Source organism: Mytilus trossulus, chromosome 8 (genome assembly GCF_036588685.1).
Source record: "Mytilus trossulus isolate FHL-02 chromosome 8, PNRI_Mtr1.1.1.hap1, whole genome shotgun sequence".
NCBI classification, from domain to species: Eukaryota; Metazoa; Mollusca; class Bivalvia; order Mytilida; family Mytilidae; genus Mytilus; species Mytilus trossulus.
Window position 1 is genome coordinate 5,882,324 of NC_086380.1, and position 72,089 is coordinate 5,954,412.

At 31.7% G+C, this 72,089-nt stretch overlaps 1 protein-coding gene across 1 annotated transcript; it reads right to left on the reverse strand.

Annotated features, from left to right (window-relative positions):
• Positions 1 to 1,883: 1,883 nt before the first annotated feature.
• Positions 1,884 to 31,263, reverse strand: LOC134728179 (LIM/homeobox protein Lhx1-like). Its single transcript, XM_063592672.1, has 6 exons — positions 30,722 to 31,263; positions 29,164 to 29,366; positions 18,760 to 19,298; positions 8,285 to 8,462; positions 4,623 to 4,769; positions 1,884 to 2,591 (listed from the first exon to the last, which is right to left on the reverse strand). The coding sequence occupies exons 1-6, from the start codon at positions 30,931 to 30,933 to the stop codon at positions 2,422 to 2,424; spliced, it is 1,449 nt and encodes a 482-aa protein (XP_063448742.1). The 5' UTR covers positions 30,934 to 31,263; the 3' UTR covers positions 1,884 to 2,421.
• Between the last annotated feature and the right edge of the window lie 40,826 nt (positions 31,264 to 72,089).

A 72,089-nucleotide genomic window follows, 5' to 3' on the forward strand; every position in this document is an offset into this window, starting at 1 on the left:
TATTATACATCTTACAACATCTATCCAAATCAATTGGCAAGAAATAATACCACTCAGACCTCTGTGAGGTGAGAGGTATTGTTCTCTTCGTGTTCATGGCCTTTCTGTGACTTTGACATGAAGAACAGCAATAAAAGTGCTGTTGCTTCACTTTTTGAGGGTTTTTTTTTTGTGCATGTACTGATTTTGTGTCATGCATGAATATCCCACATTCTTTGATTTTCTATTACTAATCTCACTCAGCCACATAGGCTTCATGCACATCGTATGAAACAAAACTAGTTACAACTTTGGTGCATGATCAACAAGTAATTTGATCAAAATGGCCAATTATCTATCATAATATATATAATAAGTTGGTAAATTTATTCTCATTATATATACCGGTATACTATAAATTCTGAAATTGAACGCACATTTTATATATATAAGATTTTAAGCGATAATACATGAAGTGAATTTGCATCCTTTGTTTTAAAAAAGAGGCTTTTCGGCAAGTTGTAAAAGTAAGAAAAACGGGAAACCCAGAAGTCGAAAATGAATTGACAATGCCATAGAAAAATACAAATAACGACTAAAAGACAAACAACGTTCTATAAAGGACAACACAGATACACTTGTTTTAAAATGTATCTAGTTGCTTGGCTACCATGGCATGAAACATACCAAACCTGAAATTTAAGCTTCTAAAAAATCTTATAGTTCTCCATTTTCAGTCAAGAAAGACAAATGTTGGTGTGGAATTTACTGCACAGGAATTCTATGAAAGGACAAAGTATTTGTATTGAAGCGAAATAATCAATTAGAAGATAAAAAATGGATAAATTATGGATAAAACAAGAAAAAAACCATAAGAAATACAAATAGTATTTTGTAAATTATTTTATGTATACTTTTTGTCCTTCCGTCTTTTGATGAAGTATGTATACTCATCCCCAATACTATTGTCTGTAATAGGTGAGAACTTTATTAGAGGTTGTTTGTTAATATTTTTATATTTGTTTTTTTCTGTAGAGAAAGTGTTCATGTTAGATCTTTGATTATTGCAATACATTCATTCAAATCTTTTCCAGACTTTGTACGATTTAGATCTACGGCATATTGAATAGACACAAAATCTTGGATGCCTCATTGAGGCAGTATGTTGACTTCTTGATGTTTTCTTTTTAATCTTTCATATTTTGTGTTGTCGAATTATTGTCTCCAGCAGCTTTGTCCTTTCATTGATAGAATTAATAAAATTTTACTTATGTATTAGAGGAATAAAGTTTTGATTGCTGTTCTTTATCCTGATATTTGCTCGTAATGTCTTCATTGGTACAATATTATATGCTGCAGTCTAGATAATATTTACAGCCTTTTCGTATGTTGTGCTGTTACGGCAACACTATGGGAGGGTATTTCACTGCGTGTTGTGAGTTGCTGCTTGCTATACTTCTTTTTCGTTAAATTATTTTTTCATTCATCAGACGGCCATTGTGTTTCTAAAGAGAGGCGAAAGATACCATAAAAACATTCATTCTCGTAAGTCTAAAATAAACTGATGACGTCAACGCAAAAAAAGGAAAAGACAAAAGAAAACAACAGTACACAAAATACATAACTGAGATCTAAGCAAAATGAACTCCACCAAAACTGGTTGTGATCACAGTCTAATTTCCATTTCTTCACAATTTGTTGGTTACATCCAAGTCGATTTGGTTTCACCAGGGACTTTTTTATACTTAAGTATAGATTGTCCCTGGTCTTATTGGCAATCATACCACATCTAGCTTTTGTTTTGATAGAGCGAACACCTTGCAGCAACAAAAGAACCTTTCTATCGTTGATTGGTACTGTCTAAGTTATTTATAATAGATATCATGGTTGCAAAAAATAAAACATTTCAGTTTTTCATCTCGTTTTATTTCACTTTTTAATTCATTCAACATATACCACGTGACAACATTCTACAGATTCGCCGGAAGTACACACCATTCAACTTTCATTCAACAAACGATTGAAACAACATGAACATGATATGATAATATTTTATGTACATGTTTACATGACAGTTCCAAAATAATTATCCGTAAAAAATATGCTAAAAACAGCACACTCTTAAACACGATTCGCCTCTCTTTCGTATGTCACGTGAGTGAAATAAAATAAAAATATCATATGGAAAACAAATACGGGACTTTATCAACTTCATCACTCAAATTGGACAAATTCATTAAAAAAATTCAACACCATAAAAATGAACATTGGCAAAAATGAACATTCGACGTCAATAAATTAAAGATTACATATACACATGAAATAATAACAACAAATAGTTTCTCAGTACCGAGGTATTTCGCGGTGATCCAGTTGAAATGTTGTTTCACTATTTTATATTTCTTAACACTGGAATGGAAGGTCATATGAATGTTTATTACGTCATCCCCACGTTTCTCCCGCCATTTCTGGATGATGAGACAAAGAACCAAAAGATCGTGGAGGAACACCAGGAAAATGATGTCCGTCGTGTCCGTGTAAGTTCAAGGGTTCAGGTGATGACGGTTGTACCATGTCATTCGGCAAATAATGACCCTCTGGGACCATGTTACCTGAAAACACAAACAAAATTGTTATTATATATATAAATACGACAATCTTAGTTTGATGCGTTTAATTAAAACTGTTTGAAAAACTGCTTTTAAATACTGCTTTAAACACTTAAATAATATGAATATAATATGTGTGATCTTATCAATATACACAGCAACCCAACGTCACAGAAAGAGTAAATTTCAATATCAAATCATTTGAAGACTTTTATGTTTAAAATAACTCGATTTAGATTTTACATTGTATCTTGGAATATTAATGTAGCTTATTATTTCTTAATTTTCTGTCGTCATGTAAAACACATAGGTTTTCTTATTTAGGAATTTCTCAATTCCTAGAATTACTATCAAAGGTCAGCTGTATACATAAATATCGTCATTTTAAAAGCATGGCTCACATATTTATTAATAAAAGTATTATTTCATAAGTTTATAAAGATAAAACATGTGTTACCTTGTTAGCTCGTCGTCACTATATAATTTTACCGTTAAGCTACACTAATTAATTGATTTTTATATTATTGCTACAATTATCCAAGCTGTTACTGCTTTTCATGTTATAGCCTTTAGAGACTATTGGTAAAGAAGAATACGTTACAAACGCATTTTGTCTATTGTCCCTGTTGATTTTACGGTCCGTTGTTGTTCTATACATCTTTGCAACCGATTGGCTTTTTTGTCGACAACTGTCACAAAATTGTTTCTTGTAGCGAAATGGATTATGAACTTTTGTTCCAGGAAAGTAAATATAATAGATGGTACACGTGTAAAATATGGAAACATTACTTAACAGTGGTTGACGAACAGAACAATTATAAAGTGACACTTTGTTGTACAAACGCTTCAGTAAAGCTTTAAAGTACGTGTTCAAAGGATTAGATCAAAGATCAATTTCTGTGGTAAAGTTAGACAAACGTTGTTCGAAAAAAACATAAATGTTTTAAAGCAATATAATAGTTTGGTTATAATGAAGAGGATATATGGATCGAACGTATGTACTGATCAAACTGTAACTTGCAACACAATAAATATGAATTGTACATGAATATTCTTGTCCTCTTCGCCCTCTAAGATATTTCTAGGGAAATGTATGTTTGTATTTCAAAAGACAGTCTATAGGTGTGGGTCAGTCATAGAAGGAAACATTTTTCGTTCAAGATAGAGGCGGTGATAGAGGAAATTGCCATGGTGACCGGTATGTATAGCTGTCACCAACACAATGTTTAAATTGGACATATGGATAAAAACTAAATTCATAACTATTTTAACCGGACCAGTTAATGATCATTTGTATAAGGTAGAAAAGTCATAGTTTTGCAAGTCTGTTGTTTCAGTAAAAAACATAACTAGAATTTGAATAAGGTACAGAAGACACAAGCGGATTTTAACAATCATTTTTTTGGCTCATTTGTGTTTAATTTGAGACTGCTCAATATTCCAAATGGTCTTTATTGCGAGACTGATTTTTTTTAATTTTGCATAGCAATGGTCTTCTTATATCATTTATTTCAAGTGCTGCTCGGTACCGTTAATATAATTACTTCATTTTAACAATACCAAAACTCTAATAGTCCATCAGATTTAAACATAACAAAGTATTATCAAAAGAAACATTATATTATACGAAATGGCTGCTGAAATATATTTTATCGGTTTTGGGGCAAGACAAAATTACATTTTATAGGATCGAGTCATTCTGACGACCATTTGGTTTGCAATAAATTGACAACTATTCCGTGTTATAGTCGGTTCCAATATAGATTGCACGTCATAAAATTTCAGCTGAAATTCGATGTCTGTTTGATGGCTTCTTATGTGCATGGGAGTAATTTCAAACGAAAATTATCTTGTTTCCCGTAGGACATAATAATTGGATAGGAAAACTATAAAAGTTGTCTGACCTTTTTATAGGATTTTTTCGTCAATTCTACTTTTGTAACATGTTTATAGTCTGGATCTTCTGTGCTGGTTGTTTATTTTTACAATTTTTTATCAGAAATGTTCACTGAATATTTCAATTTTGTGCTTTACCTGAATGATGCATTGGTTGGTCTAGATTTAGAGGAGGCGTTCCTTGTGACGTAGGTGGCAGGAAGTTCATATTTCCGGGTCCGCCATCTTGACCAGGAAAGAAGTCGTTGTAACCTTGGTAACCCGGGTAATATTCTTGTCCATTTTCTGAAGAAGAAAAAAAATGATTATCATTCATTGTAAAGAGAGGAGAAAGATACACAAAGAGATAATTAAATAAGTCGAAAAGAAACTGACAATGCAATGGCAAATACGAAAAACAACAGTTAACAGGACACAGAAAACTAAAAACTGTAAGTGATGTGCAGTGTCGTTCATCATAATTGACTCTAGTTTTCAAAACACTATATTTTGAATTGTCCTAACACAGACAATTGACAGGTGCTTCACCGATCTGGAAGTAAAACTGATTTCTGTATATAAAGTGTTGCAACGCCTCGAAGATTACTTATACTACTTGAATGAAAGATATTTGTAAACAAAATAATATCAAAACATGTCTACAATTCCAAAGATACATAAAAGTATATCGATTCTATAGTCTCTGTCATTTAAACGTAGAAAATATAAAAAAAACTCTCAAATAAAAAAGGTTACCAGATTTAACCAAAAACGGATGATTAACTTGAATTTTCCTCGGACATGTTGTTCTTATAGAACATTGAGTATTTAAACAGCTTTTCTGTTGATTATAATGACTGAAACATTCGTCATTGTCAAAGATCATCACCACATGATAAATCTTAATATTTTTGTAAGCAAGAAAAAATATCCAGTCGGCATTCCTTTCTATAGCGCACTATGTCATTCGAAAGAAGTTATTCCGCGATCGTGCATTGGGTGATTTGGTCTCGGTGTCGTTTTTCTAAAGATAAATTTACAAAAGGTAAAAGAATGAGAAGTCTTTATATCATATTTCCAAACCACAGGTGGTATTAGAAGAAAAGTTACAACAAAAACACTGAAACGCGGTGATGATAAAAACCTACCATCCATCACCGACCATCGTGTTTGATATTCTACACTGCGCCGCGTTGGAAGGTTTTGTAAAAATGTAAGCTGTACAAAAACTGTCAAGTTTGCAGCTTATGATGGTATGGCGATAGAGTTGTCACTGTCCTATGGGGTTAATTTTCTAATCTGTATTGTCAGTTCTATACAAAACACTCCATCATCGAGAATGTGGTACAAAGGAACAAAACAGCTCGTTTACGAAGAACAGTTTTAAGGCTTGTTAAATCACATCTAAATGTTTGACGGCACTAGCTGTGTGCAAGGAAACTAATAGACAAGACAATACTAAACGGATAGCTTAAAGTTCCATTGCATAATGTAATATATATGCACTCTTAAAAAAAATGAATAATTAAGGAGAATGGTTATTGTTGGACATAAACTATCATTTGTCACAACAAGAGGATGAAATTCCTCTTTTTAAATCAAAATAGCAGACTTCATTGTTTTGGTTAATTTTCAAATCAAGTATTGTTTTGTTTTTTTATTCCTATGGAAAAGACCTTGAAGTCTTTACAAAACACTATTCACAATAATGTGTTGTGAAGACCAAATGTTGACTTGTTGGTGTCGTTTGGTTTCTTTTGTATATCTGTATTGCTGTGTGGCTGCCATTGTGGTGCAAACACCTTTCGTGTTTTTTTTTCATTTAAAAACAACATATTCATAAAGAATAATATTTGAACAGTTAAGATGAATTTCATTTTATAATCGCTAAACTGTCTTTTGAGCATTTCTAACACTAATTAATGAAAGTAAATATTTTTGAGCTAACATTATATTGGTATAAGAAGATGTGGCATGATTTCCAACGAGACAACTCTCCATCCAAGTCACAATTTATAAAAGTAAACCATTACAGATAAAAAAAAAACTGTCTTCCACACGAAGCCTTTGCTCATATCAAACAGCAAGCCTCAAAGAGCCCCAAAAATTACTAGTGCAAAACCATTCAAACGAGAAAAGCCAACAATAATCTATATTAAAAAAAAACGAGAAACGAGAAACACTTATGAACAACATGCATGTAACTCTGCGGCTATACAGCCTTCAACTTCTTTTAGTAAAACATTGATGACTTAAAAAAGTGAATAATAGAATCGACTTAAGTTATGATCGACAAAGCACAATTTCTAAGACATTATCAGAGTACTTCCAAGCATAAATAAACTGTTTTTCTCCTGGAAAAATTAATAATTTTGTTGATAACTTTCTTAGATACAAAGCTTACAGTTATTATCAATACACAAATGCATCATTAAATCAAAACGCCGTTGAATTTTGTGTCCTAAGTAAATTTGTTCAAAGAAAAGACTTTTTCAAAGAATTGTCATGAGAAAATATTGTTAAAATATTTATAATTTCCTAACATCTTATTGAAGCGTAAGCTATAAACTCGTACTATATCCATGTTTAACTATCCGTACATGGCATAGGGGGCATTAATAATTCATTGCTTACGTCCATAAAAATATAAAGTCTTCAAGAAATAAGGACCCTGGAACTGTTTTTGTTATCATTATCATTTTATTGTTTTCGTAAGTACAAACATTAATAGAAATAATATTGTTTAAGCAGGTGCTATTCGAAATCTGATTCGTAAACTTTCTTCATCTCCAATATTACATTTTAAAAACGCAAAAATGTGTTTATTGTCTAAAATAATTTATGTATACAAGTATGACTTAAAATTGTTCGGACCATAATCAGGACGATTTGCCTACATATCAAGTGATTTGAATTATGGCAATCTCTCAGATCTAGCTAAGCTCCTTTTCCAAACAAAGTTTAATATATTCCGGATTTTTTTAATAACCTTATCCCATCGGGATTTTAGAAATCCCTTAGATTTTCTTTTGCGACTCCAAATCAATAAAACTACTAATGTATCAACCATTCTGATTTTTTTTAAAACTCCCAATTTATTACAAAACTGCAGATCGGTCTTGAATGAAACATGTTTGTTTTGTTTTGAGATTTAGTTCTGTCAAAGATTCATACCGTATTTCATAGTTTTTTGTGCGTTTTAGAAACCGAAGTATCCTAAGGGACTTTGAAGAGTCATTAAGATGCACTCGAACTGACATTAAAATTCATGGATACCCAAATCTCATAATCCTCTGGCTTAGTTCAACCCAACTGCGTTCCGTATTTATGATATAAAATCGTTAAAGGATCTCCAAGCCATGCCATCATTTAACATGATAAATAGAGGCTTAGATGTCGCAGATTCATTTTCGAACAAAACATAAAGTTGTGGCTACAATAAATAAAAATACAATCTCAAAGTTTGATCTATATGTTTATAGAACAAATCGGTTTATGAAAAATATATATTTCTATTAATGATGGAACAATAGAAACAGAGATAAAGAAATTATATTTGTAATGACATCGGGCTGAATTGAAGAAAAAAGACGAATCCCCAGACGACAAGAGTAAACACGTGCCACATCTCCTTATTTGTGTATATGAAAGGGAAATTCTCATATGTATTTGAATGACACATTTACTGGACAAAGGAAAGAAACGAATCTCTCAGAGACAAATAGAATATACGAACGAAAGGAAAATAGCCATGGCATAAACGAAGAGGCAATAGCCATATACGAAAGAAAATTCCGAACATAATTGAATAAAATATTTACCAGAAAAATATCCAAAGCCCGGTCCACCTCCCATCATCTCCTCGTCTAATTCGCTCGGAGACATTCCAGCCCTTAGGGCCCTCATTCGTCGTGGATTCCGGAAGAAATGTCGTCTGGCTCCCAAAGCACTGAGTTGTTTCATTCTCCTTTCCTTTGATCTTCTATTTTGGAACCAAACCTGCAATAGTATAAATATATCATATAAAATGTTGCATTCAAAATAATAGAACGTACAAGTGAAAGATAAGGCGAGGATATAACTAAAGAAGTATAAATACCAACAGAAAAATGAAGGTTTTTTTTCTTGTAGGAAGTTACAAGATAGTATAAATAATAAATTACATCTAAAACAATGTGTTTGTCTACTATGGCTACATAAACTAACTAGTATGCGAGTTCATCACGGGGAGGGATAACAATGATATTTTATGTCACACAAAAGTACATTTACATTTAACGTTAAAACTTTGATCAAAATAAATTAAAAATAAAAGAACACAAGACGGAAGTGCAATGCATTTATCCGTTTGTATTGTGTAGGCAGAATACTAGCTTTCTGTTCTCAAAATTGAAACAGACATGACACTAAAAAGAAGTGGTACAAAAGTGTAGGATATTTTATCATTTAAATTGAATAAAAACAAAGTTTCACGTTACAAGAAGTGCTACATCGTCGGTGTCAGCACTTCTATAGCCTCTTCAGCCATAACAAAGACCAAATGCACAAATGTTATTGTGTCAAGAAACCGATATGATCTACCAGAAATGTGTCAAGCACATGGCAGTCTAAATTATAACGCAAAAGGTTTGGCATAATATTTGAGACATAGCATACTGTTCCGAAGTGAATGAAAGATACATTGTTGTCCTTATATTCAATATACTTTCCTCAAGGTTCATATTGGAATCGTAAAACAAGTCTACTATATATAGCTCTAAACAAAACCAGTGAATTTAACGACCATGTCATGGATTTCGTAAGAACTAACTTAAAATAAAGCTAATCGCACCTAAAAAGCAGGACTAGTTTGACGAGTTTATTTTATATATAGATGCTTGACGATAAGAGATGTTCAAATCATAATATTTAAATTTGACCTATTGCTATGTCTGTTATATTTCAGTAAATAAAAAACCTCAGAGTTGAGATTTTTTTTCTCAAAAATTATCAATTGCAAGAACGCCAAATGTACAATTTTCTTTGGAAACACCCTCTGAACCTTGTGTGACAGATGTAACGTATTCTATTGTTGCCGTATGCAATCACTGTAGAGAGACTCATAGGTAAACAATACAAGAATTCTATCCAAGTTCTGTAAGAATGGCCAGGTGTGTTAAAATAACATATCATCAATTAGAGAGCCCTGAGTCAGCACGCCTCAACGGTGGGCTTTAAGTACTGACATCGTCACAAAAATATCTACATATGTAAAACGGGAAAGTTTAAAATGGTCTATAATTATATTGTCATCCGAAATAAAACACCGAACATCTTGACATCACAGATTAAAAGCAGCGTTGAGTTCTTTTTACAGTAGATCCGGGTCTTTTTGACACCATGGTACTTATAAATTTACCCCACACCGAGGTGGTACAACAATAGTAGGTCGAAGTTAGATATACCTATAGGCATTGGTATTGAAATAGACGTAACTATGAACGATTACCGACCATTGACAGTTACATTTGTACATTTCACTTTTCATGATCGTTCCGGTCTAGATTTCAGATTTTATTGTTACTTGGATTTAGATAATAAACAAAGATTTGTTGTTGAAATGTATGAAAAGATCAAATGCGATTAAAATGGTAAGAAAAACATAAAATAATTATTATTGACCATCTAAAACTTCCTTCCAGGCAGGTGCGAATAGCGGCAATAGAAATTCCAAACAAAGTATTAGAAAATAAAGTCACGTAAATCGCCGTCAGCAAAATGTTTCGAACAATAAGGTATAGGAGAAATAGTAAAAGAATAGGAAAAACATCGAACTGTTTGGTCAATATGGCGTTATTGATATAAAAGTGTTATTTGCACAAATGTTTCCCATTATACAATTTTTGTATACAAATCCGTGAATTTTAAAAGTAAATCATCCGCTCATTATTATTTAAGTCCTTAATCGACTTTGGTTAACATAAATGTTTGCTTTACTACTTCAGGTTTATGAAAACGTTATAAGGACATAGTCTTTATTGCTTTAAAAATAAAAACAACAATTTTTATTTCGGAAAACAACAAAGGCCTTAAATGAATTTTGTATCCGGTTTATACACATTTTTATTACCGTGTTATTTCACAAAATGAGCCAGGATATTCGATTGTAATTAAAACAGAATAGTCCACATATGAATGTGTGCTTTAAAGCATTATAACCTTATAATGATCAGCCGCTAAAATTCGTAACGTTCATGTACGAAACATGAAAGGTCACAAAAAAATGTCAGAGCAAATTTACAAATCCATCATGTAAAAGTCTTTCGGTAGCAACCGTTAAGGCTTGTACAAATTTCTTGTCGCTATCTATTTTTTCAATCCTTAGTCCCAGCAAAATTCCGAAATGTCCATTGGATTGCTCTGTAATTACAGATTAGTTGTTCAACATGTTGTTGTCCTAAACATAGAATTGTGTTGGCTAAAAAAATCTTCGTTTGATACTTGGACAAAATATGATAACTGCATGTACTTTAAACTAGTACTTCACAAACTTACTAGATTTACACAAATTATTTTCATATTTTGCTATAATAAAATACACGTGTTTTGTTATTACCGCTTTCACTGAAGAAAATATCGACATTATGAACTAATAACAGGTGCGCGTGAAAAGACTTAAATATTATGATACAGTAAGTTTGTTTATGGCAACAGAATGCTTTTACATGGTGCTGTGGGTTCTATTAATCATATTGAAAACTTCGGTCAGATTAACTCTAACCAACATGATATATTTTAAGTAAATTTCTAGTTAATTTTAATCAAATTGTTGTTAATGTGATTTTTAGGTTCAAATCCCCACATCACCACGACGCACCCGAAAGAACATTGCTTGTCTATTTCAAGGCTGAATTAAACCGGATTGACCACCTGGCCAGCTACGTTTCAGCTTTTATTGTAATGTTTTTCGAAACGGTAACTGGTACGCAACGCAACAATACATTTTCTGAATAAACATAGGATTTCCAAATGTAATCCTCTTAAGAACACGAATTTTCACTCGATGGAATTTAAGACACCTAGGGTTTAAATGCAGCAAATGATATTTGTAAAATTTCATACAGCTATTTTTTTTCTAGACAAACGATGCGTAAAGCTTCTGTATACAATTATAGAGAGAAAGTTTTTAACTTTTAACTCGTTAATTTGTCTACATCGTGGCGTTTTAGAATCGGAACTAAGATGCAAACGAAAACATCACTGCATGCATCTATGCTTTTTATAATTCATAAAAACGATCTCAGAAATTGTTCACGTTCAGAATGGCTTCCCGGTAAGGTAAGTGCGTATATCGCCCTATACCACGTTTAACTGGTATTGTTTTACCTTAAAAGAAAATCAATTCCGAAATATTCCTACTGTGCAAATTAAGTGCTCAAATGGTAAAACGTAGTTTACACTGAAGTAACAATTTCTTCATTGTTCCTGACTTGTTTTATTTAATTCAGTTCACTGATTTGGTTTCAGAAAACACAACCTTCAGTTAGTATACAGTTTGGCAGCGATATTCTGAAGAATTAAGATACGGAAATTAACGCATTAATCAAAATATAAACAAAAAACATGTGGGACAAATGTCAATCAGACAGTAACGCAACAATACGAGTAAATCATAATAGGCATGTGGATGCCACTATACGGGTAGCAATGCTAAACTCTAAAACTTCGAATGTGAGGTTATACATACACGAGGAAAATAAATTTAAAATACAGTTTAAGTTATGTCAAACGTTTCTTATTTACCATCACATTGATAGAAATTTGAGGAAGTTACTTATTTTGAAATGACATAATCGCATTTGCAATACATATGGTACACACGTACAAAATATAATTTTGACTGTCTCAGTGAGTTTATTTATCTTGAGATGACTGTGTTTAACTCTTTTCTCGTAGTTATTTTTCCTTGCAAGGACAACCTTTCTTGAGATAAGGTTACACGATTTTTTTTTACTTCGCCCAACCTTGGGGAAGAAGAGATTTGAAGAAGATGATGGTTTTCATTATTCAATTTCTAGTCACATAGATGATAGATAAGGTACTTTCTGTACAGCCATTTGAAAAATGAAAACATGTTTTCCGGAATTTTTATGTGGTACCCTCGCAGCTCTCGAGGGGTGCCTCGTAAAAGGAGGGATCTACGTACATGCATACATACAAAGGCATATGATATTATTATCAGCATGAAAAATAAACAGCAATTGATATGTTTTAATATTAAAATTGTAATTGAGGATATAAATATGTTAAAAAATAAAAAAGTCATAAAATAAATGTATAATACTCTACATACTGTAGCCTAACCAGGAAATACGTCTAATAAACTTTAGGCTGGATGTTTTCAGTATATTTAGGTGTTAAATAGTTAACTGTATTTAAATATACTATACATAAAATTAGAAAAAAGTTTTCAAAGTTGAATTAACCTAATAATAAAATGATAATTTATGCATTTTCGAAGTGATATGTGTATCCCCTATAGAATATGTCAATAAAAAGAAGAAGAAAAAACAACATTTATTACATATTTATAATGTCAGCATGTATACCTCATTAGTATATGTATAAACTTAAACGGACGTTTACTTTAAAATACAATATAGTTACAAGCTAGCTAGTTCGCATGATTTTTCATGAGTTTTTATAAATTGCAAATTTTTTCTTAGTTTGACTTACAAAATTATACAATTTAATACATGTTATTACTGGTCTAGGTATACTCAATCTGGAAATGCTATACACCGATATGTTTTGTTCTATCTCGAAACTAATTTACGATGATTCAGTAAATTTTGCTGTTTCTTTAAAAGAGGTATCCATAGTGTGGTTCTTTTCAAAATTTTCTGTTTGTTTTTGTCATTAATACCAACTATGAAGACTTTTTCAGCAAAGTTGGCTTATGATAAAGCGGTATTACAGTGCATCTTCGAATCTAGATAAAAAAGGGAAAACGGATTCCGTATGTTAAATATGTTTGCTTCATCATACAACGAACTTTGTATCCCTTCGTATGCAAGCAATTATTCCTGGGCACACAAAATACATTGGAAGACTAAAACTGATCAATACGACAAAACATGATCAAATCTTCTTCCCAACAATTCCAATTTATATGATAATTAAGTTTCCCAAGTTTCACTCCTCTCTAAACCTTAACATGCAAAACTGACTTGGAAAGCAACATAGGGGTTACTGACATACTTCTAAAAATAACATCGACTGTTTCTGAATATTCTGTCTTCAACAAGAGTTAGTTACGTTTTTAAGGTTTACAATATTTTGGTATGAATCTAAGCGTTCTACAATTTGTTGTTAAATTAAATTGAATTAGTATCTTAAAGATTCCGTCATGCAGACAATTTGTTTTTATAAATTTTAAAACATATTCCAACACATGGATAACATGTTAAGTGTACTTTGATACACAAGTAGCACGTTAAACAAAGGACCAATAGCAAAGAATGAAATTTTCACAAAAAAATCTAGTCTCATACACCAAGACTTATGTCGTGCAGAAGCACTGCAGTGTTTGTCATAAAAATGTCCGTGAACTCTGGTCTATAAAATTAAAATTGTTGTATAAATTATTCATTCAAACACACTTAGTAATCAATGCTTATAAAATGGATCATTACATTTTACTTTTTCTTTTTTAGACAAAGAAGTTAGTCCGTCCACCATTAAAATGGGAGTGCGACTATCACGCAACACAACAGGACAGTCAGTCCACCATTAAAATTGCAATGCAACAAAACAGGATGAAACTGTAATTTATTGATTAAAAAAATGTATAATTATCTAAATTAAAACTTCGATTAATTGATAAACAATTCATAAACTAGGTGATGTTTATGTTTCTTTCTAATTTTAGATATTTATCCCGTTCGGATGTCCTTTGTCGTTTTCGTCTTATTTGTGTGTCAGTAATCCTGTAATTCCAGTCTCGTTTGATTGCTATTTAATGGGACATAATGAGCGTTTTCTCCTAATTTTCATCAATTTAGAAAGAATGGGTCAATTATTGATTAAAAACATGATAATAAATATAATCAAAGATTAATTATTTTTCAACAAATAGTATTGACAACGATAAGAAAATTTACATCATCTGACATGAAAAATTAAATAATCATAACGAAATCATCAATAATAAACTTTATATCAATTATTGAAAATAATCATAAAGTGATTTTTTTCAAATTGAAATTAATGGGTTTTTGTTGTTTCCAAACACATTAAACGTCTTTTATCACGGCTTTGAACATGAACAAATTTTAATGTTTTTGACCTTGTTGATTTATAAAATCATACAGGAAACAAAAAAATACATATTCCAATACTATAAAAATCATATTAAAATGTACTTTTATCCTTATTTGAATAGGGCTCTATCGCTAACGACGCCAGAGTAACTTTGAACTTTTAGACTTGTACATCTTTTTTGTTACAAAATATTTTTTGCATATTTAGTTGTTTATCACTTGTGTTATAATTATATTTAAAATCCTAAACATATATTAGATGTCTAAATTGTATGCATTTGGAATGAATGTAAAATATCTTTATTTGACGGCAAAATGTATATTAGAGAATATATAATGGGCCAAGTCATTAGATGTGAAACGTCACACAAACTAATGGGGTGGTAACTCATTTATCATTTTCTCTTTTCTAGTGTTGAATTTAAAAACAACATCTATTCTCAATTCATAACTTCATTAATCAAAAAAGTAGTTGTGATCTTTTTAAGATCGATTTGTATGCGCTTCAATATGGTTATACGTGAATAAGGACGCGAGTTATCAGGAAATCTGTTTCGTTGAGGTCTTCAACTGGGTGGTATATCTTGTTGATGGAATTGAAATGAAAAAGAACTACTTAATAAAAGTACATCGCTTTAAAAACAAGTTGTCTTGTCAAGTGACAGATCGCGGAATCTACACGGTTCATTTCCGACCTAGGTCTCGGTTTTTCACATCCACCCATATATATTTTTTAATGAAATCTGAATTACATGTACAGGCTCGTATTGCGTTCAGAATAATTTAGTCTGAAGTGAATTTGATTTGCAATAACAATTCATTATTAATTAAACATTTTCCTATTTATGATTTTGATATCCAAGTGTGATTATGGAATAACTGCTTTATTCCATTCCTGGATTTTTGAAGGTTTTGTTTTAGAAAGAAAGATAAAATAGGTATACACCTTCCTTTTAATTTTATTCACTTCTTTCGATAATTTTCGGTCATAAATTTTAGCCGATCGATCTTGGTTTATTATTATAATCTTTTGCAAATCACGTAATTTGCCCCTGGACTATAATTTTATTGAAACTAATGATCAACAAACTGAAATTAGGTCTCTAAACATATAATTTTCGTGGCATGCCTTATCACATCTCTGATAATCAAATTTCATGGATATTCCTATTTCTATGGACAATTTGCATTTCAGGTTAAGATAATGAGAAATTTTAATTTACAGTTTTACATGTTTGATACATCTATTATGTTAAAACCGAACTAAACATGCAAGTCCAGACGAACATTGTTTTATTTTCACAACATTGAAACAAGGAGCATGTTTTGTGACGTCACTGCAGACGACACTTCTAACAGAGTTCAATACTAAAATATCAATCAAAACATTTCTCATACCCAAAAAATTGGAACATTATCTTTGTTTTATAAAAAGTTTAAAGTAGGCTTTGACAGTACATCTCAAATTATGAACACCTTTTTAAATGTCATCGGTCTCAGCGTGGTACCCTTTAAAACTTCTCGATGCAAATGAAATAAAAATAACCAACGGCGTCTAAACAAGACGACAAAGACAAGACCCGTCAGAAAATCGTGGTCTATTGTTCTTTACTTTGAATGAACAATTTTGAAATATAACACCGTTATAAGGGGTGGATCGTGTAAAATTCCATTCCCATTTAAAACACAAATGTAAAAAAATTCGATCCAACTTAACATATTCAACGAGTTGTACGTACAACATTAAAAATACAGTTTCTTTACGGATTCAAATTACACTATATTCTCTTGTATTTAATCTTCAACAAGTTTTGCAATTTGAATCGGATTCTTTGACCGAATAATAACAAAGTATTTACACTGAAACAAGAGGATTTTCAATTGTGAACATTGAGAAATTGTTTGGTTTAATATTCATACCTAAATAGCACGTGTAATAAGAACATCAACAGAAATAATAATCACGCCTCATGTAATTTCTTTTTTCAAGCTCACTTAAAAAAACGGAAAGTTTTAAACTTCTATATTGAAATCTTTTTGCAGCTACATGTACAGCCATTATGACTTTAAAAAGGCTGCTTTATCTCTAATTGCTATAGAAGGGATGCAAAAATATGTATTTATATAACATAATACCTGACAAAAAAGTATATACTAAATGAAAAATAAAACTCGTATGTCCTTTAACTTAACAGCACTAGGCGTGATTTTACATGCAGCTTTTAGTTTTGAAATGTTTTGTTCATTAAGTTTTGCGTTGAAGTAGGGAGATATCCTAATTACACTCGTTATGATGGCTATCACGAGAAAAAAATCTAGAGATAAGATGAACTTGACCTTTTTATCTTCTCGCAAGAAAATGCTCTGAAAATATCACTGACGGCTTCTAGAAGAACGCTGCTTGAATTAAACCGTTGCCAAAGTAAGGCATTTGGATAGTGTATAATTGACTACTTTGTGTCGCGGAGTGATATATGTCTGGTAATCATCAATCACTCCGCGAAAAGTGCATATACAAAGTCCGTACACAGTTGGAGAAGATATGCAGAAGACGGTATAGGTAATCTTGTCATCTGCATCCAGACCACCCATTATTATTATCTACATCAAAGTTATATAAACTTTGAAAAAAATATTACATATGTATATGTATACTTGTTTAAAGTCAATTTTCAATAGTGTTCCATGCAGTTAGTCTGTTTCCTGGCCATTATTGAAATTCTTGACAATACCATTTTTTGTATATTCCGAAAGCATACTGAATGTTTGACGAAGGGGACCAACCTACATGCAGTTAGCTCTGAAGCAAGACCATATCCACTATTAAAGTTTATAGCGGAGATATATAGTGATCAGTGTGATCGCTTGTTCGTCTGTCTACCTATCTGAAACCCATAAGTACATTAAATGAAAACTAGCTCAAGAAAGCTTTCAGCTTATATTTAAACTCATAATCATATCGTTTTTCCCATTTTCTTTTTTTGAGCGCCATTAGTGAGTCTTGTTTAAGGGAAAAGATTGTCTGGTGCATAAAATTATGAGTCGGGAACATTTGCCGATTTTTAGTCCTTTATTACTTTGTGCATTTTATCAACTGTTTATATACTTTTTGCAACAACAAAAACATTTGTGTTCTCAATAGGAAACACACAGTGCGATGCATGTCAATATAAATAAGAAAAGCCTCTTGTAGAGAATTCCTAGGCACTTATGAAATTCGTAAATAGTGAGCAAGTATGTTCAGTGTTTTTTTTAAATTTTTGATTGATATAAACCGTATAATCACAGTTACAGCAACATTCTACAGAAAGATAAGTTCCAGATTAAGATATTTGCATTATTTTTTATATCATTTTTGAAAATTGAAAATTCAGTAATGTTCAATTTTAAATTAATGTGTTTTTCCTACAGTGTAATATTTGTATCACTGGTGCTTTCATGTCAATTGGAATTATCATGCAAACGTTTTATAAAGTAAAATATCTGTAACTAGGATTTGTTGTCTTACTTTATTTATATTATGTAACTGATTATCCTTTTTTATTTCTTAATCTAACAACCAATTTCAGTAATGCTTCGGATTTCAAATACATTTTCTAAATAATCGTAGATTTGTATGTTAATTATAGGGAAATTATTGAACACATTTTATTTATGCTTTAACTAGATTATAAGCTTGGTATATCTTTGGTCACTTTGAACTCTCAAAGACCATAAAGGACAAACAGAATTTGAAATAGATGAAAATTATGTTTAAATTATAACTAGTCTATTTAAGAATACACTGCAAAAAAGCTAGTTGTATTTCGATGCAGCGGTTTATTATAACAGAAACTATCGGTTTGATATCAATTAGTAAACAACTTGAAATCAAAATACAACCCAACATTGCATGGAGACAGTCTGAAACGCAACAGTTCAAGCTATATATACAAAGTATAAATAAATAACGCTGAAACAAGATAGATAACTCTTTAAAAATTATAAAAACTGACCTGTATGACCCTCATGTTGAGACCAGTCTCCTGTGCTAATTGTTCTCGTATGTGCCGTGTTGGTTTGGGCGTGGCATTAAACGCTGCCTTCAATGTTTCTAATTGTTTAGCTTTAATAGTTGTTCTCGGTCCTCTACGTTTCGACCCTGCCGTTGAATTTCCGTTCGTTCCGTCCATTGCCTCGTCACCTGACCTATTACTATCCGGTGTCACATTAGAGTTCGGATGAATGGAATTTCCGTTCGTATCACAGCTCTGTGTACTATGATTTGAGTCCGAGGATATTTTCAACAATGACGTATCGTCCTCTTTGAGTGGTTCCGGACTGGATTGAGGAGAGTTCATTATACTTTTGTCGTCCAGATTATTATTCGTAATATTATTATTTGCCAGATTGTTATGATGATTATTCAATATAATATTTTCTTTTGAATCTATGTCTTGGTTATCACCATCAATACTAAAGTCTTTATCAGACAAACTGGTCTGTTGCTCTAAAGCGCTGTCTAAATCACCTTCGTCCTCTATATCCGACGATCCTGGTTATATGAAAAATAAGAAAACACCATATGTGATTTGCCAATTAAAATTTATAATTGGAAAATGTTCAAGTTTGGGCAAAAATTTTGATAAGCATCGGACCGTGGTACAGATGAATTTAATTTGACACGGATGAAAATATATTGAAGTTTTCTGTAAATTAGAAAATACCACCCCCAATCTGTATCCCAGTATCAATTTATACCACATGGTGCCAGTCGAATTCCTGAGAATCCGAAGTACTAACTAGAGTTTTTCCGCCAGGTAAAATAATCAATAATAAAGGTGATGTTCTTGTCTGTCTTTCTATAGAAAGGAGAGATAGATAGAGAGAAAGATCGCCTTAAATAGTTACGAGTAAAACATAATTGTATATTTAACTTAATTGTATTACCAGGCTATTACGGGGCACTTTTAGTGACTTTTTTGGTAATTTTTCAAATATTCCATTTTGAGCGTACATTGTGATGATGAATCCAGAATAACGCTTCGAACGCTCAAAATTTATAAAGAGTTCTTTTCGTTTTTTTATATAATATATATGAAATATTACATTGTAGTTCAAAACTAACAATGTTTTCTCATATATAATGACTGGCTCATATTACGAGGAAAGATGCTTCCATACAAAATACTGTATCCAATTTTAAAATATTAGTTTTCATACTTCCTCAGTGGTAAATTTTGGTACACCTTCCTGTACAAATTTTTCAAGGCTAAATTTTACCTGAAATTGAACAATTAGTGCCTAGTATGCCTGTACATACAGTGCTTTGTGTGGTGTGTATTCGACTTGAAAACATTCGCAACTGCTGTATTTCTTTAACGTAAATGTGATAGCATGTATAAATTCATTTTTGTGTCTTAAAATTCTCTCATAAATCTCCTAAGATTGCTCTATACATTGCAAATGTTTTAATTGTTTTATATTCTATCGTGTGAATCTAATTAAATGTTTATTCGTGGTGAGACTCTGGTAGAATATTGAATCTGAGTGTTGAGATTTTGGTAGATATCTCATAGTTGTACCAACAAAATATGATAATCTTAAAAACAAAACAAAAATACATATGTGCAATATAAAAAAGAAGATGTGATGTAATTGCCGATGAGACATATCTTCATTAGAATGTTCACATAAAAAACACAAATTTCTATTATTCAGAAACAAATTATACCAAACTGATCATCAATAGCAAATATTCAAAAGCAAGAAAAAAATATGTTTGACGAATGGTATAACTAACTACCATCGATTATATAGTAACGTGCGTGGTATAAAAAGTAAATATTTTTTCCGTCCTCTTTATCTGAGAAAGTGAATAAAAAATGTAGTTTTGACAAAGAGATAATCTGTCTTGATCTCAATCTTTGTTAGAGAGAGAATACGAAACAGTGGGGGACGGGATGTTATGGAATTCTAATAGGAACATAATTTATGCAGAGGAGCAAATTTGATGCTGGTGTAGTAATATCGTGGTGTGCTCCTTGACGCGAAAAAAGCGCTTGTAGTTAGCTTTTTGTAAATCTTGATACACGCCAATGAACAGAAAATATGATGTATACAAAGTTAAAAATGTCTTTTCAAAGTCTGCCTTCTGTGGGAATGGGTCTTATGGAAATAGGATGATTTATATGAGTTTATAGTATATTAATATGACCATACGTGTATGTGTGTATTTATTTTATTTGGTCTACAATTTCAGAGCGGCATGGACTGCTCATGCAGATGAGTATTTGTAAACAATACTCGAAATCATGAATTCAGCAAAAACACTTGTTTATATATAATATAAATGCGCTATCTGTGTGTGGGATATTTTAGTGAATGCCAACACACGGAATACATTTGAGAGGAATTGCCATATTTACTCTCTGCTGAGATATAAAATAATGCAGATAATGTTATTATAATTTACTTGCAAACCTGTACATATTGTTAAATACTGTAATATTTATCTTTAATAAATTGAATTATTTTTCAATAAAATATTTATAATTTTTGATTATAATACCCAAACACAATGTTTTCTTATTTAGTTACGGTTATTTTCACAGGTGTGGTATAGAAATTGACTAAGACTTTGTTTTGCCGACATTACTGATATCCGATACCCAAAGAAAATGAATTGGATGATATCAGAGCCATCATAGACAAGACAGAGAAGTTCCGATTACATAATAAGTTTTTGTTTCCGAACAACACTTATTCGATTGTATAGTAAAACTCTCAATCTGACAAGATAATTAAAAATCAGTACATATTAGATGTTACTTTGTAGGTGTGTCTGTCGTTTTATTTGTACTTTTACTTTCACTGTACAAAAATGAAATGATACTTAAAATTTTAATAAAGTTTCTCAACATTTTAAAATGTACGCACTCCTTTCAAACTCCTTTAGCTACTTCGGAAAGAGTTATATCATCCCCCTTCCCCCCAAAAAAATAAAGAGAGGAGACACCCGTTGATATCAATGTTAATGCCCTTGTTAATCTCAAGTTTCTGCCAAACATTAACTGAAAAAACGCAAACAAATGAAAATATGAAAAGATCGTACATAACCATTCGTTTCTAATAACATAGCATTCCTGTAAAATGAGTATGATAGCTGTTAGTTCTGAAAATCCAGTAGCAAATATTTGAAGCATATTTGTTCCAAACAAGACAAGTAAATGTCGTCATATTATGCTAACAGATTGAGATTTTCAGCATTTACACATTCTCATAGCCTGTAACCACAACAGTTTATTTGTAACCTTTTGGGAACCAATCAGAGCTATTATAACAAATTACCGTCATTCGAGTTTAAAATGTAGTCAACATACTTTAGCTTCGATACACATAAAAATCACCGGCGGAGAAAAATATGATCTTCAAAGGAACCCACGAGGTATTGCTCAATGTAATGGAATAAACGAACCTCTTGAAGCTTAATGTAATAACTTCGCATGCTTAACAAGTCCTAAACAAATGATCTGGACTTGAAAATCCAATTTTCTCCCATTTTTACACTTGTCGTCTGCTGTTCTATACAAAAATGAGCATGTCAAAAGTTGCAAAAAAGGATTAAAAACCCATGTTTTTCAACGCCATAATTTAGGTTTTCTTTTGTTGGTCACAATTTGAAACGTTGACTGTTTCGTATTTTTTTATATTTATTTTTATGTTCGTGTTGGTCACAAGTAGCAACGTTGACTGTTCCGTAATTGCTTTATATTTATTGTTACCAGAAGATATCTAGTAGACAGATGACATTAGGATATCATAAAAGCTTGAGGTTTCTTGGCCACAACAATCTGATGTTTAAAACTTATTGAATCTTTGAGCAAGAAATAACCTTTGCATGTGTGTTTATTTGTGTGTGTTTCTTTAACTTATATCTTTTAAATAAGCGCTGGTTTAAATAAAACAGTTAGGGAAAGCAAAGATGACAATATAACTACATATAGGCATACTAAACGTCGTGGTTGTGATTACAAAATAATTTGCAGATAGAGAACGCATGATTCTATTATATTAATATGAATATACGAGGTAACCGTATTTTTCCTGTGAAAAACATGCGACACAACCCGGCAGACATCTCATTATTTATCAGTTTAAACTAATCCTATTGCTATCATTCACAGCCGCACTCCTAGTGAGGCAAGCTGAATGTACTATATACCAATTTTAACAGCTATTTAAACAACCTCAGTATTAAACTCGGAACTCGTACTGATATAATACCCCCAAAACAATTCAACAAAAGAAACGGCCCCGCTCCAAATGTAAGGAATATATGGCACTTTAATACAAAGCTTTAGTATGTAGATGCTCATATTCGGAAGTTTGTTGTTTACAGTTGGACTGCTGTATCATTGATCGTTCACCACACCTCCTCTTATTCACGTTGTTTAAATGAGTGATCGAAATACCTCAAGTATGTACTTCAAATGCAATAGTTATTGTGAGTAAACAACAAGTTCTTCCCTGCAAAGATATTTATCACTTGGATTCTGTAAACGTATAGGTTAAAGCATCATCATATATTTTTTCTATATTAATCCGACATTATTGCCCCTAAATCCTCTTGCATTATTATTTAAAGGTATTCGTTTGACTTGAGACGGCATGATTCAGGCTTTTGGTCGAATTATCCTATTTCAAGTACCTCTACTCAAATTTCGAGGAGCATTTCTCGGTCTATCAGCATCGTCCTGGCCTTGATCGATACAATGAACAAACCGACTGATCAAATAAACGTTTCTGGGACGGGTCGATATCCCCGATGTGCGGACTAGGATAAGGACCTGTACTGAAAGATATGATTAATTATATCAATTAATCATTAGCTGAAGATTTAAAGAAGATTCTATTGAATCCAATAATTTCTCTTAAACACGTCATAAATATTTTTGTCTAAATCGGACGTATCTCGGATGTTGAAAACACATGAAACAGCAAAACAACGCAATCAACCGGTATTGATCCGGAATTTAGAATACTTAACGAATATCCGCTTGTGTAAATGGGCCAGATAAATGTATATCTGTCTTGTTGAAAAATTAAGCATTTAAAGTACATAAATGCATCCAAGTGAGACGCACAACTGATCAAAGAGATTTGGGGGCAGGCATCCAAAGAAATCAACATTTCTTTTTCAATTGTTTACAAACTACTATAAATGTACGCCACTAAGTCTGCCAAATGAAATACACGGTTCACAATTTGTATGTTCTCCTTCCTTGTCATTTTACATAGAAATGAAATTATAATGTTGCTTTCATATTTTCTAATAGTATGAGATGAAAGGGAACCTCCCACTGTCGAGTCTACGAAGGCCACGAGACCGGTAACGAGATTTTCCTGCCAACTCTTGAATTATATACCATTTAATGAGTATCTTAATTGAAATAAAACGTTTAAACATGTCTTTTAAAGCACAAAATGGTTTGTGTTTCAATTCGAAAATAAAAAGATCCTTTTCAGATGGTTCACATCTATAACGGCGCCATGGTTTTATGTCTAAAGAAATCCAGGCGTTTGGTAAAAGTTATGTCAAAGTTACGATATTTTAAAGATCTTGTAAAATTCGTTTTTGTCGTTTAAGCAGTCATATAGGGTTACTGTTACTCATAAGAACAAAGGAACTTCAAAAGGGGCAATTTCTTTGATTATATTTCAATAAAATATTCTTTCTAAGTTTAAAAAAATCCTGTTTCAATTGAGAAAATCATTTCTAACTTTACATGTATAAAGTGAATTTGTAATAAATTCCAAAGATTTATCGTCTGTGAAAATATCAAATTTGTATTTAAAATGTGCACCAAATATTTTTACACTGAAATTCTGAATTCTTTTCTTATTTTCCAATTGCATGCAATGAATTACTTCTCTGATGGTATTTTCTGAAATAGCAATTATGATATTCGTTATATCTCCGAGGAAAGGCGTGAAATAGTTTCCTACACAAGGGACATGGTACCGATTAGTTGTGGTCAGTTCTGGACACGCGTAACGGCTAAATTCTGTAACAACTAAGATGGTATGAGAGTTCATAACAACATCATTTACAACTAATGAAATTTACACCTCTGTAATGTAATTTCGTGAAATGGACAACCATCGTGTCTGATTCGTAATGCAAATGATTTACTCAATTAAGTATTTCTCCAGATGAAGAAAAGTTTTGTGGGTTATTAACAAAATAAGGTTATAGAAATGGTTGCCGAAAGCTGGTAAATGATAATTTAATTTTTTCGTTTATCGTTGAAGCAGAAAATTTACTCTCGCGTGAGACATTATTAAATATAGATCATACTTATTATGGGTTTTTTTGTTGAGTCACAAATATTCTTCACAATTTACCCAATATAAATAGACGCTGAAATTTATAACGGTCCAAAGTAAACTACATATGGCTGACCTATTGCTATTAATGTACAATATATATATATTGAAATCAATTTGTATTTTCAAAACGATCGACAAAAGAAAAGTTTAACTCTTTTTAAAACTTTGCTTCATTGGTCTGTCTTCAATGTGTTTTCTCTCCTTCTTTCTTTCTCTCTTTCTTTCTTTCTTTCTTTCTTTCTCTCTTTCTTTCTTCGGAAATTGCTTTAAGTTGTAGGCATACACGTTTTCAAATTTGCTATGTGAATTGTGCTTATTTATAATACAAAACTAAGAATATTCGATTAAATTATATTGCAATTTTATAATTTTTTGAAGAAAATGCAAATGTGTTTAATTGTAAGAAAATGTCCTAAAAGCGCGCGTGCTGGGTTAAATTGACTCGCAGCAACTGCAGAAAAGATTACGAAGAACCGTTAAGACGTCGATTAGACAGGCAATCGAATTTGCATTAATGACAACCCGATGATGTTCAAACCCTTTTATTAACTGTGCGTGATAATATGCGTACAAAGACCTTTGATTTTAGAAAAAGAAAACATTTTTAAAATAGCTGTAGTGGTTATTTATCACAATTCAATCAAGATTGTAAATGAAGTATAATGATAGGGGGAATTAATGGTTAAACAATTCTCCAAATTGACGGACTAAATTTATCATCAGTAATGAACAGAGATATATGTTCGTTTGCATTTAATCTAAATTTCAAAATTAAAAGTGTCAACTGAAATTTTTTGAAGTCTTGATTGATAAATGCAGGTGACTACTTAATGATATATGTGTTTACATATAAATTTTAAAATGTATTTTTATATTCTTTGAGAAGACGATTTTTGTAAGGACGGCCAGGTCAGATTTGTAAACGTTTATACAAAGTTTGTAAAATCTGAAATTTTGCTGTTCAAGGTTATCAAATAACTACTATATATTGCTTAATTGTTTCTTATGTAAAGGGATAAAAAGCTTATTTGCCTTCTCTTGTCAATATATAAATTGTAAGTAATTTGTCATCAAAACTAACAAATTAACAGCAGACGACACGAACTGCACCATTGAGGTCGCTTTTCTAGTTTCGTCTTTGATATGTCAGATCAAATTAAACAATACATATTAAGGGCATTATGTTGACTTCTAAACATGGCATGACTTATAGAATTATCAATGAGTATAGTTAAAATTTAGTTCGATTATTTAGACGACTGCGGCCATTTTTCAAATACCATAGGGCGACCCTCGTGCAGCCTTGCGTTTAAACCCATCAAGAATTCACAAATATTTTCCCTATGTGCTAAATGAACAATCTTTCATATTTTATTGTCTGTCAAAAAGAAGAAAGAAGAATAGGCATAATTCCTTCGTAGGGAATATTCCGACACCTATTTTTCATGTTTATGAGTAGGGTGTATTTGGTTGTTAGACAGTTCTTTGTTTTACAGCCATAACCTCACGCAATGTCGTTTCACTTTTCTGAAATGTAATTCCGGGGAGGATCGCTATTCACAACACGTTGCCACCAGTCTCTAGAAACCGACATGCACATATGAATTGAAATATAAAATGTCTCACCGTCAAACTTTAGTGGTTCGTAATAGTGCTTAAGCTTGGTGTTTTTATTAAGAACGGTAAAATTTTAAATCTTCGGAATACGTGAAAGAGTCGCTATTTTAGCAGTAAAGTTCTGTTTATTTTTATTCAGATAAGGCTCTCGTTTATACATATTTTGAAATGGAATTTGTTGATTTAGAATATCATCGCCGCTGATAAACACGGATATAATGTTACTAATATTTTCAACAAAAATATACATATACCGTTTACATTGTTAACAGTAAAATAGCTAAAATAAATAAATCTTTACACTTAGAAGGTTAAATATGCAGAATTTCATATATTTTATTTACATCTTCACAATGGTAAACTAGATTTAGAATTTAAATTTAATTCAATATTCCAATGCAGGTGCTGGTACTATTGTCTAAATTTAAACAAATGTTTGACAATTAAAAAAAATAAAGTTCTTCACATCTTCGTAATACTTTATTTGTTTTGCTTTTGAGAATGTCATGTAGTACTTAAGAGCCGATAAAAATAAAAATCGCAACAAGTTTAATTTTTGAAAGATTGTTTGAATTTTCATTGTCTTAGAGTTTTATTGACAAAAAATCGGGTACACAAAACGAGTATATTGACATTTGAAGGGATATAGAACCCTATAATTGTTTGAACAACCGAAGACAGGTAATCCTAATATTTTGTACACACAACGTGTTGAAAAGACTTCTTTTTCAAGATTTAGCCTATACAACTTATCCCGGTTCTAAATTTCTATGTAAACTTGACTGTCTTATAAGTACCTCGTTCTTACTTTTAGTTTTCTCACTTAAGATGTCGACACAGATGTTTGGAGAGGGAATATAGAAAATATTCAAGTTTTATCAGGGATTTTAATATTTACATTTTTCGTTTTTTATACAAAAGGTTTTTAATAGGACACTAGGTGCTGTTTTCATCACTTTGTTTAACTAAATCTGCACCAAGTGACTGTAGTAAAATATATTTTTTACGCAAGCATCTCATTTGTCAATTAAAATTATGTTTAAATTTATTAATATGTCGCCTAACGTGGTGAGCATCACTCTAGGAAGTCTGAGTCTTAAAGGTCGGGGGAAAACAAAATAGTTTACGACAATAAACTTACTAACTTTTCAACGTTGGAACTACCAAAAACAAAAAGGTTTACGACAATTAATTTGGGTGGAACTAGCTCGCATAAATAAAACCAGAGATGGATTAAAATTCCAAAATCAAAAAGGTTTACGACAATAAACTTATAGCTATTTCAACGGTGGAACTACCTCGCATAAATAAAACCAGAGAAGTATGAAATTCCAAAATGTCTGAGTTAAAACAACAAGCAATGCTTGAAAACAAAACAGTTTACGACAATAAACTTTTAGCTATTTCAATGGCGGAACTACCTCCTATCAAAAACAGAGAATTAGTAAAATTCCAAACAGTCAGTGGAAAAAAAAAAGTTTCCAAAGCTTTTTCAACAGTGGAACTTACTCGCAATCATAAACCAGAGAAGAATTAAAATTCCAAAAGTCGGTGTTAAAGCTACAAGCAATGCTCTTTACTACATTTTATATGCCAGGAAAGTATCATACTATAATGTATACATACATATCTGATGTTTACATGTTTCTAACATATAAAAACAAAATGTTTCATGTCTGAACCGTTAGGTGATAGGGTTTTGACGCCTTATCACCTCGGCCCCCTATAGAGGAGAGCAGTTAATGAGATTTACATTGGTAGTATCTGTTTCAGAATGTACATTGATATAGCCTAATTATTGACAACTTACAAATGACCCAGAAGCTACAAATTTACATCGGTGACATTTGCTACTGTTGTTGACATTTGGATTTTATCTACAGTTCTAAAAATTCCAATGAATTTTAATCTTTAAAAATAAAATTGTTGTTACGTTTTCAGATTTTTGAGTAAATATTTATTTATTAATAATGCGATTAATACTATTTTTGATAGAAAACAATGAGCACAGACGGTCTACAGAATTTATTTAAGTAAATCAATCTCATCTATAAGGGTTATTCTTCAATTATGTACTCTTACAAAAAGACCCGAGGACTCCAGCGGTTTTAACATCAATTTCATATGAGATTTTTAACTATTGTGTCCGTCCAAAGAATTATTGTTTCGTTAGAAGTAAAATGTTGCTTTCCATTAAATTGAATGAAATGACAAGGATCATTTTGTTAACAGGAACATAATTTTAAAGTACTCAGTATACCCATATATATATAAAGTTTTTCGAGGATAATAACTCCATCTCAGGCATACCCCAATACTGAAATTATTGTAAGAAATTTAGCCATTCTGGAACTTTGGACGTTTTCTAATCTTGCATTAGAACATTTTAAAAGTAAATAAACAAATGTTACCTTGAAGTTTACTATTAATATAATCTTCTTTGCAGATAAATCTGTTTTCGTCCATAATATATAATTCTTCTCCTGTGGACAACTGTTTCCTACAGATCATACATGTAAAACACTTCAAGTGAAATACTTTATTTCTGGCGCGACGCACGAGGTCGTTTGGAGAGATACCTTGTGAACATCCGGCACATTTCGTTCCATATCGTCTGCAAAGAAAGAAAAAATTACATTTTTTTTTAAAACCTTCATTGAAAAATTATTCTTTAGATTTTGACCATGGAAACTTCTCAAAGATTTTAACCGCATAATTATTCATTCTTTGTTTTTATGTAAAGTTGTGTAGGCAATATTGTGGTCTTTTAGTCGATTTTCGTTTTGTTGCTTTCTCTTCGACATGTAAATTTCGATTGATATTTGGTATCCCCGATTTCTTTTTTCCAGTTACAGAATATTTAAAAACTATCAGAAATACTTTAAAAAAAACAACTTTTCTCTGTTAAATCAGGAGGTCATATTTTTATACAAAAAAAGGTTACACTAGTTAAACATGATAAAAACAAATTAAGCAATTTCATAACACTGACTGAAATGAAAGTTAACATTTCAAACATTTATCTTTATAAATCTCAATCTGTTCTAATTTCCTTTCAAGTTTTAAATAGCTTTTAATCATCAAATATATTTCGCTTGATCTGTTAAAGAAAATCAATTGCGTTTTTCTGAGCAAAGGAACTCTTTCATGAAATTGTTGAAATCATATAATAATTCTATTACTAATTCACTCAATAAATCACACCTTGGTTTAAATGTATAAATTTACACATTTTTTGTCTTATCAATAGAATTGTTTTTCAATTATTAATTTACTAAAATTTCAAGGGAATATACTCAATGCAGTTTTGTGGTTTATGAGTTATAAATTATTTGTTGTCTTCCACGCAAAATGTTTTTCCAGTATATTTTTCATAAAAGATTTTAAATTTTAATGACATTATTTGAAATCGTTGCTTTTAGAATCTGTTCACATTCGATAAAAAATTGATGCAAAATAGAATATTTGCTTTCATATAAAATTAAACATAAATACAAGCTCGAAACTGGTTTATTATCACGTCGTACTATTTACTTTTTAACAAACATTTTGATATGTTATAAATAATTTAATATTTAAACAATAAAATGCAGTTTCTAGCAGCCGATATTGATTACAATGTGGGATGAAGTACAAAAATTTGTAAAGATAAAGAACTCCTCCATTAATTATTTAATTTTAAGATATTGATAGTGTTAATTTTCTTGCGTTTTGAGTGCCTGTTAACGACCACTTATCTTTACAATCACTCAAACCTTTATGATAAACATGACAAAAATAATATTTTACTAAAGTAATAATAGCAATATTGGTTCATTGCCTTGGTAGAGTTGACCTTGAAAATAATGATTAAAAAAGTAAGTGCACAATTTATAATGACCCCTTTATATTTGAAACAAAATAATATATATAAATAAGTGAATTAATAAGAACTCTGAAATATGTATATATCATCTTGAATAAACTCACCTAAAGAAATCATTCCGACAAAATAATTTTCCGTCTCTTGAAAAACATTTATCTGTCAATGAAGATTTACAGTCTGAACACTGCACACATTTAGCATGCCAAGCTCTGTCCAAAACATTAAGTAAAAATCGGTCCAGAATCGGCCGCTCGCATCCGGCGCAGTGCACCATTGCCGATTTCCGTCCGACCGCCACAATGGAAGTAGAATGCATACAATCCAAAATAAAAGTTTTCCAACTTATAAACTAGAGGAAGTTTTTATTCCTCCAAATATACTAAAGATGATGTCAAAAGAATTATTCGGTTTATGAATCAATTTATAACATGTTCGATCCTCACGTTTAAAGGTAAAATAAATTTTAACTTTTTGTCCCAAATTCTGTTATAGTTGATTTTCTTATAAATAAAGTTGACTGTTTCGCGAACTATTCAAACTTGCATGATAATTGTTATTTTTTTTAACAAATAAGTTTCAACTTTCAGTATCACAAACTTCTTAGACCGTTAGATGGGTACGTACAAACATTTATTTCTCAACACCAGTCTGTAACATTATTTAGCGAAATAGTAAGGGGCGGGGCTTAGCTTTGATTTGGCCGTCAATCAAATCTGTCCGTTGCTGCCTGATCAATGGGATGTGCACAGAGGGTGTGAATTATGCCGTCAGCTATCGTTTCAAATGAAATATCATTTAAATATTAAATGTGAATTAAAATATAATTGTAACCTTTTGTAAGGAGGATCGTGACCCTTTTGGTGTAGAGGGTTACTGAAAAGCATATACGTTCTCCATTCTTTCTGTAAAAAAATCTATGAATCATAGAATACACTTTATTCATAAAATATTTACTTTTGTAAGAAATTAAATATGTATTTAAAACTCAGACAATCGTTCAAGCTTGTTAAATTGACATTGATAATAAAAATGTACATACATTCACGGATTGTGCCAAAGACATAATCCGCCATAGCTTTCAATATTTGCAAAAATTTTCACTTTGATTTAGCGTTAAATGTCACACGATATGTACGGGGATATTCTATAAGATTTTAAAGCATGTTTGCGTTGGAGCTGACAGTTTGTTGTGGTCTAGCACCATAAAGGAATTAAGGTCCGTTGTATTGTTATCTTGGCGTTATATGATATTTTATTACGGAGAATTAAATTCACTCTGTCTCAACATCTTTTGTAAAAAGGATACGATATTTTCTGTCGTCCTCTGAATATTTATAATTCCTATCAAATGTAGTCACCTTTGTTTTATTACTGTTCAGACAGTTAAAATAACAATAACTTTAAAATGTAGGAATATTCACGTTAATTTGACAAATTTACCAAATCATTTTTGAAATAGAAAAGTTACAAAATATACGAGAAAGAGAGAGAGAGAGAGGGGGAGAGAGCGAAAAAGAAAGAGAGAGAAAACAGGAGAGAAAAGAGAGAGAAAGAGAGAAAGAAAAACGAGAGAAAGAGAGAGAGAGAGGATTGAGACAACATCTTTGTCTCGATGTTCATTTTACGAAGTAATAAACTTTTAATATAAAATAAATCAAACTTACACGAGCCATGTTTCAAGTTTAAGAATTTAAGGACATTCCTTATAAATTAGTCTTCTACCTTAAAGTCATACCTTCACACATTATACCGCGGTTCTTTCTCTGTTTATATTATTGATTTATTTGATGCATTATATTTATTCAATATTTTATTCACTAAATAAAAATCAAGTAATTGTCGTTTAAAATATCATCCATAAATTATATATCATTTAGGACTATTAAATGCACATTTATGTTTTACTGTTTAAAATTCGAGATCAATTAAACCTGTAAAATTTCACATTTGAATTGAAATGAAGCCATCATCCAAGGCAATAAATCTACAATTAAAACACGATCATATACAAGATGGTGTTATATAAATTATGTTATTTTTATCGATTTTGAATAGAGAGTTTTATACTTTGGAATTTAGAGGAAACAATCGAAGAGTGTTCTGGTTGCCTTATCTGAAGTAAAGATTCTTTTTTATTGAAATAAGCAAACAAAATGTTTTCACCCAGCTACCCATTTAAAAAAAGGGGGAAAAGGAAAGAAAGAAAAAAAGAAAAGAATGCGTATAACCAACTGCAACCAGTGAAGACAATTTTATTGCTAAAAATCCAAACTTTAGCGAAAGTATTAGCTTGAGTTTATTCTTTTTGAATTAGGAACCATTCTGCAAATAATAATAGTAATAATAATTTCTACAAATAATAATAGTGATAATAATTATGATTAAAATAATAATAATAGTTTAAAAAAATAGATAATAATAATTATTATAAGCTTGATATATTGCATCATTTCCTATACATAGTTATTGCTCAAAAATGTCTGTAACTTATCACAGACATGTATCTACTATAATTTCATTTTGAAAATATTTTAGCATACAAGTGATATTTCGTTATTCGTAAGCACATACTATCTTTTTACCAATCTTTAGGGCATTTCCGCCCTGCCATGATTATTTTACAGAAAAAGTGTGAAAATGTATGTATATTGCCGAGAGATAATTTCACACAGAAGATGACAAATTTCTTCCATTATTTCCGAATTTAACCGTCACCTTAACACCTTCATTTACCTGTTAATTGAATTAAACAATTACCTATTGTGTATTAATTACCACGGAATTTCCCTTGTAGAGCAATTATAACGCGATAATCTTTTAATTTGTTTAAAGAGTATCCATTGATTTTTTCGCGGCGTTTTAGATGTCCTTCGTTAATCTGTTTTCCCTAAACAAACAGTCCGGAGAACGAGAGTAATTCCGTCGTCTACTTTGTCTACTACTTTTTCTTTCTTTTTTGAGTATTTTCACATGTACAAAAAATATTTTTATAGGAGTAGTGTTAGTTTTACAAATCGGATTTTTCCAATATTTTTTTGTTAAACATAATCCTATTATCGGTAACGATTTTATCATCTGTATTGATCTGTTTTTATAACTAATAGATTTGTTTATTTATTTCTTTTGTTAAATGAATAAGGTTTTATACTTAGAACTGTGTTTGTATTTTACTATTTACCGTAGAACTTGCATAGGAGAGGGGCGAAAGATACCAGAGGGACATTCAACCTAAAAAATCCATAATAAACTGACAACACCATAACATAGAAAACGGAGGAAAAAATCCAAAATAGACAAATAGATAAACAGACAAACGAAAGTACACAAAACACAACATAGAAAAATAAAGACTAAGCAACACGGTTCCCCACCAAAAACTGGGGTGATTACAGGTGCTCCTGAATGTAGAATGTTCGTATGCAGTAGATAATTATTCACAATTGGATGTTGGACATCCCAGTTGGAACAAATTGATCATCTTGACATGCACTGTTACTGATAATATACATAGAACATCCGCCCATCACTAATTACAATTTACTCCACTCGATTTAGATGATGAATTCTGCATATTATTTTCATTATATAATAGACATAACGTTGATCATGATGATAGCAATCTGATACATATAAAAAAAAAAAAGGAAACATAGAAAGCCGGACCGATACATAAAACTTGCATTTATTTTAAATCTATAGTTATTTGATATGAGCTGAATGCGAGACAAGATTTTCTACAACTAAATAGAAAGCAAAACAAATTCATATATACTTTCGAATGAATAAATAAATATCAAATATAAATAATTATGTATCTGAGTAAGCATGGAAAAACTTAAAACTTTGAAAAGATAAAAAAGGAAAAAAACATGTGGTCAACTTATTATCAAATTAGTTATTGGTGTCTAATTCAAATATTGCAATATTACCAAGTCATATATGGCATACACTGAACTGACAATATTTCGCAAACTACACAACATTTAAACTTTTAATTTCTTTTATAACATTTATAAACTCTAAAAGAAATATCAAAGACAATTGTAGACAATATCACTTAATAGCGCATATCCGTTACGGTTCATTGCAATTCGTTCTTGTCATTGTCACATAGCAGAGCAGCATATTTTGACATTAGTTTGGAAATACACTAATTTAAACCTTTAATTTCTTTTACAAAATTTATAAACTTTAAAAGAAATATCAAAGACAATTGAAGTCAATATCTCTTAATAGCGCCTATCCGTTACGGTTCATTGCAGTTCGTTCCTATCATTGTCACATAGCAGAGCAGCATCAAGCTAATTTGTAACCCACAGACAACGGTATCAGGTTTTGTTTTGATTCCAGTAAATCTGACTAGTACTGCCGGCCATTGTTGACTTGAACCTGACCAGGACCAGTAAATTAAGCTACACGTCTTTGTATGATGCAGTTTTCAAATTTCGACTTCCTCTGTATAATTGGTTACACTATCAAATTTGGTAAAATATCGATGGCTAACGACAATTTACGATGACTTGACCAGTCGTTACAGGCCCTACATCAACAATCTTAGCAGAATTGTTTGATTTTGAAAAAGTCCTAGACATCATAAATTTCACGTTGTGGTAAATTTATATATTATTTTAACCATAAAGCGTGCATGTTTAATCTTTCATTTCCGTTACTCTATATAAAAAATATTGCGCTGCATTCTAACTTTAGAATAAGACATAAGTATATTTCAAAATAGAAATGTTTTATTTACGACTTTCTATTTTCAGCAAAAAAGTACTTTCCATCTTCTGATTCTGACTCAAGTTGTTGGAAAATTGTAGTTAAAAGCAACAGTGACAATATACATATAAACTAACACATTAATAACGATGAACAAATAAGTTATAGATACATACATATTTTTGGGAATAATTCTAAATGTAAGTCATGAGAATTCATGAAGACCTATCTAGCAACATATACAAGAACCACAACACATCAAAGAAATAGCGATGTTATTGCTGTTCCTCCTTTTGACGTTGGTTTCATCTAACAATGAGCTGCTGAAGTCCAACAAAATCAGGACGGTCCATGCTTCGAATTATGCTGAACTTTTAAAATTTTATCAATGATCAATATAACGTAAAAAAAGTTATAAAATAATTTTAAAAAAATCAGTTAAATAAATAAGGATAGTAAATGTGTATACAGACAATTTCATTGCGGGTCATATATTTTAACAAATACGAATGAACTGCATTTAATATTCTGAAACCAAAATTTCACCAAAAAAAGTGCGATAAAACAGTGAAACAAGAGGAAATATAACATTGCTGTAAGAACTTTATTTCTATATAGATGGCACGTTAAAGTTAACACTTTAAAGGGTTCTAACACACTTTTCAAACTAAGTTAAAACTGTCTTATTTCTTACTCTAAAAGAAAATCGTTTTAATGACATGATTGTTGAAAGATAAATAAATGCTATATATAAATACAGACCAAAAATAACGCTGCATATTTTTCATGATCAACAGTTACCAAAAAAATGAATTAAAAGGACAAAATTTGAGAAAAATAGGACCATGCATGCACACATATAATTTTGGTGATTTTTGGGACTTTCCGTTTAATAAAGTCGCTGATCGATACGTTATAATTGCACATTTATTTCCTTTTAGAAATGAATTTTCCATGGTACATATATCGATTTCTATCTCAGGGGCATTTGATGCAACATCTCGGGGGAAACCGTCAAGTTTTTCACATTTTTAATTGTAAGCAATTTCTGGATGGACGGTTAGTATTGGTAAGTTTGAATGAGTTAATTTGGTATTATGTATGCATGACTGTCTATTCACAGTTTTTGAATAAACTTTGATTGGATTTATAATGCTTGTCAAGTTGTCACAGAACCTTGCGTAATCAAAAGATGACACTTGTTCGTCATTGTCCGTAGCTTCCGTTCGGTCATTTCCGTAAGGTAGACAAAACAAATAATTCAAAATAGAAAAAAAATGAAAGTCAAATAGAAACTTAAGATAAAATGCCAAAGGGTCTTTCAATTTAAAAAAAAATACCGATTAAATTTATTTGTGTTGGTTTACTATCGTAAACAGTAATTTTAGATTTAAGTGGCCATCTGCTATGTTGGTTGCGCAGTTGGAAGCCTCACCCCAAAGACTGACATTTTGATCCCGGGTAGCTGATGCGAAAAGTCCCCATGAAATGTCAGAGTAAATGGCCGACCCTTCACGGAATTTCATGCCACGATAATAAAATATGAATATCTAGTCAATTTTATAGATATTTCTGTCATTTAAATCATGCCAAAAATTAATTTTAAGTTAACATCTGAACATGGACTAGAAATTCGATACTGAATTAGCAAGACAGAGTACAGTTTATTCAAAATCCATTCATCTACGTGTTTTTTCTCTAAATCGTTTACTGACTGAAACTATTTATTCTTCGCTTTTCATTCAGTCTATAAGTGTATTCCTCTGAAATATTTTTTTAAAACGATTAAAATACATATATCAAGTAAGGATTATGACAGTTGTTATCTATTCATTTGATGTGTTTAGGTGTTTGATTTTTCAATTTGATAAGGGACTTTCATTATCGAAATTTCCTTGGAGTTCAGTTTTTTGCGATTTTACTTTTTAATAATTATTTAAGTTTTGTTAGGAAATGTTGGTAACACGTAGACCCCTTTAATGGTTTTTTTCTGATATTAGATAGCAAACTAAATAGTATATTAACTATTCAAATCACCTTCCAAGAGACAAGGGTAGTCCATTTAGACATTGTCACAAACTGTATTTCTTTGAGTTAAGTCTACTTTTCTGAAATATTTTTTAAAACTATTTAATAATTATTTGAGTTTTGTCAGGACATGTTGGTAACAGATAGACCACTTTAATGTTTTTTTCTGATATTAGATAGCAAACTGAATAATTTATTAACTATTCAAATCACCTTCCAAGATATTCGGGTAGTCCATTTAGACATTCTCACACATTTGATCACAGATTACAGATATCTTAATAATCACATTGTTTTGACTAAAATTGGTTTTTATTTTCACATTTCCTCATGTTAGATCTAACGGGACATGTCATTTGTCGTTACAAACTTAGATGATCTTGATAGAGATGTAACAAGACATATTGTCCCCTAGGGAACACTTATCGTTTACGGATTAATTTCGTAGTCAATTCAACCGTGCGACTCTGATTTTAGATTTGTGTTGACCACATGTCGTTAGTTTGTGCGAAAAGGGAAAATATACTCTCTCCCTGTAAAAAAGCCGTACACAAAAGTTTCCGAAAACGTGAATCTAATTATATCTTATTCTGGAAGATCCTGGGTTTATTTATATTTAGTTTCCTTTCAAGTCCACTATACATCTTCACAATTAAGTGTTAAGAATGAAATATTTGAGTAAATTTTAAACACTTCAATTTTATATTTGAATTTATGATATTTCTTTTTATGAAATCTGATATAAGCAATTTAAATCTGCACTCTTGGACCAGGCGTTATAGTTTGTTTATGGACATTAACTGTATACTATTAGGTCGCTTTTACAGTTTCTAAATTAATATACTGCCACGGTTCTGATTCGAATACAGCGCATGCAGTTTACCGGTTTCTTTTCATATAATCAAAATCTCTTTATTTTGTAGGATTTGAAATGTTTTAATTTAACATCCAGCGTCCAAAATCAGAGCCACATTAGCGCGGTACTATAAACCAAATTGAAGTTGCAAAAGAAAAAGTATATAAAAGTACATGTACAATTAGAAAAGGCAAAGAAAAGTTAAGTCCATATAAAAGCTTTCTTTTGTTTCTTCACTAGTGCGATTTACGTTTATTGTATGTATCCTGCAATTTGGAAGTGAAGTTGGAATGTAATTTAACCCACGAATCTTGGTTTCAAGTTATTGAAGGAACATTAAAATTGAGAAAGAAAATGGGAGAATTAACTATCGGAAACCCTTTACTCATACCAAAAACAACGCATTTTTTTGGACTTGGACAGCGGGGAGGACATCAGAATGAACTTTATTAATGACAGTTTTTTTATATTCCTTTTCGTTCATAATTATTTATACAAGAAGCCAGATACCAGCAGACGGTTTTTTTTACAACAGCGAATTATATATGTGCATGCAGGCTAGATTGGAAGAACAACAGTATATGCAAAGGGTTGTAGACACAATACAACACATTAATATAGAAGAAGAGACAACAACCCAGACTAAGAACGGTCAACAGCTGAAGGCCACCAATGGGTCTTCAATGCAGCGAATAAATACCGCACCTGGACGTGGTTCTCATCTGTTAATCATGAATTCTTTTATAACTGGTAGCCTATAAATCAGATCAAAAATAAAACGAGAATTTCACTTATTTTGAAATATACGATGAGCTATTTCAATAAAAATAACTTCAACACTGGATTAAAATAAGCATCAGGTATAACATTTAGGCAAAATTCGAGTTTACATGTTTTTCACAACGATACCAAATCAGTTATTGCAGAATTCGATTTATATCTTAATTTGGTATATAGCGTGTATAGTTCGGATAGAACCATTCAAGACATCAAATACGGAAATTACACATGGAAATTGTAACTTTGAATTTTCCCGAAATGCCTTCTCTATAACCTTAATATTGTAAATTACAAAGACCCACACTTTAATGGGACATTACAAACCAAATATTCTTGTAGACCACAATTAACGTTAATTTATTACACAACACGCTGAGCTTATCATCTTCATATTTTCATATTGATCCATTGTCAGAGGCAGCCACTGCCAACATTGTATAGTAGGGAATCGACATCTCACATAATAACTCAATCTCAACATTTGTCGATCTACTAATTATTACTACAACACAAAACTATAAATAATTTAGAATAAGGACCAATGACATTGTAATTCACAGTTCTCTGGCAGGTGGAAATGATAGGGAGGACAATAAGATGGTATCCGGTCTGCCAGCCTTGTCTTCAGGGTGCACGTCAGAAGGATAAGTGGGGATTCTTAAAAGACGTAGAAGTGTATATGCTGGACATGCAGTACCACCAAGACACAACGCAGACGAGTTTCTATCATTTGGTCGGTTTTGTTGTCTCTTTGACAATACCCTATTTCCATTTTCTCTTTTATTTCAGTTTAATGAGAGTCGGGAATGTAAATTCTACAAGACAGACGTATATACTGGACATACAGTACCACGTAAACAGACGATCAGTTTATGTCTTGTCTTCAGGGTGCACATCAATGGGATTCTAAGAACATTTAGAAGTATACTGGACATGCAGTACCATCAAGACAAAAGGCAGATTTTCAGTTTATTTAGTTATTAAGAATTGAAGATGTAAATTCTACAAAACAGAAGCATATACTGGACATGCAGTATCATCAAGACAAAAGGCAGATTTTTTGTCAGGACATAGTGGTAACACATAGACCCTTTAATGTTTTTCTGATATTAGATAGCAAACTAAATAATATATTTACTATTCAAATCATCTTCCAAGGTACAAGTGGATAGTCCATTTAGACATTGTCACAACCCGTATTTCTCTGAGTTTAAGTCTGCCTTTCTGAAATATTTTTTAAAACTATTTAATAATTATTTTAGTTTTGTTAGGATATGTTGGTCCTTTTTAAATCACCTTCGAAGATATTCGGGTAGTCCATTTATACTGGACATGCAGTACCATCAAGACAAAAGGCAGATTTTCAGTTTATTTAGTTATTAAGAATTGAAGATGTAAATTCTACAAAACAGAAGCATATACTGGACATGCAGTATCATCAAGACAAAAGGCAGATTTTCAGTTTATTTAGAATTGAAGATGTAACTTCTACAAGACAGAAGCATACTGGACATGCAGTACCATTAAGACATAAGACGGACGTTGAGTTTATTTAGAATCTAAGATATAATTTCTACAAGACATTAGTATATACTGGACATTAGTACCACACATGCATAAACCAGACTTTCAGTTTATCGAGAATCGGAAAAGTAACCTGATTCTTTAAGATAGAAGTAAACTGGACATGGATTATCATCAGGACCATGACAAGGAAGACTTTCAGTTTATCTATATTTGGAGATGATGCTTTTATGCAGACCTATGCCTATTGTATTTATTGTAAATTTGTTCCCGGCATAAACATGTATAACATGTTTGCCACTGGACATTCAGCAACCAAAAATCAATCAATCTTTGAAGCAGAAGTAAATACTTATATTAAAACCCTGGAGTTCATCCAGCTTCTTTAGATTTTTTGTTACCTTGACTTGATTTTCTTAATCGATTAACGATATTTGAAAATCGATATATAAACTACTTTTGCCTAATTGACACATTACACTACTGATTTCATATATGTTATAAATAAATTTTTAACAATTAGAAAGTTTCCTGTCATTTTAAACTATACATAAAAGTGTCTTTAAATAATATATCTGTGGTACAAAGATATCCAATTTATACATTGGAAGAGTTCTAGAATTGGACAACGTTTGGTTTTGCGAACTATTTAATATAATATTCTCAAGAAACGACTACAGCTTTAACCGTTTTCCTGTATTTCAATCTGATAAAAAAAAAAACGGATGTTCACGCTTCGCTAACAAAAAGTTAACAACAATCGATCCTACTTTCCGTTCTGATTACTTTTAAATCATCCAATGAAAGTTCTGCCTCCAAATTTTTAAAGGAGTGTATCATTACGACAAAACCTGGTGATTTCGAAAGGTCGTTAAACAGAAAGTATGATGAGCGTTATTTAGATCCTTGTAAGTGAAGCGTGGAAACATGCACAATATGTATTTAATCAGATTGACTGTATATATAAAATTTCATAGTTCGACATTTTGCTAATAAAATACCAATATTTTGTTCGGTTGACTATGCGGTATGGGCTTTGCTCATTATTGAAGGCCGTACGGTGAGTTGTTAATTTCTATGTTGTTTGGTCGCTTGTGGAGAGTTGTCTCACTGACAATCATACCACATCTTCTTTTTTATACGGAAGAAACTAATTTCAGTTTTCTATAAACCATACATATTTGAATTGCTTTTTTATTATTACAATGACAGAGACTTTAACCTTCTCTGTATACTCCAGCGCAATGTTTCAGAAAACATAAATATAAAATTGAGGAGATGTGGCTTAATAGCCATTGAGACAACTATCGACCAAATTTCAAATGAAGTGTATGCAAGCAATGATAGGCAACCGTAAGGTCTTCAACAATGAGGAAACACATTTCGTTATCGGTCGGTATAAAAGTTGCTTTAATAACAAGACTATATATGACAACAACAAAACATATGAAAACAATACAGCAAATAATTAAATATAAAGGGACAGACGCATATATATATAAACAGCGCACAAACCAAAGTTTAAACAGTATTAAATCTCCCGAGGCAGTCATAAATGATCAAAATAATTGTTAACTATAAAACAGCAAGTGCCTTTGTTCGGGTGACGCCCGGGGTTATCTCCACTTGAAGAGTGCAGGATTAGGAGAACATTTCAAATAGATGGAATAAATGTTCAGTTGTCTGGGTTTTTAAAGCAATATAAACAAGTTCCAAGTTCCTAAATATCTGAATATGTGGGGATTCCTTGAGAATCGTTTTCAAAACTTTGAAATGTTTTTGTACAGCCTGATTTTGTGATAAAACTACTTGAAAATAAATTCCCTGATGTAAGGAAACCTCAAAAGATTTTTAGTATTTTTGAACAAGGACAGCTGCTTTTAGGAAATATCATAACACACAAAGCAGACAGAAAATAGGATACAGAAAGACACCAGAAAATTTCCGTATTGAACATTCTAGAGGTGTTTGCTTTTATAACAATTTTGGACATCATTTACAAATCAATTGTCTGATGCGATACCATAGATCTTGTACTTTAAAATCAAAAAGCAGATGTGATTGCCAATGAGACAACTCTCAACCAGATTTCATATATCTGCTTTTAAGGCGACCACTGTTGGTCTATAATGGGACATACGGCTTCATTACCATTGTCATTACCATGGCTGATGATTTCCGTTAAAGAAAATAATCTTACCGGTATATAATTTAAATTTTAAATTCGTATCGTTACCTAGCGCCGGCTACAACAAATATTCTCTTCAAATGCACTAAGAACACGCATTAATCGATTTATGACATTCGAAAAGCGGTATACTACTGTTGCCTTATCCAATATTCCGTAGACGACTTGTTTAAAAGTGGCCCCTTTATATCGGTCGACCTCTTTGACACACATACATACCTTTAAGTATATATATATATATATATTGGATACTAGTATATTGTTAATTTGTTCTCGTCGTCCTGAAAATGTATGCTATATCTATATATCACTGAACGTGAAGAAAACAATAAATCAATTAACCATCAGTTCAAAAATACAATAGACACAAAACAATGTTTGAGCTCTGCATTTAGGTGGTTTGGGAGTCTAAAATAAAAATGATAGAATTTGTTCATACTTTGTCAAAATGTAGTATCTATTGATACATGTTCAAAAATATCATAAAAATGATAGGTCAGTCACCGCGCATTTTCTCAAGCTACAGGTTGTGACAAAATGACAAATTTTGTATGGATTATACAGGAAAAAACAACATTTTGTGAATAGAAACTAAACAAAATGATAGAATTGTAAAATAAATTAGGAAAAGATTGCTTTCAGACAATGCTTTGAGAATATCAAAAGAAAAGATAGGGTCACCGTACGTTTTTTTCGGCTAAGAGACAAAATAGGAAAATTTCATGTCGAGTCCTTCAGAAAATGCAGTTTTAGAGTTACCTCCCCTTAAAATTGCCAATTTGAAAATATTAAAAAAAATATAAAAAATAATCTACACTTGTAAAAATATTTATATTTCTAAATTCCTTCAGAAAATGCAGTTTTAGAGTTACCTCCCCTTAAAATTGCCAATTTGAAAATATTAAAAAAAATATAAAAAATAATCTACACTTGTAAAAATATTTATATTTCTAAATTATATTCTTATAAATTGGTTCTTTTAAATGAAAATTCACATTAAATATCTGCATTCCTGCATCAAATTTTACTAACTTGATAGAATATATGGACCTTAGGTTCTCTGTTTTTTACAATCCAAGATGGCGAAAGACACCCATACCACCTTAAGCCTACTTATTTGCCAAAACCTGGGACTTTTGCTTCAATAGTAAAATTTAGCTTTTACGGACTTGTTGCAATGTACCTTTAACGTGGCTTGAGAGAGAATTCTCTCTCTCTACACGAGGCATCACAAATTTAACGTATCTATTCTAAACGAACGTGAAGTTCGAATCTATATACATACCACACATCCCAACGTTTGATTGGGTGTTCAATAGATCAACATACTTCTATGCTCCAGTAAATCCTTATAAGGTGCATTTCCTTTTTGGCAACTTCTTTCTGTTTTTATCGTTTTCTTGCTTAGAATCGTCCGAGTCCGGCCAACTATGAAATGCTGTATGGTTAAAAGATAGTGAAACCCTGACATCTTTTTTTAGGTTATATATCATTTGAAGATCTCGTGCGTCTATACTTAACAATGATCTTCAACATTGTGGGAATAATATACCAATATACGACACAATTAAAGCTTATAATAACTGCTTTATGTCTGAAAAAAAGAATGTCTGGTAAAAGATTGTGTAACATGTAGCAATTAAAGTGTAATGTACGTTTATATCTAGCCTGAAATAAGAATTTTTTCTATTGTTTCTTCCGTCAGTCTTATACTTACATGCAGACAGAATTCATAATTTATCAAACGAAACTATTTGGCGTTATTCTATATATTGATTTGCCTTACTTTATTGCAGTTTGAATAATTCGTACATGAATTTGAATTGTTTATATAGCAAGACGAATATTCGCCATATTCACGCATTTCCTTAAAATAAACGTCAGTATATATTTGTACAGCACACGAAGATTTTAAGTATACTGAACTGCATTAATATTTGGTATTGTATGCACTTAATTTATGAAGCCTAATCCTTGTTTTCTGCATTTACCAAACATGACGAAACTTTTGTCGGGTTCCTTTATTCTACTTATATTAAGGTTGGTACATATACAGTAAAAAGTTATAAGGATATTCAAATATATTTATAGTAGTGAATGTGTGCACCTTTTATTATGAAGCCGAATCCTTGTTTTCTGTAATACATATAAACCAAACATGACGAAACTTTTTTTCGGGTTCCTTTATTCTTCTTATATTAAGGTTGGTACATATACAGTAAAAAGTTATAAGGATATTTAAATATATTTATAGTAGTGAATGTGTGCACCTTTTATTATGAAGCCGAATCCTTGTTTTCTGTAATACATATAAACCAAACATGACGAAACTTTGTCGGGTTCCTTTATTTTTTTTATATAAAGGTTAGTACATGTACAGTAGCATTTATAAGGATATTGAACTGTATTTAAAGTAGTGAATGTGTGCACTTTTATTAGGAAGTCCTTTTCTTGTGTTTTGTAATACATAAACTAAACATTTTCTACATTTTCTAATGGATCAGTTAAAGGTCCATATGACTAAACTGGTTATAATCCACTATATAATGTTTATCATCACGGAGAACTGTATTGAATGTTAACGTGTCATTTTTTTCGCACCTACTTGTTAAGAATTTCTTTTGTTTTGTCACCCTTCTTTTATGTAGTTGTTGGTTTTACAAGGTCGGTTTCTTTACCATTTGAAGACTAAACAAAGGTTTGAGAACAGTGATCTCACGGGTCAAGTATGTACATTGACAAGCCAAATCCTCCTTAATATAATATTTCTTTTTATTTGAATACTCCATATTTGACTTGTTTTGGGTAGTATAATACAGCAGCTAACATCAAGACAAAATTAAAATATGCTGGAGAATATTTTACCTAATTGTGCGAAGACCCCACCGACAGCGCATTCATCGTTTTGAAAGGACGACCACGCCCCCTTTTATAAAATGAAATGTGGCCACGTGCGGTCGTGGATAATGACCCTCATGCAGCACTTTAACTGAATGATTTGCTTTATGATCGGCCATTACATCTAGCATGTATTGGGATAACTGCTGAGATAATGAGAGGAAGAAAGACTTGTGTAGGGGATAAAACCTACAGCCCTTTGTTGTACAATTGTCTTTAATAAACACCTAAAAGTCAGGCGATATATGGGTATACGGCATCCAAAACATAAATCATTGAATTATGGGGATTTTAAGATCTTGTAAGATAATAAATCCGATATAATGTCAATTGTTAAATAAAAGAAGAATGAAATATAGTAGGCAGTTAAATATTTTGTTGGCTATAAAAAGCTTTTATTTAGAGAGAAATATCACACCAAAATCCATAGGAATGAATTAGTGCTATGGGAAACTAACACAAGGGTACAAATATTTCAGACATTTAGAGTTACATTTCTGTGGTAAAACGTCTTCTGAAATGTAACCACTCTAAAAGTGATAAAAATGGACAAAGTGATAGATGGAAGAGTGGACAATCAAATTTATACTTATAGGACCGTATTGGTCATCCGAGTCTACAAATTAATTTTATTCAACATAACTCACATTTTTACATACAACCCTTGACAACAAATATGTATTCAAAAAATCTGTTAAATTTTAACATTGTAAATTTACAAGCTAGAAAATACTTTATAAAAATTGTATAAAACGTATAAGGAAATGTAACAAATATAAAACAAGAATGTGTCCATGTTACACGGATGCCCCACTCGCACTATCATTTTTTATGTTCAGTGGACTGTGAAAATTGGGGTCAAAACTTTAATTTGGAATTAAAATTAGAAAAATCATATCAAAGGGAACATGTGTACTAATTTTCAAGTTGATGTAACTTTAACTTCATCAAAAACTACCTTGACCAAAAACTTTAAACTGAACTTCGCACTATCATTTTCTATGTTCAGTAGACCATGAAATTGGGGTCTAAACTATAATTTGGCATTACAATTAGAAAGATCATATCATGGGGAACATGTGTACTAAGTTTCAAGTTGATTGCAATTCAACTTCTTCAAAAACTACATTGACCAAAAACTTTAACCTGAAGCGAACGGACGCACGGCCGCACAGACGGACGAACGGAGGCACAGACCAGAAAACATAATGCCCCTCTACTATCGTAGATGGGGCATAAAAATACGAAGATGTGGTATGTTTGCCAATAAGACAACTCTCCACAAGAGACCAAACTGACACAGAAATTAACAAACTATAGGTCACCGTACGGCTTTCAACAATGAGCAAAGCTCATACCGCATAGTTAGTTATAAACAGCTCCTTAAGGTGGTACCCAACACCTGGACTAAAATTAATTTGGCTCGTTTAATTTTCATAAAATTTTAGCAAAGTATTTACTTTGACACATTGACAAAAATATAAAAATTTCAATAAATTTGAACCAACAGTTTTATCTGGAAAATTACACTGGTTATATAGCAGTTTGACAAACACTTATTTTGATCATTGAGAAGCTTGATATTCCCTGAACATCACAACGTAATTAAAACGTTTAGCTGATTTTGTAGAGTTATCTCCCTGTAGTGTTAGGTACCACCTTAATGACAATGTAAAACGAAGTCAGTTTAGGTCCATGCTTAAAGAAGACACAACAGTATTTGATATACTGATTATAATTTAGTGCTGAACTTTACGCATTTGTATAAGAGAAAATTTACGCTAAGGTTTCCGATTTCGAACTTATGTTTTCCAACCACTACGAAAATATCGGTTTAACTATAAACGTTTAAAAAGTACCTCATAATCAAAAGGGTATCATATAAGTCAGATATAGTACTAAAAGCTCGTTTTAAAAACTGAGAAAAAATAAAATCATGGATTGCTTGGGTATATGCATGGAAATAACATATCGGACTCCTTTAGTGTGGCATATTTAGATAGTTAACACCAGTTTCGTTGTACTGGATGAGTAAACACATTCTTAAATTAGAAGCGACACCGTTTTCATTTTTAGGTGGTAAATATCGGTTTCATTTGGTTTCTTGTGAAGAGTTGTTTATAATTGCCAATCATATACCACATCTTCATTTTATATAGCAGTTAGTACTTTATGTTGTTGCATTTGGCGAAATTGCATTGGTGGGTTGCTGTCACATTCACATTCACGCAACATATCTTTTTACTTTTCAACCATCGTCAGCTAACCTTAATATTGGCTGCCCAGACTACTAACATTTTTCATTGTAACTTGTATTACCTTAAACATATTTTATTTCCGTGCCCGGAAATTAAGAAACGAACCTGGTAAACTTATCTACCCCTTAAATAGACTTATGCTAAAAGGTTACCAATTCAACACTGTCATAAGATCTTTGAATAATGTTTTTATTGGTATTAATATTTATTTGCTATAGGTGAATTTAAAGCAAACTAAATATTATTGTTATATACAAATGCACAATCATGTATCTACAATCTGTCGATACCTGTATGTATATTGGCATTACATTCATGGATCTACAAGCTGTCGATACCTGTATGTATATTGGCATTACACAATGTCGTGTCGTTCTCAATCTGTTTATGACGTCATTACGCTAAATCCATTGGATGTGATATGATTGATATATAATTTAGTCTTATGTGCATGATCATTTTATTAGTTGTTATAGGCTTTGAGTTAGCTGTCAGTAACTGCGAGAACTCTCATGTCTGTGCTAATTGTCCTTTCGTTGTTAGGATGTACAAGTACCCTGCCACGTCCACTCTGTGTTTTGTTAGATGCATATCTATTTAAGTTAAGTCTTTTTCAACTGATTTTCATAGCTGGTTCATATGTTATAATGTAACACCACTGTCACGGGTTAAGAAGAGGATTAAGAGCTAGCGTACATGTTTAAATCAGCCGCATTCTCTATGTATGTGCCTATCCAATTCAATTCAGTAGCCAGTGGTTCAGTGGTTGTTGTTAATGTGTTGCTGTTTTACATATTTGTTTTTCGTTTTTTTTTTGTAGATAAATTATACCGTTATTTTTCTCGTTTGAATTGTTTTAGATTAGTCATTTCGATGCCTTCAATAGCTGACTATGCAGTATGAGCGTTATTCAGTGTTTGATTCTGTACGGTATATATAGTTGTTTAATTTCTGTTTCATAAAGTCTCTTGTGTAGAGTTGTCTCATTGGAACTCATAACACATCTTTTTGTATACATACGAGTTGTAGATCTGCAAATTACAACGAAGTATATATGGAAATAGTGTTAAAAAATATTTTATAATAAAATATAAAAAAGAAGATGTAGTATGATTGCCAATGAGACACCTCTCCACAAGAGACTAAAATGACACAGAAATTAACAACTATATATACAGGTCAACGTACGGCCCTGAACAATGAGCAAAGTCCATACCACATAGTCAGCTATTAAAAGGCCCGAAATGACAATGTTAAACAATTCAAACGAGAAAACTGAAACTTGACCGAACGGAGCAAAGCTAGATCAAAGTCATCCTTAATATGAGAGTAAACAATATAACCATAGATAATTCCTTCGTTTATACTACAATGCTGCCTTCTAGGAGTAATCAAAATAATTATTTTTCTACATTTAAACAATATATCGACACATTTAGTTCTGTATTGTTACAAATATATTGTTCGCTAAAGAAGTGTAATAAAAAAATCTTCGCAATGTTTCAATTATTCAATAAATATTGAAATATTTCTAATTTTGGTTACAATAGTATTTATACTTAATTATACTTAAATTAAACATTTTCATTTTGATAACATACAGTATAATAAAAAATGAGAGATTATTTACCAATATTTTAAAATGAAAAAAATATTACACATTTGTACTATAGGGTGGCTCGGGAAATTGAGGGATTTTTACGACATTGACTGGCTATATAGCCCTTGCACTGTCGGGCGGGAAAGTGTCCAAACTTTAACAAGCGTATAATACTAAGTACATTTATATTTTATGTCTCTGTTGTAATCTACGTATTAATTTCAAACTCTTCTTGAAATCTAAAACAAATCGACCTCAATTTGATCACAAGTAATTGCTGCAGGTACATTTTAATACGATGTTTAACAGTCTAAGACCAGTTTATATGAAATTTTAAAATAAAACCAAACATAATCAAAAGTAAAGCCAAATTTGAGTGGGACGTTATTCATCAAGGAATCCAACTTATCAAACGAAATCAATCTATTTAAACATTGGACCATACGCATGCATATATTTATATCTAGAGATGATCTGTATTGTTGAAAATGCAAACTAATGTATAAATTTGATTTAAAATAAAAATCAAGGGTCAAGGATAAGGACATATTTGATTTAATGGATCTAAGATTGTATCATCACTTTACAAACCGACCAACACACCTTAACCCGTCTGACATCTGATACCGTAAATTTGTAGATATAAATGACTTACAAAAAATCCAGAACACAACCTAACCACAAGTATACTACAGAATAGATTATTTTTCCATAACAAATAAATTGGAATTGACTTGTTATAGGTAAAACCAATCAATTATAATCACTATTTTCTTCCCATGAAATGTATAGAGTAGATACATATTCAATGTACCTGTTGAAGAAAATGATTTACAAGTAATGTCACGGGAAAGATTGTAGCTTTGTGACTTATCTTCGGCTACACGGCGGACTGATGATATCGCACACTATTTAATTGCTTGTTCGCGTAAATTAACATGTATGATTAGATAAGAACGCGTTTGATTCCAAATTTCACTCTGATAGTTTGTGACAAGGATTTCATCCGTCAAGTAGAAAATTCATAAGATGGTGTGAAAATATTCGGCAAAGATATAAAAAATGCGTAACTTTGATCCAGCTAAAAAGTTAATTTATATGCAGTGAAATAATTTATAGAGGCGAGTGGTTTAATATTTGCTAATTTTTACAATTTTGAAATGACAACAACGTGTTAAGTTACTAATGTCAGATCTCATCAACGTGTAATCATTTATTTGTACAGAGAACGCCAAAGTGATAATGATACGATATTTTTTAACAGAAGAAGCTAAAATCATGTAGAATGAGGTTTAAAGTGACTATCTGAACATGTTAGAAAAGATGGAGTCATATAAGAACACGTCTAAAAGTGCAAATATACGTGTCACGTGTTTCGTTGAGTACGATGAAGATACTGGGGCATTGCTGTATAAATAAAATAAACCATTTTACGAATGTCAATTGTTATTGCTTTGTACTAGCTGTCAGGAACTGCGGGTATTGTCAAAATTGCACCTAGTTTTTTGTCGAGCCTGCAACTTTTGTTGCAGAAAGCTCGACATAGGGATAGTGATCCGGCGGCGGCGGCGTTAGCTAACTTCTTAAAAGCTTTATATTTTAGAAGGTAGAAGACCTGGATGTTTCATACTTTTTATATAGATGCCTCATGTTACGAACTTTCCGTCAGTCACATGTCCAATGTCCTTGGCCTCATTTTCATGGTTCAGTGACTACTTGAAAAAAAAGTTAAGATTTTTTGTAATGTTAATTTCTCTCTTATTATAAGTAATTGGTTAACTATATTTGGTATGTGTGTACCTTGCAAGGTCCTCATGCCTGTCAAACAGTTTTCATTTAGACCTCATTTCATGGATCAGTGAACAAGGTTAAGTTTTGGTGGTCAAGTCCATATCTCAGATACTATAAGCAATAGGTCTAGTATATTCGGTGTATGGAAAGACTGTAACGTGTACATGTCCAACTGGCAGGTGTCATTTGACCTTGAATTCATTTTCATGGTTCAGTGGTTATAGTTAAGTTTTTGTGTATTGGTCTGTTTTTCTTATACTTTATGCAATAGGTCTACTATATTTGGTGTATGGAATAATTGTAAGGTGTATATGTCTTACTGACAGATGTCATCTGACCTTGGCCTCATTTTTAAGGTTCAGTGGTTATAGTTAAGTTTTTGTGTTTTGGTCTGTTTTTCTTATACTTTATGCAATAGGTCTACTATATTTGGTGTATGAAATATTTGTAAGGTGTACTTGTCCAACTGGCAGGTGTCATTTGACCTTGACCTCATTTTCATGGTTCAGTGGTTATAGTTAAGTTTTTGTGTTTTGGTCTGTTTTTCTTATACTTTATGTAATAGGTCTACTATATTTGGTGTATGGAATGATTGTAAGGTGTACATGTCTTACTGACAGGTGTCATCTGACCTTGGCCTCATTTTCATGGTTCAATGGCTAAGTGTTAAGTGTTTGTGTTTTGGTCTGTTTTTCTTCATTTAAAAGCAATAAGTCAACTAAAACGTTTAATCCCGCTACAAATGTTTGCACCTGTCCTAAGTCAGGAATCTGATGTACAGTAGTTGTCGTTTGTTTATGTAATATATACGTGTTTCTCTTTTCTCGTTTTGTTTATATAGATTAGACCGTTGGTTTTCCCGTTTGAATGGTTTTACACTAGTAATTTTGGGGCCCTTTATAGCTTGTTGTTCGGTGTGAGCCACGGCTCCGTGTTGAATGCCGTACTTTAACCTATAATGGTTTACTTTTTAAATTGTTATTTGGATGGAGAGTTGTCTCATTGGCACTCACACCACATCTTCCTATATCTATATTTGTTGTATTGAAGAATTGTTAGCTGTACATGTCTGCCTGGCATGGTTCATCTGTCATGGTTCAATTATCAATGTTTCATTTTCTTGGTTAATTTAGAGTTTATGTGACAGTTGTAATAAAGCTTTATATTCAGGTCTATCAACATAATATCAATGATTAGTAAAGAAGGCGAGACATTTCAGTGTGTGCACTCTTGTTTGTTATTGTTGGATGTGCATGTACCCTTCCTCGTCCACTTCTTTTGTTTGATGTTTTTCTGGTTTATATCTATATCTGATGAGTTAAGCCCTTTTAAACTAAATTTATAGTTTTTCTTATGTTGTACTTCTACAACACAGTCTCGGGCATGGGGAGATGTCTGCATGCACTATGGTGAACCTGTAAGTCAGTGGTTTCCGTTAGTTTCTATGTACATGTATCATATTTGTTTTACGTTCATTATTTTGTACATGAACCAGGCCGCACGGTGATCTATACTGATAATTTCAATTTCATTTGGTTACATGTGGATAGTTGTCTCATTTACAACCGTACCATCACATCTTCTGTTAAATTATATCAAAATAAAAAAAGACGCACTTCACTTCAATAAGATCGAAATTTCAATTCCACTGTATTATATAAAAAGGAATGCCTGGCCATCGTTCACGCAAATTGACAGCTTTGTTTTTTACTATGTTTAGACCATGTCTATACCAACGAACACGATATAAGTAAACTCATCATAGATACCAGGACTAAATTTAGTATACGCCAGACGCGCGTTTCGTCCACAAAAGACTCATCAGTGACGCTCGAATCCAAAAAAAGTAAAAAGATAAAGTACGAAGTTGAAGAGCATTGAGGACCAAAATTCCAAAAAGTTTTGCCAAATACAGCTGAGGTAATCTTTGCCTGAGGTATCACATCTATTTGATGTCGTTATTATGGTCAATACAGAACTAACATGTACAACAAAGATGACTCTAATTTTCCAGTTGTGATCTGTCCATTTGTACAAGGCAGCAAAACTTTATGATATAATGAACGTACTAGTTTACATCTGCTTGTTCATGCAATACTTTACATGTTTTATTTGAGAGACAGTCAATAAAAGTGAAAATTAAAGACTGATTGATTGTATTTGTCTAACGCCACTATTAATCATTAATACAATTGAATATTTTGTATTACCTCGTTCAATTAGTAAAGGAAGCCAGATAGTGTAGATAAAACGACAAAATAGAGAAAGCTGCTCATTATTTTTTGTAAAATAAAGGCAACAGTAGTATACCGCAATTCAAAACTCGTAAATCTATGGACAAAATACAATATCGGGGTAAAAAATTTAAACTGAGGGAAACGCATTAAACAATCTGCTGTAGTAGTCCGTTCTACGGTTCCGATGGGATGTTTTTCATAGGATTGTAACGCAAGTATTATATGTAATTTTAAAAGATACATATACATAAGTCTACATTGTTTGAGTTCGTCTTGTCTATAGATATAAGAAGATGTGGTATGAGTGCCAATGAGACAATTGTCTGTTTAGGTTATTTCGATTTTGGTGATTCGAATCTAAAAGAAATAGACCTTCTGGAAATTTTATGGTCAGTTTTGACCAATGAAAAGTTTTCATAGGGCGCTTGTCTTACAAACTGTTAAGGGTATATCAATCGTTTATCTAAAAAAATATATACAAAAAACTTCAAGGTAATTGAAACTAGAGGCTCTCAAGTGCCTGTGTCGTTCACCTGATTCTTCTTTGATTCGGAAATCATGTAGAAAGATTGCCTGCAGTCATAACTTTTACCCTTATAATGATAAATGCCAAGTTTGGTTGATTATTATTAAATAAAAAAACCATGGTGGCCATCTTGAACAGAAATGCGGCAACACTTCACGAGGAGCATTTATGCTATGTTTGGTTTCATTCCATTAAGCGGTTATCTATATATAAGAAGACATTTGTATGTTTTTCCGATAGGGTCCCTTGTGAAACTGAGTTCCCCGTTGTTAGCCATCTTGTTGCTGGATTTGCTACAACGTAACACTTGGTTACAGCTGTAATAATAAGCACTTCATAAGGAAAATCTATGCAATGTTTGGTTTTATTGCATTCAGTGGTTCTCCTATACAGCTGTATGTCTTTCCCATAGGGTCATATTTTCAACTTAGCCCTACCCCCTGTTAGCGGCCATTTTGGTGGTGGATCGGCTTCAAAGTAACAATACTTAGTTAGCACCTCATAAGGAACATTTATATCATGTTTGGTTTCATTCAATTCAGTGGTTCTCTAGAAGAAGTTCAAAATATAAAAAAAATAACGACGAAGGACGGCGGAAGCCAACATTGAGAAAAACTCACTTGGCTCTTTGGACCAGATGAGCTAAAAAGGGGAACTCATAAAACTTAAACTTTTCGATTGTTTTCTTTTTACTTTAGTGTGTCATGGTATCACTTAGTGAAAAGTAAAAACACAAAAATGCTGAACTCCGAGGAAAATTCAAAAAAGGAAAGTTCTAAATCAAATGGCAAAATCGTTCAAACACATCAAACGAATGGATAACAACTGTCATATCCCTGACTAGGTACAGGCATTTTCTTATGTAGAAAATGGTGGATTGAATCTGGTTTTAAAGCTAGCTAAACCTCTCACGTAAATGACAGTCGCATATAATTCCATTATATTGACAACGATGTGTGAACAAAACTAACAAAAAACAAAAGGAAAAAATGACACAAATAGGGGTAAATAGTCTAATTCATGAAAAGGGAACGGGATTGTAGTTACGACATAAGGAACATATCCGATATCATTTGTGAAACGGATATTCCATAACGGTCAACCAACTCGTGATGGCATCTGTAAAATTTACAAAGTGATGATTTCGTCTTCACCATTTGTAACTCTTGGTTTAAAAATGAAATTCACAATTGGGTAGCTGAAATCATCTCTTTTGTCGTAAAGTTTTGTTTTCAACCGACCCTCATAGTCAAGTTCTAGATATAAGTCATAATCAAATGGCAAAATCAAAAGCTCAAACACATCAAACGAATGGATAACAACTGTCATATTCCTGACTTGGTACAGGCAATTTCTTATGTGGAAAATGATGGATTGAACCTGGTTTTATAGCTAGCTAAACCTCTCACTAGTATGACAGTCCCATCAAATTACATTACATGGTCAACGATGTGTGAACAAAACAAACAGACACAATAAGTAAAAGTATCAAAAATAGGGGTAACATTGTGTTATCATCTTAATCACCATAACACATTTTTCAACAAATGTAACGAAGAAGCACAAACAGGCTTACATAAAATTTAACATCCTCATTTTGCTTATATTATACGATTTTATTTATCTATGAAAAATCTACCCTTTAAGGATTGAAGGTTTTCAGTACTGGTGTAAAAGTGCGCGTTTGAATTTCGCACAGGTAGACATAAAATAATTTTGTCGTTCAAAGTATGACGGCATACATAAATGCATAGTCAAGTAAAGTAGTGAATTGTTTCATATTAAGTATGCTTGAAGAGTTAGTATCATAATAAAGGATTCTCATTTCTAAATATTCAGATTATATAAATTTATCAATTAATCTTTTTATTCATTCATCAAATCGACGTAATCTAGTTTAGACAAATCCAATATTTATTATGTGCAAAAATCCGCAGTGAATATACGGCATTATTTCACTATCCATAGCGGAAAATAATCAAATTTTAATACGAAAATGATCTGTATCCCACAGAGATAGGTGATGCCAGAGACATATATACACATGTGTATATATGTCTCTGGTGATGCCGAGTAGTCCTTCAAAAACAAAACGATTCTTCGATAGTACCGGGATCGGAATAACTCGCACGTGAACCGTGATTTAAAAATGAAAATAGAATTGTATTGGAAGCGGCAGGCGCAGTAGGCTTTCGCTGACGGTCTTTAATGAACCCAGTTGGCGATACGTGTCCATGTCATTTCTATTCAGTCTCAGGGATGATTGTTTAATTAAACATTGATTGGATTTCATCTCTCCAGTACACGGTATACAAATTATCAAAGAGAGGAAGCGCTGTGAAATTGGATCATACGAGAAAGTCTAGAATTCTGTTATTTTGTCCGTGTTAGTCTTGTCACACGATACTGCTAACATCTCAGAATTGTCAAACATGTAAACCGAACAAGAGTTTTATTTGACTAACTGAACAAACATTGGTCATTTCTGTGGTAATAGTTCACATGTTAAGAAGTCTTATTAGGTTTCGGAATCAATTACAGGTAACTGACATGCCGTTGAACTTCAAGCAAAGTTTGACCTAGACTGGTTCCCGATCGCAAGATGCAACAATGTTAAACATATACTAATAGCTTATGGCTATTAGCTTATACCGGGAACGTAGTACTGGGAACCAAGATAAGTATAACCAAGTAGGGTCCACTACCACTGTATTTTTGGTTTGCCAGTATTCAATTTCATCAGCTATCAATAATAAAAAAATAATCAGAAGCAAATACGGTCTAGTGTAGCTAGTTGCTATTCATTTAGATTTAGACTATCAGTATTATAATAAAAAGTTCTTAATGCTTATTGAAGAGTTAAAGTATATCATACTTTATAATGTTTAATGGACAAGTATTTGTAACATTGCTAGTTCTTATAATACCCTACTAAAACATACCTACTTATCAATAGAAATAGTAAGCTTGTACTCCACTTTGTGCCTTTCCATTTTTATCCTTAATACTCTAAATATTTAGTCTGAACCTTATTTTTATCTTCCTACAATACACATAAAAAATGTCGCTGCGTGCCAAGCAGTCAACAACAAAAAAGCCACCATAGCACTTGTTTTTTTCTTTTGATACCCAGAAATTACCTCCAGAAATTACAAAAAGACACGCGAAATATTCCAAAGGTTTATTAAAACTGTAGATTAAATTTACCACACTATGGCGAAGACCAACAAGAGTACACAACTTAATTATAGTACATAATCTATACCAAAAACCGTGGTTGATTATAGATCTCTAGAAGTGTTGTCAAATCCTGCTCCACATGTTGCAGCAGTACCCATCGTTTTTTTGTATCATAATTGAATTTATAACCGCATTAGTTATGTTATTGTAATCGCAATGAAATTCAAAATAAAAATTAGGTCTAGAATTTAACGCTTTCTACAGAATTTTGCTTTTGCCTCAATCATCACTGGATAAGCATTATAGTTTTTGATCAGAAATACATGTCGTGTACATTGAAAAAGTTTCTTCTACCTTAATCCGAGGTGAAATGGACAATACAGACGGAAGCTAACAAAGAAATATTCAAATGCAAGTCGAAAACACACTGACACCTCCATGGCATAAAAAGGAACATATATGTTTTCCAATATATGATGCAGCTTCTAGCTGGTTTTAAATTCTTTACGATTATTTCTTATTTTTTAGGAGTCTTCCTTTGGTGGTAGGTTGTTATTTCTTAAAGATAATTCCTATAGTACTCGAAGTTGACCGCTTTGAAAATTTAAAATTAGATAAATTGATATTTTCCAAATTTGGTGTAGCAATTGATACTCAACACCCATCCCAATTTATCACAGATTTAAGAATAAAAGAAAGATTTACAGATCTGTTAAGTGACAGAATTTAGTAATAATTATTGAACAATTGAAGAACAATTACTGACAGATATGTCCTAACGATGCATCATTCGCATCGATTTCATTGATTCTCTCCTGGAAATGTAAACAAAAACGAGCACCTGTTCTAGCTACTAGACGTGCCTTTTACAGCTTAAATTGAGTCTGTAATCATTGTCATTATTTCTCAGAGCAGGTGTTTAGGAAAACGGAATACAACACCAATATCTGTTATTGATATCAATTTATAAATCTCTTTGCTTATCCGGGATTCTGTTATTCCTGCCTGCGGCTTATTTCCAGCGACTAGATTTGTCTTTGATATTGAAGATGCACACCGGTATGCTAAGAAGCAGAGCATATTGAAGTTTTTTCCGCATTCAATAGAAACCGGTCGATGCGAGATCTAAATACGAAATCTGTAATTGAATAAGTATATATTTGTTTAATAATATACTTTTCTCACCTTTAATTTACACCTTTAATGGAGACCACGTGTCAATCATACGGCTAATGACAGCAGACGATCGAATGAACAGCATCATGCAAGAGAAGCGGAGATATTTCTGAGTCAGAATATAAGGGTCATTTTCTTCTTGTTTTGACGGGACCCATAGTTTGTTGACTGACATGGACAAAACACATTCGTGTGACTCTATTGTTAGAGAAGTCTTAATGTCACTTGCAAATGTTGTGATGCCCGAGGATTCCGAACGGAGCACGTGCCATCAAGAGAAAGAACTGTCATCTGCAAGTATCTTACATCCGCCATTAGAGTTGACGATCTTGTATGCTATATGATTAGGCTCCACTTAATAGACATTATATTTCGGGGTACGAAAATAACGTTAGTCACATTTATAATGATATTGCAATATTTAATATAATTACATATGTTCTTGATTTAATAAAAGAATATCTACCATTAGAACAGTAGATTTGATATTTCATTTGTCAATTTCTGATAGGGAGCTAAAAACCTTTCTAAATATACTATACAACTGATTTGTCTTTCTTTATCAGTCCTGTTACTTACAAGAACAGTGATAGACCTTGGAATAGAGGCCCGGTACATTATAATTTGAAAATAATGCATTTTTTAAAAGAATTATTTCCTCATATGTTATTCAAAAATCGAAGAAAAGAGTGTTGTATTGCTGAATCATTCGTTCTCTTAGAACTGTTTGTTTTGTGAACTTTCAAATGTCTCTTCGCCTTTTTTTTTTAAATTTGGTCAAGGCTGACGGCTCTCTCTGTGTGACCAATGGTTTTTGATACACTCTCCGAGTCGCCCTCTATGTCGGAATCAGTACGAAAACACTATATAATGTGTTGATTATTTAAGAAAAAATAAATATAGACTTTTGTATAGGCAGGAACTTGGAAAGACTAATTCGATACATAAATTGAAGTACCATAACTCAAAAGCCGATTTTTATAGATTTTCATCATCCTGTGTTATTTTATAAGGGGAATCTGAATTGATTTAAACAATAAGCTATTTTTGTTTACTCGAAAAGAGGATTGTTTTTTACTTTTCTGTCTTTATTTTGCTGAGGACATTTCCATTTTTCTATCACGATGAAATGTGAGCTAGTATATTTTACACAACAGATGGTCGTTTCAGTATGTATGCATGAACAAACATTTACCCGTAAAATGACTTTCTAAATACAAAGTTAAATATATGTCTTAGCTATTGTAATGACCGAAAGCGATGAAAATTGGAGGTGACATAATTATAGGCCGTCCTTAAACGTCTATTGTTAACTTCCTATAACCCTTCATTTTCTAATAAAAACGTTTATTTGACCCGAATTCTCTAACAATCTTATCATAGCATATTTTCTAAATATAAGGGTAGTGTTAAATATGTTGACTATTGCTATCTTCGGCACAATTTGCACAACCATTGTAAAACATTTTTGTTTAAAAAATGATTAAAAAAGATTAGTATAGACCCTAATTTGAAAAATGACCATTTAATGAAATGAATCATATTACAGGCAAATATTGTATTAAATTACACCTTCTTATTCCTTTTGAAGAACGACAAAGATTTGTAAAGATTAAGTATTTTCCTATAAGTTCTTCTACCATTGATTAGTTCCTTTTAAGTTTTTTTAAATGTACAAAAAGGATTTATTTCCATATACATACCAAAAAACCTTCCAATGATCCCGCAAGGGTAACTAGGGATAACACATGTTGTCATTTGGTCTTATTCAGATCGACAATAAAACACATTCCAATGTAAGGCGTCCTTTTGATTGTGCTGGATGTACAAGTACGCAGCCACGTCCGATCAGAATAAGGAAGTTTAATGAGATAGCTCATTTTAAGTGAGGGCCACGCTCTCTACATATATTAAGAGCATTGTGTACAACTGTAAGGTGTCTATTGTTAGCATGTTAGGTAAACAGTTCTGTCCATATCCAAAATACATTCATTTTTATGTAAACATTTCCCAGACCTAAAAATTTATCAAAAACGGTCTCTATGACATGACCTATACCTATTGACGTTAAGCACGTTATTGCGTCAATGCCGTGAAATGCGACAGAGCAATTTGATAGATAGCTCTTCTATGAAAACTAACTAGTTCAGCTTTATGAAATTTATATCCGTAGATTAGGCAGGTATTGCTGTTTCCAAAAATATTAAAAATATTCTTTAACTTTTCATAATAATTTCAAATAATGATACAAATATTACCAAAACGTCAAAAATATGCGTGTCAGACGTAACAAATTATTCGCAAAATAACTTTTGCGGGAGTTTTTGTGGTCTAATAAAAAGTTTAAAATCCGCGAAAATTCGCAAGAATGATAAAAGTCTAGTATAATTTATGACGCCATTGCTGTTTTTTGTGTTGATTGAACGGTAAAAATAATTTTTTTTCAAAAATGAATAATCCTCGCCATGGTCAGGTTTCTGAAAATTGTAAGTTATCAAAATTTATCGCTTTTTAAAATATCAGATGATATAAAATTTTGTTTTTATGAATTATTCCTACAAATGTGCTTAGATAGACCATTTAAAATCCGGAATTTTACAGCACTCGCACCACAAATAAAAACGCATTGACCTCGGGAAAATGTCTTGCAAGATTGTCCAATGTCGAATTTCGCCGCTTTTTACAAAAACACTGTCAGTTTCAACGTCATTTTATTAAATATTCAATTTGTAGCATATAAAACAGTGCTTTTTCGTAATTGTGGTTTCACCCCACAATACGATAACATACTTTTTGATAAGCTGTTAAGTCGAAATGACTTCGGTTTTTATCAAATCAAATGTCTTGCAAGTTTGTCCACTGAGCAATTTTCTTACGTTTTGAACGTTTTCGATTCGGGACGCTATATATTTCTTAAAGTTTGTTCTTTGTTTTGTTGTTAAACACCACGTCATGTATAAGCGACATTTGTTGTATTTTATTGACCGGTCATCAAAGGTAGGAGAAGCCGGACATCAGGCGACCTTAAATTAAAATAGTTGCAATAAATGTCGACTAGGATCGGAGTCGAACAAATCTCGCCACGAGCGTATCTTAAACTTACCATGCTTTTTATCACTTTATATGAACTCATTAGGCCAATCCTCCTCCTAGGCCATCGAATTTGAAAGCCGTTCGTATTATCATATGATATGTGAACGATATTTCATTGTTTTTAAATAACAAGTACGGTTCGATTTTATGTTTTAAGATCAGAGGACAAAACAAAATAACCAAATTACAAATTTCGAAAAATAGATAGAATCATAGAAACCACGATAAGAACTGCAATATATAAAAGTAGTTTTAATCAAATAGAAAATGAATAATTATCTAAAATGAAAAAACAACATATGGTAATTTGTCAATAAATAGGTAAAATATTAATTACAGAACAAAAGAATTTCATATCCGTGACAGAGAGAATTAAATATTGTAAAGAGATAAAGAAACTAAAAAGAAAAGAGCAAAAAAATAAAAGTTACAATAAATATAAAGAAAAATACAACACAAGCCGAATCAGAAGTCCAAAAAGTTCATTTGCTTGCGTATTTACCAGTAGCAAATATTTGTACATATTCAAGACTTTGAAGTATCCATATCGATCAAAAATGTTACAATCAAAACGAACAAAGTATACTCGATTACCGACGTAAAACGTCAAATTTTGACGTTACCAATTGGGACGCAATATCGTGCGTAACGTCATTGTGTTCATTAATTTATTCCTGTTCTAAACATGCATGAAATATTTGGCACTGGACATTAAGCGATTAACAATCAATCGATCAATCCATATCCCCATATTAGCAAGAGGTTGTAATGTTATGTTAAATGAGGCTACAACAATAATTACCAGTCCAATACAAGTACAAAGATTTGTCCAACATTAATTTTCTATTCCCTAAGACATTTAATTTAGAATTGACCTATTTGGTTGTTACATTTATATACGTATATCAATATCTACTCAAGGATAGATGAGGTTAAATAGAAATACGGTCAACTTGGTTTGTTCTTTAGTCGAAAAGAGCTTCTTTGTTATGGAAAGGGGGTGTGGCTGTGGTGAATTTATCAATACTAAATATCTTTCATTCTCCCGCTCAGAGATATGTATTTCTCCCTATAATTTCAAAAAATATATGCGTGTTTCTTCATATGCCAATTTTCAAAATTCTTACAATTAATTTGTAAAGTTACAATACAAACCGACAGTTTCTTATTGCTGATGGTCCCTATAACGAAATTTCAACCATAAAGACAATACTTATATAAACGCTGTCCTATAGTCATACATCGATTTAACTGAAACAAATTTTAGTCAAAACCAAAACCGAGAGAAACACATCAACGACAATTCCTCAGAGGAAAACAACGGAACAACAGAAACACTGACATACAAATAAAAAGATATAATACCATCGAAAAATCATTGCAAAGTTCAACAATTAAAACGTCGTTTCAACTAGTTTGCGATGGCTTTGTTTCCCCGATGTCAACTTGAGTTTACGTCGAGAAAAATGCATCTTATAGCCAAGAATGGTAATATAAAGTGCAAAACGGTCAAAATAAATTATTCATTGTCTATAATAAATACCGACTTTTAAACCCAGGTCGTTAATTTCTTTTTATTTTAAATTATTTATCGTGCTGAAGCAAATACATTTGTCAACACATTATTATCGAATGAAATCATTTTTATTCATTCGGAACTCAGTGAAATGTTGCTTTTTAATTAGGATATGATAGGTTCCTATAATATCATTTATCTTCCTAAAGAAAGTTATTGAATTCTTATCTCGCCTTTCCATCCGACTACACTACCGGATAAGTGCGTGCAAACAGACTAAGAAAGCAGCATTTTATATGCTCCACTGAGCGACCAAATGATAAATCCCTCATTATCATCTTTTCACGTCATCGAAGGGCACTAATTCTTCAAATCAGTTTGAGGAATAGAAATTGGTTTATTGTTAAGATGCTGTGTATCTGAAGGATTATTGCATGACTTTCTCCCATCGGAGCTTGCATTATCCCATAACAATCCTTATCGTTCAAAACATACTTCTGATCATGACGATTTTATCATTCGCCATTATCCGAATGCATCAAGAAGTCCCCATTGCATTGATTTTCGAGGAGATCACACAGCCAGCAGATTTCTTTGTCAAAACATGACATCAAATTATACATTTCTTAGAAGCAGTTTCTGTCATACGATTCCCATTACAGATGTCTTCGATAAAGTTCAAGTTTTGTATCAATAGCTGTTTGAAAGGACATGTGAAGAGTAAGTCACTAAAATAGCAACGAAACACTTCAAACCAAAAAGCTGTCTATAGCCTAACACAAATCAGAAAAGAAAAAAAAATGATTCTCGCAATCCAAAAATATACAGATAACTTCGGAATTATAAACACAGAGATATCCAAACCCAGACATGTATTTTTTCCGAGATTTTCGACATTGATGTATAGCATTTGGCAAGTTTGTGTTCCAAGCGTTTCAATTTTGTTGTAGATATTGATAATAAATAAACTTTCAGTCAAAAAAGTATGCTAAAATTAATGAGTAATTCATTTTGCTAATTTTTTGTTGTGTTTGTTTTTATATTATTTTAGCTTCAACATTTAAATTTTTTGGATGTCCGAAAACTTTTGTTATAAAAGCCACTGTTACGAAATTTAAAATGCGCATGTTGTATGGTAATCAGTTTTGGTATATTATACTTTTTATGCACCTTAAGGAAGCAAACATTTATCTTCAAGGGGGGTAATGAGGGGTATTTTTTTTAGTCCGAGTCTGACTTTTTTAATTTTAGATTTTCAAAGTTTTCAATCAAATCATTTTTTTCGATATAAAACACTAAAAGGGACAATCTGGATTCAGAATATTTATTTTTGTCATCTGCTTGACCAGACTATATTTTTCCTCATCAAATTTGATATCAGATTTTTTTTTCAAGAAAAAAACAATACACTCCCTTTTGAAGTTAAGTGGTTGTTCCCTAAATAATGTTAGTCCTGTAGACAGGTGTTGTCTTATGATACATTTAATACGAAGCACACACTAAGCGTTTCATTTTTACTCCCGTTATGGAATATTGTTTGATGACAAAGAGTTCCCTATGATATACTAACTGTTATTATTTCATATTTGTATCAAAGTCTAAGTTTACGGATATTCATTATCACGTCAAGAACAACGAAGTGTCCGTTACAACACTCCGAACAGAGGATGTTCGGAAATGGAAAAATGAAACATTGTATAATTAACTCTTTAAAATGACCAATCAATGAAAAGGAATAATTGTGTCAATAGGTACACGTGCATGTGATCGTCTGCTAATGTAAAATCAACAAAACATTCTCTGTAATAATTCATCGATCTTAATTTCCTGAAGAAGTTAGTATTCTGTCGTGTTCTATCTGCAGATGAAATGTAATTCCGAAAGAAGACATATTAATTACAATACGAGAGTTTTCCCGGAGATGTTTACGTGAACTTCCGCGCTCTCTAGGATATTTTCTAGCTGGAAGCTACGAGTCATTATCACGTGAAGTAGGCTTGAAATGGAGTAAACACACAGAGAAGCCAAGATTACAATTAAGCATACCTATAGATTTAAAATTAAAATACTGAAAAATTGATTGAAATTCTAACAAAGTTCAATGTCAACCGCTGAAACCATCCAAAAGATAATCACAACAAAACAAGCTGCCGCCTGAAACTAGTGCAAACCAAAAAATGTCAAATTATGTATACCAGAAAAAAAGAAAATGTTTAGAAAATCGCTTAAGATTCCAGAAAGCAACGCTATATAAACTGTAAATCGAACTGAAGGGACCACTAAATCACAATATTCATCAACACACCAAAAGAGATTTTAAATTTTAAGCCGGGATGTGGTACCTAACGCTACGATTTTCTACAATTTATCCATTTTAATATAAAGAGCAAGACCTTGACTGTAGAAAAAATAATAATTTCATTCGAAAGAACTTTCGTGTGGTATTCACATCATGCCACTACCCTATTGTTGCTTGCTTTGTCTTCAGGTACAAACACAAAAACTGTTTAGGCGTACTTGAAGATTATTTAGAGTCCAATAAATTGATGTATAGATAACATATAATAACCAAATTAAACATCCATTATACAGGTACGAAATAAAATAAATGTTATATATAGAACAGTCGTAAGTGCAACAGAAAAACGTATCTTACGAACAGTTAACGTATTCCAAATATGCTATTTTGCAGTAAGCCAGTATGCATATGGAATAATCAGGTCTGCAATTGCAGCTTGAAGGTGTGCCATTGAAATGACACATATATCTATGAATTTACTCTCCGTGCATGGTAGGAAGAAAATACAAAGTACCATAAAAAGCCATTTAATTTTGAGTTCACTTGGTGAGTACACGTAGTTGTGTCAAAATCAACAGCTTGCTGCTTTATTAGATTAGAGGTAATTGCACTGATATCATATTGGTAAATTTTTCATAGTCAAATAGGAATTTAAATGTAACTCTTGTCTTCTCTTGTTCTTTGACAGATATGTATATCTACTCTCTTTTATTTGGTAAAAAAAATATATACTTATATAATATGATAACAAAACTTCAAAGAGAAACCCCTTGCGATAATATAAAAAATAATATGTCATGTAGAAATGGAAATTTATCTTGAAACAATTGTTGGTAGAGTTATAACATACATATGACAAGAATATAATTACGAGACCAAACGCTGCCCGCAGAAATGGATATAAAATTAAACGAAAAATTCTCCTGTCAGATGTTTCTTTGTCAATATGTCTGAGTTTCAGTGATAAAATAAAACTCGCGCGCTCATTTGCACTACAATGACAGATTTATTCTCCCAAAATGAATTAAGCTGCAATGACTATAACCCACAATTCCACGTGGAATGACAGTCAAATGCATGATGGTGGACGATATATCTAGCCATCTGACAATCGGTACACATTTTATCATGTCCTTCGATCCTCTCGGTAATTATCTATCGATCTACCAACCAAAACTAGTTAACTTTAAATTACTTTTACGTCGTTTTGTCCATAAATGAATGTATTTGTGAAAACATGTCTTTTTGTATCAGACTATCAACGGAGAAATATCGTGACTGTTGTTAAGTCTGTTTCAAGGAAAATTAACTGTTTTGTTTTTATGTAATGATATGAATAAATCTTTTCTTTGTGTCTATTAATTCGACTGCCGTTCGTGTATTGTATTTAACGGGACAGATCTGTTAATTTTATTACTTTTTAATGGCAGTGGTATTGCTCTGACTTGGTATAAATCTAACTTTATGGCATAATTTCTTCCTGTAGTCTTAACATTTTATTGTTGCTTTTTTCCTGCCTCATAATTTTATTAAATTTTATAGTTGATCAAAGTTTTTCTTGAAAGAGGGACAAATAAAAAAAATATCAAATGCTGTATCAAACTTAATTACTTCCATATTAACGTGTGTTAGGTGTCATTTTCATTTTCATATTGATTTTACTACTTCATTGAAAAATTAGTAAAACTGTAAGTGCATAGAGGTTAAGACTTGGTTTTGTAATTTAAATGTAATTGTTTCCAATATCTTTGAACAGTATAGACGAGAAAAATCGTTTCAGCTTATATGAAATCCGAATCATTCAAGCCTTCTCGTGGTCGACTCTTCCACTTACAAGAGTAAATGTAGCCATCAAAGAGAGCATTGACCTGTTCGAAATTTCAACCTGTTCTCTCAATTAAGACGACGGATGTAATTGTAAGACAGTGTTCTTGTCCATAATGTTGCCTTTCATAAAAAATATTAAAAAAATTGAAAAGAAAGGATATTTCACAAAATCAGTACATGCATGCAACAACACAAAAATGAAAAAAAAAACCAAAACACAAGGCTTTTATTGTTATTCTTCTTCTCGAAGTTACAGCGATGCATTCAACAAGGAGAAGTAACCCTCATATAACTACTTTGTTTTTTGGAGATTAAAGGAAGACTGAACAAAAATATATCTCTTCAAGATTAACAAGATGTTTACTATTTTTTTCATATAGTGGTGCAAACTACAAATTCCTATTGTAAAATATGTGAACTCTATAGCTATATCTGTACAAAACAAACACTTGAATGAAAAAATATTTATATCTCGAATTTGCCGTAATATATATAACCGTATGGCATAACATGGTGTGTAGATATATTAACAAATGTACTTCTTTTGTATCGGATGTTATGTTAAATAGCCTATCTTATTTTCCTGTAACATGAGGGTATTGGTGTGTGGTCTTTCTTTCTTTTATTTTTAGGCTATTTTTTTTCTATCCTTTCTATTCTATTTTTTCTTTTCTATAAATGTCTATTCTTTACATTTTAGCAACCAATTATTCTTTATTGTTTTTTTTTAGGCTTCCACTTTTCTGCATTCCTTTTTTTCTTTCCTTGCCTTGTATTTACTCCCATATTTTCTTATTCTGCAAACTTCTTTATACGCCATCAAATACTAAAAAGAAATATGAAGGTGTTAGGGTTACGCAAGATTTGGCCTGTTCTTTTCAACTAATTGTTTATTTCTTCTACTTTAAAAATATTCACCCTTAGTTGATATAATATAGATTACATATGCATTACAGTTGTGCTTACATTTGCATTCATCAGTTATAACTCTGGTCTTAAAGGTATACAGCCAAGAAGATTATTGTCATTTATGGGTTTGTACGTTAAAAACAATACCACAAAATGTTTTAATGCGTGCATAACTTGATACACATCCCTCTAAAACGAGGCTCCGATTTCGCTGGCGTTGAAGCAATAAGGAGGTGTTAAATTCTTAAGCCGACTTTATGTTGTAATCGAGTAGACTCGATTCGCCGCATGTGCTGTACGTTTATGGTCTATGTATAGTAATGAGACGTTATTCGGTATTCAGACATGTTGATGCATTTTCTTTAAATATGCGCAAATTTGTTTTATTGGATTTAGAAATGTCAAGAAGAAATTTTAAGCTGGGTGACATTTTGCAGTTTTGTGTTTCATAGCCCGTTTAGGTGACGTTAATGTATTCAACTGACATGAAACTTGATCTTTTAATAAAAAGGTTGAAATTACTACAAATTATTTGCAAGTGGTTTTATGGTCATTTTATCACTTGTCGTTGTTCTCTTTTAGATGGAGATATTTAAACGAGCAAGTAGCCCCAGCATAAAGTTCCTTTTTTCAGTTTTGTAAATTTTGCATCATTACAGGACAGTATAGGCAGTGACTACTATAGATAAAAAAAAGGATGTGCTATTCATTTGCAGTATATGCTTTTTTATATGGCTAAAATAAAAATGAAAAACTAATTTGATTTTGTTTTAACATGTAGACGTCAGAAAAAGGAAAACTTTACTTTTGAATAAAGTTATTACAATATAAGATGCTTAGCTATATTCAATGAAAACAGCTTAAATCACATTTTCGGTCAAATTATTTTTTGTTCTGTTTGGATAATTATTACATGACTAAGCGAAGCCTCAATAGTTTTAATATAAAACCCCAGTCTAGAGGTGGAATCTTTTAATATATTTTGTCACTTAATATATCCATTTGGTTTGAAATTTTCAAACAAGACTATTTTACAAAAATCTGTTTTGCATACGTGTGTTTCTTCTCCCACGGTCTAAAGAGTTCTTAACCCCTAGTGTTGACCCCGTAAATTCCAAATAGTGTCAACAAGTTCACCCCTATATTGGTCTCTAATGTAATAGATCTCGCGAGATCGTTTAAAGGGTATTATTATTAAACCATACTATATCAATTCTGCTTGTATCCGACTTGTAATACAAAGGTGAACTGCTCATCATGTTGTCACTAAAGTGTTAATTTACAGTTTTGTGAATTCATGCTTTAATTATTTTGGCATGAAACATCAGAATGCAGGTTTGTACATACTTTGCATTTAGATGTTTTTCTTATGCAAATGAGGTCTTTTCATATCTATGCTAAAGCAGAATATGATATACTTAACAACGATATACATAGCACATGCAAGACAATAAGTAGTTTATTGGTTTTTTTTTGTTAATGAAAAACACATACGAAAGCATTGTCCCTTTGCTGTTTGTTTGTTTTGATGCTATGTATTTACTATATGATGCAAACAGCACATTCCAAAATGCAGCAACTCGATAAGCTCTAGACATGGGTGTTTAATCAAGTGCTCCGGACGGGTATGCAGGATGCTATTGTTGAACACGTCCGATACTATAATATAGCAAGAATACCATCATATAAAGGAAAAAGTTTGGAGAGAATGCAAAATTTAATACAACCATCATATATAGTGTATTACCGTAACCATTATTTAAACTTCATTGTATCAATTTAGGCAACAAAATAAGATAAAACATTAACTTTATTTCGAAGTCAACGGCCAGGCAACATTTTACAAAAGACACCTGCAGATGATATGTTAAAGATATTCCGAACGGAAAGACAACACTCCTCCCAACGTTCGAACAACATGTAATTTATCTAATATGACATTTAGAGTCAGAAGAAATAGAATATAAAGCGTGAGTTTGAAGACATTGTTTTTGACGTATAAAGTTCTGAATCAGCACAGAAGTTTATGCCATAATAATACTATAATATGCGATCATCTGCTGTAAAATTACAGTTTCTATGACTTAATTAAAGATCTAAGGGCATGAAATTTATAAAAATGACATTGTATCCCTTGTCACTAAATAAAGTAACAGTAAACCTGGCTATTGGAACTAATATAATTATCGCTATTAACGCAACAGAGCACTAGCTATTAACACGCTGTCTTTTACCAATTGTATTAAGGTACTAATATCATTACAATCTAGAGGTTTTTAAAGCTGAAATAATTTTGATGAATTGGCGATGAATTTTATCTTATTTGTCATTTCAGATTGTCATCAGTTTGAACCATAATTAAATATCCTTTTCACAACAGATATGTTTTCATGGATCAATCTTCAAGCATTTCAACGAACCCGTTTATGAAGATTACATTGTCATTAAAATGTTTTAATATAACTAGACGAACATTGATACAGAGCCCGGCAATGAAGATGGACATCAATAATATCTGAAGGTTGATTTTTTTTCTGCAATATCAACTAAAGAATGTAATCAATTTAAAAAAGATAAACCCCCAACATAATATTGGGAATATTTAGAAAACCCAAGACAGTTGGTCCGCTAAGGATCCTTTTCTGCATAAGAGAATCAAGTATTACAATATGCAGTGATGGTGGCTTGAAAATTATTGTTAAGTATGTGCAAAGTTTAAACTGTAAGATTTAAATATATTCAAAGAGATTTAACGAACAAAATTCCAATTCTTTAATCACATGACATTTAGAATGAGTATATTTTATCAGGAACATTCGAAATAAATTATCATTTTTCGTTTTCATAATCTAAAAAAAATATCTGAAATTATGTGTTTTTTTCACAGACACATACTTGATACCTTTCTTTTTTAAGTATAACAACAATGCGGTAGATATATACAAATGTGCATCAGATATCTGAATATAATTTTCATATTTGATAAACATCGATTAGTATGACAACAGAGTGGTCAGTTTGTCTACAAATTCGTAAATGGTACGCTTTGATTTTGTCTATCAAGCTTTTTGACAACCCAGAAAGTCTTGCTCACTTGAACGCAGCTGTATTTCAGTAATGGTGTTATACGATAGTTTGATGATAGTATAAAATCTATGACCCTGAAAAATCCTATACTTTATAAAGGTGTGTTTCAGACTCCTTGATGATAGGTGTGATACAATGGCCACCCAGGTACAGAGGTGAAGAGATATCATAAACTTAATCTGATGAACAGGTTGTCATCTATTTAAGTGAATATTTATGCATAATGAGAGTCTATTTAACGTTCACTACCCGTATCGAAAAGACATGATATTTTTGTCGCCTTAATATTTCGTAAATTGAAAAAAAATCTGTTATGATAAAATGCTTTCTATTTTACCTTGCTACATTTAGCTAGGATATATTGTTTTTTCTAATGTATTTTGGGAAGATAATGTAAATAAGATAAAAAAAAAATGATTTTTTTACGTAAAACATGCATGTTTTGCATTGCTATTGGTTATCCCATAGACTGAGTAACATGCCAATGTTATACTTCCATCATGGATATTCTTAAACTATGGACGTACTGCTTACATTGACATGTTACTGTTGTTGCTTTAACCAAAATTTCAGAATCTCGTTCTTTCTTAACCACAATCAAAATTCGTGGAATCGCATAGTTTTATACTATACTAAGAAGTGCACAGATGTAATACAGAAAAGCCAACATGAAATATAAATAATCTTAATTAAAAATCAACGATGCCAAACATATTCTGGACCCAGACGCAATAAAGCATACATCTAACAACCGAAATGGCCTATTGTTATTCGAAGTTCTTTAATTTGAAATCATTGATAAGAAAACGGCTTGTCTCGGGAGATAGACATTGATGGCCTGTAGATTGTCTTTTCTAGGTTCATCACTCTGCAGAGAAAAGAGAAAGTGACGTTAATGCGACATCTTATTAACTAGTAGTAATAAACTGCCGCTTACGACATCGATCTCTTCACGCCAACGTAGTCTATTGGAAGAATAA

Bases quoted from the DNA above. Each gene is read 5' to 3' on its own strand.
- LOC134728179 (XM_063592672.1), bottom strand. From the start codon at position 30,933: ATGCATTCTACTTCCATTGTGGCGGTCGGACGGAAATCGGCAATGGTG. The intron at 8,463-18,759 runs GTCAGTTTTTAT...ATACTATTGCAG, and splicing joins TCAACATGAGGGTCATACAG to GTTTGGTTCCAAAATAGAAG. The intron at 4,770-8,284 runs GTAAATATTTTA...TTTCTTCTTCAG, and splicing joins GGGCTTTGGATATTTTTCTG to AAAATGGACAAGAATATTAC.